The 72,089-nt window shown below is 44.2% G+C and overlaps 1 long non-coding RNA gene across 2 annotated transcripts; it reads right to left on the bottom strand.

Moving 5' to 3' along the window:
• Positions 1–6,973: 6,973 nt before the first annotated feature.
• On the bottom strand, positions 6,974–49,216 carry LOC306655863. Of its 2 annotated transcripts, XR_013762329.1 has the most exons (7): positions 49,139–49,216; positions 43,763–43,810; positions 18,341–18,478; positions 17,501–17,712; positions 12,524–12,669; positions 9,137–9,196; positions 6,974–7,123 (listed from the first exon to the last, which is right to left on the bottom strand). It is a non-coding gene; the product is annotated as an uncharacterized lncRNA (long non-coding RNA). The 2 variants fall into 2 exon arrangements; XR_013762328.1 differs by lacking the exon at positions 12,524–12,669.
• Between the last annotated feature and the right edge of the window lie 22,873 nt (positions 49,217–72,089).

Raw genomic sequence — 72,089 nt, forward strand, 5'->3', positions numbered from 1 at the left:
CTCCATCCTCCCCAACCTCACCCAGAGACCTATGCCCTCACGGAGCGCTGACTCCATCCCATGCTCAGGGCTTGGACCTGGACAGTTATGAGGAGGTGAAGGCAGACTCCTATGCATCCTGACCCTTGGCCTCCATCAGGAACTGTCTTAGTTGAAGATGAAATGGCTTCAACAATAGATATTTATTTCTTGTAGTTCCAGAGGCCAGAAGTTCAAGATCATGGTGTCAGCATGGCCATGTTCTAGGGAGGGCTGGCTCTCTTCTTGACTTGCAGATAGTCAACTTCTTGCTGAGTCCTCACGTAGCATAAAGAGAAGGAGTAAGCAAGTACTTTGGGGTCTCTTTTTATGAGGACACCAATGCCATCGTGGTGGCTCCCCTGCATGACCTTATCTAACCATAACCACCTCCCGAAATTCCTACCTCCTAATGCCTTCACTGGGAGCTAGGACTGCAAATATGAATGGGAGCGGGTAACATAATTCAGTCCCCAGTAGGAATCCTGGTAACGGTCTCTGAGGTGGGTTATCCTCTGGTCATCTCCCTGCCAGCTCAGGATGAGCAGGGCAGTGCCCTCTACCTGCAGCCATGGCCACCAAGAGCAGTTCCTTCTATAGCCAGAGTCTCAGCAGGTTCAGGTTCAACTCCTGTCTTGCCTCTCAGGCCTCAGGTGGTGACAGCTGTACTCTCATCACACCCACATTCCCTTCTCCAGCCCCACAGTCCTCATCAGTCCCTTTATCAAGCCCCGTTTGGCCGCCCAGGAGGGGCGTACCCTGCTGGACCCTTTCCAGCACATCCTTTCCAGGCTAGGCTGCATCAGTCAGGCTCTTTTATTTGCAAGGGAGAAAAATATGCCTAAGCCACTGTGTCTGTCAGGTCCCTAGAGCAACCTCAGGCTTGATGATTTGCTAGAAGAACTCATAGGACTGAGAAAACACTGCTATGCTCACAGTTGTGGTTTATCACAGTGAAATGATAGAGACCACACTCAGCAGAAGTAAAGAATGTGTGGGTGACATTCAGGGGAGCAGGCACAAGCTTTCAGGTGACCCTTCCCCATGAAATGACACAGAGACATGCTTCATTTTCCCTGCAGTGATGTGTGGTACCCATGTGATGTGCCCCCAACAGGGATGCTTACCTGAGCCTTGGTGTCTGGGCGTTTTATTGGAAGCCAGTTATAAGCATACAGCTCCTGTGTGATTGGCCTCAGATTTCAGCCCTCCAAAGCAAAACCAGGCATTCCACATAAATCACATACTTATCTGGCCAAACTGATATGGCCCCCGTCCTCAAGCATACAAAAACACTGCTGTCGGGGAGAATATTCTCAGTTCTCAGAGGTGATCTCCCAGAGTCTGGCCAAGGACCAGTTCTGATGGCAGACATCCCTGGAAAGTACAGGGTTTGAGCAACCCAGGCCTGCTTAGTTAACCCTTCCTCGCCCAGTTGCACAGAAATAACTTTATTAGAATAAGGTACTTCCGAGGGCTCATGTAGGGTTTAAAGTTGAGCCTCCAGGGAAGAACGGGGTCAGGGAACTTCCTCACTCTCTCAAGGAGCCGCCCTCTCAGCATCTCCATGTCTGACAGGAGCTCTTCAAACCCCGTATTTAGGGATTTTGTGGAGACTCCATTGCATAAGAACGAAGACTGAACCAATGGCCACTGGTGATTAACTCAGTCACCAGCCGCCTGTCCTCATACCAGCACCAAGGCTAAAAGTTCTGACCCTCTAGTCACACAGTTAGTCCCTCTGGCAGCCTGCCTTCATTCTCCAAAAGTGATCTCATTAACATAAGTTCAGATATGGTTGGAAGGAAAACTGAGGCAGAGATTGAACTGGGCCAAGGATCCAGAGGGAGGGCTGACTGGCCGAGAGGGGGCAGACCTGGAAACAGGGACGGTTCCTTTGGGCTCTGTTCAGATGGAAGGGAAGCTGTTCTTTGTGGAGTGAGAAGAGAAAGCGCAGCTGAAATGTAGAGCAGCTATGCCAGGACCAACCACTAAGCAGGAATGAGAAGAGGCAATAGCCAGAGCACAGACTGGCCAGCAGCCACCCAGCTGCACAGGGCCAGGGTTCCACAGAGGGCAGGGCCAGGCACTTGGAAATGCCTGGGTTTCCTTGAGTTAGGACCCATGACAGCCAAGAAGAGGGGAGACCTCACCCAGAGGAAGTGGGACTGGAAATCCTCCTAATAAGGTGAAGGAGATTTAAGCTCTTGTTTGGTAAAGTAAAGTGATAGCCTATTTGCACAGAGTGGAGAAGCAGACCTGGAGCTCACTCCCCCAGGCCTGTCACAGAAGTCACCTGCTCCCTTGTCATCCTCTCTCCTCCACTTTCAGAACCCAGTCTCAAGACACCCTGGTAACTTGCACAGCGAGTTGCCAAGATTGGACTTGGGTTGAAGGTTGTCAAACATGCAAAAAAAACCAAAGGACAGAATCTCTTGTAGTAAACTTTCCAGGTTTAGAAAGCAGGAGAGACATGTTGAAGCCAGAGTTGCCTTCCACCTATTGGAAGAATGACTGGCTCTGACCCAGTCACAGAGTCACAGATAGTATACGCAGAGTCCTTTCCAATGTCACAGGCCCCCAAAAGGCTTCTCTGGCACCTTTCCCAACCTCTCCAACAGGGACACAAAAGCCAACACACATGTCCACATTGCCATCTTTTTTACCCTTCCCCCAAGTTGGGCATTTAACCCCCCTGGGTTGCTGTTTATCTATCAGTAAAATGGATAGAATAATATCAGTCTCACCAGGGTGTTATTTAGACTTATTTATTAATGCTGGCAATATACTCAGAGCTCTCAAGATTACAGCAATAGATCACCAGGAAATATTATAGCATCCTGTTGCCATAGAGATGGCTCCATTCTCTCAGCTCCTCCTTGGAGCCTGGCTACACCATCAGGCTCTTAGGGTTGGGGGAACCAAGCTACACCAATCGGGGCATTAACACTAACAACAGTGATAATTAAATTACACAGAGAGGAAGCACATGAAATATGTATGGGAGAGAAATGGATTTGATTCATTTAGGCAAATGGGCATGTTTTCCCATTAGAAATGGCTCCCCAGAGCCTATGGCTGGCTGACTGTGGCACTAATTTCTTTAGACAAGGCAGGGGGTGGAGGGTTCTGGTAGGAGCCTAAGTCAGGGGCAAGCACAGGCAGAGATCCAAATATCATCTCCCTGCAAACATAAGCATCACCCCAGACACCTCCCTATAGGATGACCCCACATCTGGCTTTTGTCTACACTGACAGGCAGTTTCCTAACTTTTAGATGTGACACTGAGGGTGACCCAAGGTTGTCATCTGATTCTAAGAGGCAGGAATGAAGCAGTTTCCCCCAGCAGTGACCCTGGAGGAAATAGGGTCACCCACTTGGCTGAAGGAATGCAAGTTTTAGAACTGAGTCAGATCAGTTCCCTGTGCATCTTTGTCCACCCAATTCTACATCCTGTGGGGACAAGACATGACCATGGGAACTGGCCCATGACACAGAAGCAACAAAGTTAGTTTCATCTCCCAACTCTGCCTCATCAACTTCATCCTCTTCACCTCCAGGCCAGTCCAGGCCAGGCCATTCTCCAGGCAGCTGTGTCCATCCTGAGTGACCCTGCCTCCCCACGGTCCTGGGGAGAGGGACAAATTTCCCCTCCTACTTTGTGCTCCCTTCCTGCCCAGGAGGGGGATGAACCTCAACCACAACTTTCTGATCCCAGAAACTACCTGTTTAGAGCAGTTGGCCTCCCCAGCCAGGGAGCGTTTGACCCAGAAGTCTGTGTCCCAAGAGAAGGGGCTGGGATCCCCAGTTTTGAGACAGGCACCCAACAGGGACTTAGGAAGTGCAGAATTCCCTGACAACCCTAACGAGGCAACCCCCATAGCTGCACTTCTAAACCTGTACTCTGTAGATGGCTTTCCCCAAGATGACTCAGTTCAGGACCTGAAGGTCAGGTGCAGAGGACAGGTGCCCAGGCAAGTCCCAAAGTGTCCTTTCCCCAACAATGGCAATGCTGGCTATGGGCACCTGCTGCTTCTCAACTGGCTCACCTGGAGAGGAGCTGAATTCGCCCCAGGCTGCAGCCGTCCTTTCTTGATTGTGGTCTCAGAGTCTCCACTGTGGATCTCTGGAAAGACTCCTCCAGGACCTGTTGTTATTCCATGGTGTGAAAGTAAATCCCCACAGTCAGAACAAGAACAGGTAGCATTTAGTGAGATGTGAGAGGAGTGTACTCTCATTTACCCCACAGGAACCCCTTGAGGAGGTGTTGTTACTCTGCCCATTTTACAGCTGAAGAAACCGAGGCTCACAGCTGAGTCCCTCACCATAGTAACAGGGAGAGGGATTCATGCCCAAAGCAGTTCCCTCTCCCAGGAAGATTGGTGTTCTCAGCCATGGTGATTATCATAGAGAGACACACATTGCCTGATTCTCTGGGATCTTGAATGTCCCCCAAAGGCCCATGGTTCAAAGGCTTGGTCCCCATCCCATGGCACTCTTACAAAGAAGTAGAACATTTGGGAGGAAGGGCCTAGGGGGAGAAAGTTAGATCATTGGGATCATGCCCCTGCAAGAAGATATTGGGACTCCAGTCACTCCTCTTCCTCTCTCTACTTGCTGGCCACCATGATAAGAGCAGTTTACTCCTCTGTAAGCTACCTGCTGTGATGTTCTGCCTTGACACAGATCAAAACCACAGGGTCAGTCAACTAGGGACTGGAACTGTGAGATAAAATAAACCTTTTCTTCTTTCAAGTAGATTATCTCAGGTATTTTGTTATAGTAATGGAAATTGACTAATAACAGTGCCCTTAGGTGAATTTCAAGTATGTGCCTATGTATGCAGGGGGAGGGTATGGAGCAAGGCTGCTCCACCCAGGCAACACACGCACACACACACCTACCTCTTCTAGTCAAAAATTGTGTATCTCCTTTCTCAGGGGCCAGTTATGTCCACCTAAAAGACTTGGGAGCAGCATCAGGCTAACACAACCCTCAGTGAAATCAGGCCAAATCATATCAGCCTGAGTTCATCTTAGGTTGCTTCAAGTCTTTCTGAAAAAGATGGAAAGAGCCATTTCTACCTGTGTATGCCTGTAATGACCAGGGAAAATAGCTCCTGGGGTCCTGGAGGGTGATGTGCCCAAATCTCAAAGCTGGGAAGGATTCCAGGTCTCGCTGATGTGCACAGCACTGGGCCTATGAATATCTACCCACATGATCAGAGAAGGCTCAGGGAGGAGCCACCTGGCTACCAGCAGGCCCCCATCAGGAGTCCCCAGGGGGCATCCCCTGCATGAGAAGTTGCTGTCTGGGCCTGGCTCTGGAGTCATCCTGGATGGCTCTAAACTTCTCATAGTAAGGGCTGTGTTCCCTCCAGAACAGAAGCTCCTTGAAGGCAGGACAGAGCCTTCCACCCACTGCCTACAGAGGTTCAGAACAACTCTATCTCATTCCTCAGCCCAGCCTCTCCCTTCCTACTCCCTTGGGGCTCAGAAGGGCTCACAGACACATCCACTAAGAGTCTTACCATCCTTTCTATGGCTATGGGGGTAACAAGCAGGACAGCCGCAAAGTTCAACTGTTAATCCAGCCACTCAGCAACATCCCTCTACCTCCTGCCGCACTCTGGCACCATTCTAGACAGGGAGAAGACTCAGGAACAAAGCCAATCAAAGCCCCAGCCCTCCCAAAGTTCTCCTCTAGAAAAGGAAAGAAAATAAAGAAATCTCCATCACATGTCAGTGTGTGCCTTGGTGAGGCAAGGCTGGAGAAACCAGGAAGGCCATTCCTAGGAGGTGACAGCAGGGGCCAAGGCTCTGAGGCACAACCTGCCCGGTGGGTCCAGGTCAACGGGGGACACCTTGGTTGAGTTCCCAGTGTCCTGGTGGGAGTCAAGAACTTCCAGGTTCTTTTTAGTGGTCCCGTCCCTGGAGCCCCACAACAAGCTGACAAGAGTTAGCCCCATTTTGCTATTGAGAAAATAGAGAATCAGAAATCTTAGATGGTTTTCTAAAAGTCACACACTAGAGTGTGTAATTCCAGGTCTGCCTGGTTTCAAAGCTGTGTCCGTCCACATGAACTCCACCTTAGTGTTGTGAGACCACATGCTAGAGTTAGGATATGAAATGTTCCCCAAAGGCCAACGTGTTGAAGACTTGGATACCAGCCCAGGGCACTACTGGCAGGTGGTTGAAACTTTAGGAGGTGGGGCCTCCTGAAGGGAAGTTAGGCAAGTGGAAGTGTGCCTTTGAAGGGGATATTGGGACCCTAGCCTCCACCCCTCTTGCTCTCTTTGCTTCCTGGCCACCATGGGGTGAACAGTCTTCATTCACCACATGCCCCTGCCATGATGCACTGTGCCACCACAGGCCCAAAGTGATAGGGCCAAGCAACCAAGGACTGAAATTTCTGAAACCATGAGCCAAAATAAACCCTTCATCCTTATAAGTTGTTTATCTCCAGGATTTGTCACAGTGACAGAAGGCTGACATCTCCTCACCATGGATTCTCCCAACAAGGCTTAGTATCAATGTTCCTCCAGAGGGATGAAGGAATGAGTGACACCAAGATGCATGCTTAGGACAACAGCTTCCTGACACCTGTTGGCACAAGAAGCAGTCTTGTTGGGTAGGAAATTGATCCCAGGGCTTTAGAGTTGGCAGGACTGTTCACAGGAGCCATAGCATCCTTGGAACAAGCCTAAGGGAAGTACAAAGGGAATCCCAGCTGGGTGTGATGGCACATGCCTGTAATTCCAGCAACTCAGGAGGCTGAGACAGGAGGATCAACAAGTTCGAAGACAGCCTCAGCAATTAGCAATTTAGAAAGGCCCTAAGCAACTTAGAGACTCTGTCTCAAAATTAAACAATAAAAAGGGTTAAGGATGTGGCTCAGTGGTAAAGCACCTCTGGGTTCAATGCCAGGTACCAAAAAGAAAAGAAAAACAAAGGGGAAAAAAAAAAAAAAAAACCAGGTGATCCCAATCAGTGTCCCTTTGTCCAGCTCCAGGCCAGTGTTGGCATCTTGATTGTCCAGCAGTGGCTACACCAATCCCCATCTTGTCTCCAGAGGTGCTCTGGTCCATACCAGGCTTGGCCTCCCCTGCAGGGTGGCAGCAGGAAAGACATTGGTACTCTCAGGTCTGCCCCAATCCATCTCTCCAGCCTCCTCACACCCTGCCCTCACGCTGTGGGTGCAGGCACACCAGGCTCCCACTAGGTGCCTACAAGGAGCTACTTGCCCAGGTGCTGGGTACGATGTTCATGGGCCTAGAAGGTTCTTCATGGCCACTCTCTGGTCCTGAGAGCTCAAATGCTGCCTCCCTAGGCCTCCCTCATTCCAGGCTTTGACAGTTCCCTTAGAGTAACCCCTTCAACGTCCTGCCCACTATGGGGTGGCATTTGTTATAGCCACAATGTTCCATGCAAACCTTGTTCCAGAAACAACCCCCAGCTGGTTCATCCTACCACCCTCTGTCTCCAGAAAGCCACCAGCAAGCCCTCCAGGGACAGAACCAAGTCCTGTTTGCACATCTCCAACAAAGTGTTTGCTTTTTCCGAGAGTGCTGCAAATCCATTTCCCTGACAGTGATGGGAATGGGTATTGTCAGTGGTGGGGAGAGCACATTATGAATGATTCCACTTGAGTCCATTTTTAAAAGGAGGAAATCAATATGCTCTTTCCCGGCATCGTCTGCTCCCCTCACCTGACCTCTCAGCTCAGGCCCCAGCTGCTTCAGCAGCCACCCTCTCTCCTCTCTACTCCTTCCTTCCCAGAAGGGGCCAGCCCTTTCTCGGAACCACTGCCAAAGCCTCAGGGAAATGGGGCTTCTCTTCCGGGGAAAGCGCTGGCTGCAGACTTAGGCACGCATGTTGGTCTTGAGGTAGAAGAATTGAATCCCCTTCAAGGACTCTGTAAACATACACAGTGCCTGCTGAGTGCTGGGCGCTGGCCTACATTCACACATGTTGTTTGCAAACCTCAAATGGCCTCCAGGACATCACTCCCAGGATCTGCCCTAGATCTTCACCTGACAGGTGAGGAAACTGAGCATCAGAAGCAAAGTAACACTCAGGGACACTCAGCTCACATGTGGCAAAATCTGGATGATCAGTGGGGCTGTCTGTTGCAGTTCTCTGGGCCAGTGTGGGTGCCAGAGCTACACCCTATGTGTTTAAAGCCTAACTCTGTCATCACTACCTATGTGACTCTAGACAAGTGACTTAACATTTGCAAACCTCTGTGCCTTCTACCTCCCCCGCCCTTCCACCCATACTATAAAGATTGAATCCAGGGGTGCTCTACCACTGAGCTACATCCCCAGCCCTTTTAAAGTTCTATTTTAAAATTTTGAGATAGGGTCTTAGTTGTCCAGGCTGTCCTCAAACTTTAGATCCTCCTACTCCTGCCTCCCAAACAGTTGGGATTACATCTGTACACTGCCACACCCAACACATGCCTTCACCTTTAAAACACAAATGGCACAACTTCCTGGGTACAACCTTCCAGGAAGGACCTTGCTAGCACCCCACCATAAATGAGGCAGCTCCTCACAGCTCTTGTCTCTTGTTCACTTGGTCTCCACCAACCTCAGGCCTGTTCATGTCCTCAGAGAGGGCCACACCATTATCCAAAGGTGTCGTTGGCCTCGCCACACCCTTACAGAGATGCCCATGTCTTCAATGACAGCAGCAGGATAAGTCCTGTTGGCCTCAGGCTTATGTTAAAAATAAGTGTTCAGCCAATGTGGTGGCACACCTATAATTCCAGCCCCTGGGGAAGCCGAGGCAGGAGGATTTCAAGTTCAAGGCTAGCCTCAGCAACTCAGTGAGATCCTGTCTCAAAATAAGACATTTTAAAAGTGCTGGTGTGGGCTGGGGATATAGCTCAGTTGGTAGAGTGCTTGCTTTGCAAGCACAAGGCTAGGTTCAATCCCCAGCACCACAAAAATAAATAAATAAATAAAATAAAAGGGCTGGTATGTAATTCAGTGGTAGAGTACCCCTGCATTAAATCCCCAGTACCACACAAACACACATACACACACACACACACACACACACACACACACAAAGTGTTCAGTTAGAATTCTCTTTACTTGATTAACCTCCTCACCCTAAATTCAGGCCATTCATTTTTCTCTTCTGCTTTGGAAGCATCTGCGTCAATATGATTCTGCAAAAAGAAGGCAACACCACATGCAGAGATGTGACTCTCAAATGTTTGTGTGACCTGAGACTGTGACCTTTCCCCTTTGGGTCTCAGACTGCCCTTCTGTAAAATGTAAGGATTGAACTCTGTGAACCTCCAGAACCCCTTCTGTTGAGATCAGTTCTCCTTTCTGGGCAAGCTATAGTTTCTGCAGAACCTCTATTCATCAGGGTCTGCGTGCCTGCCCTGCACCAGCTGATAACGCACAGCATTGCAACTCATAGACCAGAGATGCACAAAGCTCACACTGTCAATTACAGAGAAAGTACTGCGCTCCACTCACTCCGAGGCCCAGGCTGGAGTTTGGGAATCATCCCCTGTAATTGTGCTGATCACTAGGAGAGGAAGAAAGAACTCTGCAGGGCCTCATTATATGCTTAGCCTGGAAGTCACCCTCAGCTCATCACTTCCCCTAACAATTAAGCCCAGCCAGGTGTGTGCCTGTAGTACCAGTGACTCAGGAGTTCCAGGCAAGAGGATCACAAGTTTGAAGCCAGCCTCAGCAACTTAGCTAAAACCTACCTCAAAATGAAAAATGAAAAAGACTGGGGATGTTTCTCAGTGGTTAGAACACCCCTGGGTTCAATCTCCAGTACCACACACACACACACAATTAATTAAGCCAAAACTAATTTCCAGATTTTCCACTCAACCACAAAGAAACCAGGACATTCCACCTTCCACATACCCATAAAATGGAAAACTAGCAACAACAGCACACAGTCCACTGAACGCCGCTCACCTCCACCCAAATCAGTCCCACAGCGGGAGCTACCTGGTGATAATAATGAAGGAAGCAGACAGATGCTGCAGGGCCCTTGCACTGGCTCTCAGCCATCACAGAGAGGAAGAAGAAACCCAGACAAACCCATCAGATCTCTGTGGGCTGGAGGGCCCAGGGGAAGGGGCTGCACAGACAGAGTGCCATCTGGGGACTGGCAGCCTGGACACATGGTGATTCCCATGAATGCCCTGCATCGGAGCCTCCTCACAAGGGCACTGTGCACAGGGCAGCTTCATGGAGAGACCATGTTGGCCAGCACTTGGGAGGCCCAGGATTCCCAGAAATGCAGTAGTGCGACAGGTGGAGGGACAGAGGGATGGAACTGGTATGTGGAGCAAGAGGGAATTAAAACTTGTGTCACTACTGTTCCTGTGACTCCATTCTCATATGCTAGGACCTAAGGCACCCATGCTCCTGGGGGCAGCCCAAGGGTGTCCTTCCCAGGTAAGCCTGGGAAATGACAGGTGCAGGGGGAGAAGTCTCTGCATAGTTTCAATGACTACCTCTGCATCATTCAACAATGCCAGCTTCACTCGTAAACAAATGTCTGCCCAGGGCTGTCAGATACCATCTGCTCAGTCACTCTTATCTCATTTAATGAACTAGGGTTGGGCATGGACAACATCAGTCCCTGGACAAGGAGTTGGGACCCAACCCTGCAGTTCTGGCCCTCCACCACCTGTGTTTCCATGGACTCTCCAGCACCAGGCCTTGAGCACAGATGTGAATGGAACCCACACCAAGAGCTGCATCATCAGGTGGACAGGACATGGCATCACCAGGCGGTATCTGCAGGAGGATGTCAGGTGGGGGTCTTTGGCATCCATGCTTACTACTCCAATTATTATGGTCCATTAAGTCTTGACTTGCCCCTTGCTGGCTCAGGAGAGAAGTGAGAGCCTAGGGACCTGCAGCTCCTGCACACACTTCCTCAGGAGCCAGGCAGGCTGTTCAGGAAGGCAAGTGCCTCCACTTACCTCCCAGCAGTCACATAAAATGTCCCTCCCCACTTCAGGTCTTGGGTGCGCCTCCATATCTAAGTCCTTCTGAGCTTCCTCCTCTACACCCCAGGGCCCACTCCCTGCCCCCACCCCCGCTTAGGCAAAACTCCTGCCTTTCACAGAGCAAAATTGCAAGAATGAGCTGTGCTTTCGTAGGCTACCTTCTGAACAGTCCTCCCTTGGTGTCCACAGGGGAGGACTGTACAAAAAGGAGGCTGCAAATACCAAATCCTCGATGCACAAGTCCCTTCTATAAAATGATGCCTTGTTTGCATATAACAAAAGTATATCCTCCTATATGATTTAAATCATCTTTAGATTAAGTAAAACACCTGATACTATGAAGATACTATGTAGATACTACGTACATAGTTGTACTGTGATATTTAGTGTCTAATGGGGGCAGAATTCTGTACGAGTTCAGCAGAGACTTGTTTTTTTCCTAAATGTTTTCTATCTGAAGTAGGTTGATCCAGGGATGTGGAACCCACAAATGTGAAGGGCCAACTAGCCTTAAGGTTATGTTGAAAGGATTTTATCCTGTTAATTAATGTGTTTGGTAAACCTTTTAGGGCTCCATCATATCCCCAGGGCAAGGACTGATGTCTCCCCTTTTGACCTGTGGGTCCAGCACAGGCTGAGCCTGGGCATGCTCTGGGAGGTTTGTGGAATGAGATGAATGAATTTGTTGACACCCACCTCATACCAATACAATAATAGCATTCCATTTTCTCTACTTTTTAACTAACTTGTCTGTAATAGGGAATTTATAAAAATACAAAAAGAATGTAAGAAAAGAAGAAAAATAAAATCACTGTTCTCATATCAATATACTTCCTTCCAGCCTTTTCTTCTAGGCCCAACTTGTTTGTTTACAAAGTAAAATTGCAAGGATATGATATGATATATGATATGATATGATTTCTTAGGCTACTTTTTGTATTTGAGGTTCCCTGGTAAGTATTTTCTCATGTTAATTCATATGTTCATCAAAAATAAAGTTTTAAAGAAGAAAGAAAAAAAAAACCTTAATGTCTGCCACAGTTCCAATAGCCACTCCCCTTATGTGAACATTAAGTAATTTCCAGTTTGAGGATCACATAATTGAAGTCAAGACCTCTCTGGACAGGAATATCCAAGTATTCTGGGGGCAGATTGGCATACCTGGCCTCCCTGCATAAGGTCCCTACTCACCCTAGCCTCTAGAGGAGACCCAGGGATTGCCTCCTTCAGGCTCTTCCTTGCTTCCTGGCTCTGCTCTCATGCCCCTTGGGCCCCCTCACACCTGCTGTGTGAGACCTGTCCAGGCAGTTCTCAAATGCCCCCAAGCAGGGTCCACCTGAAGTGCCAAGTTATAGGGAAGACCCCTCCAGACTATGCAAACAAGAGGAGCAAAGAAAGTCCAGGATAATGAGGTCAAGGAAAGCACAGGGAGGGGAATGAGGAAGACCAGACCCCTAGTTGGTGGGGCCCCTCCATGCCCACCCCTGTGATAGCTGACCTGACCTCTTCACAGGACTTGGAACACTCTCCAAGGCAGCAAAGACATCCCCAGGATGGCTCCCTAGGACCTTCCAGGCCTCTGACCAGGATGGACCAACCACTGCCCTTTGGTCCTAGAGCAATCTTCTCTGCTCTGGGGGCAGTCCTTCCTGGATGCAGAGCAAGAGCAGCTGCTTCAAGTGACATCAGCATATGGCCAAGGGCAAGGTTGTTCTCTAGGCCCCAGGAGTTAGGGTTCCCTTGTCCGGTCAGTTCCCACCTCTGCCACCTCTGCTCCTCTCTGATAGCTCCCTGCAGGCATATAGTGGCCCCCTGGCCATTTCTCCCAGCAGCACGTGGGGTGGCCTCCCAGTTCCCTATCTCCACTTCTGGAACCGAATTGGCCCAGCCTGGAGAAGCCCTGACCAGAGCAACACAGAGCAGTGAGTACTTCAAGAAGGACATATGTGAGCATCGTAATCATAACATGAGTACCAGGCAGAAGCCATAGGGCTCAAGGGTCAGCACCAAGGGCTGGGTGTACACATAACTGCCCATCAAGGTAGTGCCCAGCTTGAAAGGCTGTGCCTAAGGGGGACAGGGCAGGGGTAGACAAGATGCAGGACCCAGAAGCCAATCTCAGAGGACTTGGCCACCCAGGGCATCTTTAGAGAGGGTCTGAACCCAAAGGGAGAAAGAAAAACAAAAGGAGCAGATGCCCAACAAGAACTGGTGGGGCCCACGTGCCAGCAACTGACAGATGTCCCCTCGGATCCCTGAGTGCTGAGGATGGAAGGCTGGAGCACAGTGGGGAGGAGGCTGCAAGAGCAGGAGAGCAAAGCAGGAAAGCCTAGTGGTCGTCAGGCTGCTGGGAAGGCTGCCAGCCCCCCAGGACCTGTCTCAATTATGAAGACCCACCAGATGAAGACCACCCCTTTCTCATGCAGCCCACACCCATGGACTGCTTGAGGAGGAAGTATAAAGCCAGGCCATCTTGGCTTGCCAGGGGCCGCCCCACAGTCCGTTCTAGCCCAGCCCTGCCCGGAGATGAGCTGAGGCTGTCCTTAGCCTTCCTCCAACTTCCCATCACCCTGCCTGGTCCGGCTCAGTGCCAAGGTCATTCCCTAGAACTCATTCCGCTGCCCAGTAAACTCTCAGGGACTGTTTCCTAGAAGCCTGTGGGTGGCAATCATGGACAAATACCAGGGCTGAGGCAGAGTGGCAGCCTGAGGCAGCCCGGCCACTCCCTCCTTTGTCCTCAGCCGCCCTCTTCCCCACCCCTAGGATTTCATCATCCTCAGTGGGCACTCCCTTCTGCACATTCTTACTTTCCCACAGCCTTTGTTTGTCCTCTATTCACTGCTACTAGTCTCTGAAGGTCTACTAGAAGCCGGCTCCATGAGTTTACTCCACTGGGGCCCTCAGCCCTGCCTTCATCTTGGCTTATGGCTCCCCAGAATAGGGCAGCTATAACCCAGGAGTCCAAACGACATGATGAGGAATAGGTCCAAATGTACGTGGTCAGGTGAGCTGCCACAGTAGCTGATGGATCTTTGATTTAGAACATGAGGAGCTGTCCCTCCTGGGGAATTTCTCCTCCATGACAGAGAATTGGGGGTACCAAAGAGCTGGTCCCCCACTTCATTGTGGGACCTCCTCCTCACATTAATGAGACCACAAAGAGCAGAAATACCACAAGGGAGAAAAGAGTCATTGGATGGAGTGAAATGTGGCCATTGTTGGGAAGGAGTGGGTTCTAACGGTCATGGTGTTAGTATCCTGCCTTATAAGACCATAGTGCCAACTGAGTTAGTTCCATCTGAGGGCTGTGAGGGAAGGATCTGTCCCCGGTTATAGAGGGCCTAGCTTATAGCTCTCTTTGGCTTACAGATGGCCATCTTCTCCCTGTCTTCATGTCGTCTTCCCTGTGCCTGTGTCCTAATTACCTCTTCTTAGAGATTCCAGTCATACAGGGTAGGGTCCTCCACCAATGACCTCATTTTAACTTGATTACTTCTGCAAGGACTCAATGTCTAAATAAAGTCCCATTCCGAGATCGTGGGGCTTAGGACTTCGGAACATGAGTATGGGTGGAACACAGCCCAGCCCACGGCACCACGTGTGGCTGGAACTTGTGTCACCTCACTCCATTCAGGCAGAGCTCAGCCCGGGTTGGCAGAAAACATGCTGGAGGCTTTTGTGCATCCACATGGGCTACTGGCCACCAGGGTAGTCGCCGGCTGCTCCTTGCAGCCACCCAGGAGCCAACAACAGGGAGAAGGAGGCTCTGCGCCCAGCCAGAGCTCCACAGAGCTGTCGTCAATCACCCCACAGTTCACTCACTGCCTGCTTTGGGTTCTAAAATAACACATTGATTTTTGAGCCAAGGCTAACTTTAGTTACCAGTGATGCTGCTAACAGAGGAAGAATAAGTCATCATCATTAGAATTGGATCCAAATGAATGAGCTAGCCCTGCGTCTCTCTGGGATTCGGGCTGCTTTTTTTTTTTTTGTCACAGTTTGCTGACATAGTTCTTTCTAATTTGAAGCAGCCTGAGAGAAACCTTTTACCAAATATGACACATTATCATTTGGGAAATATTAAAGGAATTTACTGTTCTGCTTATCTATGTCTGTTTTACAAACCATCCCAAGATCTAGTGGCTTAAAACACCACCATTTGACTCTATCTCACTGTCTGGGGGTCAAAATTGGGGCAGGACTCAGCTGGTGATTCTGCTCCCTGTGAGGTTGACTGGGGACACTCCCTGGCGCTCAGCTGGAGACACAGCTGCCTGGGCGGGGGGGGGGGGGGGGGGGGGGGTCCATAAAGTCCCCACTGTCATGCCTGGCACATTGTGGGAATGATGGGGTCCCTTCCCCACTCGCAGTAGCCTCTTTATGGCTGTTCCAGCTGGGCAGTCAGACAACAGACAAGGCAGCTCAGGGCCCCAGGGTCAAGGAGTCCAGAGATGCTGAGGCCCCAGCCCCTGCCTGTCTCCAGAGATGGGGAGAGGTCTCAGTCCCCTTCATTACAGGAAACATTTTTAGAGAGGAGTGAAGGTAGTCACCACCCTGCAATGGTGGTTTTGTCCTGTCCTGCCCTTTGCAGCAAAGAGGCTTGGCTTGCAGAGCAACTCCAGGCTCTGACAGGAGGTTGGGAGTGACACCGACAGGGCTGCACATGCACACGTGCTGTCCCTCACACACACACTCATGCTCACAGTTCCTCCTATACACATGCTCTCGCACACACACACACCCCTACACCATCTCACTCCTACACACACGGAATCCCTCTCACAAACTCATACCAATCACTCACTCACACATACATGCATTCACGCACTCACACACATACACACAATATGAGAGTGCAAAAAAAGACTCCAACACCCGCTGGACAGCCATGGAGGATGTACAAAGAGGAATCACCTCTTACAAACGGTTAAGTGAAAACCTACTATGGGCCAGACCTGTGCTGGATGCTGTGAAGAACAAAGCAGGAAGGAGACAGAGCCCATGGGAGGCAGGCGGGGCTACTAGGGAGTTAGTGCATAATCCACACACTGAAAGAAGCCTCCGTATTAGAGGCGGAAACTGATACCACAGGACATCAGGCTAGTAGAGGGGTCTTGTTTAGCCATATGGTGGGATGTGTTTACTTGTTAATTAGTTATCAACATTTAAACTCAGGAAAACCCACATAAAATGTAAGTTTCTGACTTCTCTTGAGAAACTGAAAGGCTCAGGAATTTATATGAGGCTAATTTCAGCACTGGGCTGCCCTCAGGCCGCCCCCTCAGGTGCTCCCTCAGGCAGCCCCAGCCCACAAATTTCCTAGAGCTGGCGAGTTCCACATCATAAAATAGCAGCTCTCAGGATCCTCCACCGATGCAGCAGGAGAATATTCTGCTAGGGTCAGAGGTTCAGGAGAGGAGTCTGTCCCAGCACACATGCTGGGCAGCCCAGGCCACTTGGCTCAGACCTCCTCAGACAGGAGATACCCAAATGACTCCCCGTCCTTCACCTCTCCTCCTCAGAGGCTCCTAGGGATGTTCCAATGAGTTCCAGGGATTGACCAAAGGGGCTCACAACACAGACTCATTCCAAGAACTAAATAGCCTGAGTAGAGGTTCTGTCTCCAGTACCCAACAAGGCCCCAGAGTGTCAGTCTGCTGGGAGGACCAAGCTGCTGCTCACATCTCCTTTGTGTCCCAAGGACTCCAACTTGCCCCACCTGCTAATGTTCCAGTCCCTAGGGCCTCCCATCCTGGCCTCTCCACAGCCTCTCATACAGGACCCACCTGTTTACGCAGCCTTGCCTATAGCAGGAGTTCAGTCCAGCCAAGAAAACCCATCTCCACCTCCTACTCAAATGAAGAAATTCCCAAACCACCATCCAGAACCAGTGGCATCAGGCAATGACGCCTACCCTTGGCGTCATCGTGAGATTGGGATGAGATAGCACAGGCCACGATCTGACACCTAGTAGGTGCTTAGGAGATGACAGCTGCTGGCATTATTGTCATCAAAGAAAATTTCACATCCTCTCTACTAAATTTGGCTGACAATGTATGGTAGAAGGGATTCGTTAGTTCTGCCATATGTCCTAATTGGAAACATTGCCTGAATCACTGCCACTTGCCAGAAGAAAAAAGAAAGAAAGCAAAAGCAAAAAGAAAAAAAGAAGAAAGAAAGAAAAGAAAGGTTTTTCTTGACTTGCTACAGATTGGAACTGTTACCAAGGCAAATGTCTTCCCTCTGACTCTGGGATTGCTCTCAGAAGACTGCTTCGGCTGTTCTTCATCTCAGCAATCATCTCACAATGAGGGACTAAAGGGGATTGCAAAAAGGATGCACTAGCAGCAATATTTCAGACACTGAAATATTGTATGTATATACCATAATACACAGGTAATTCATTAAGCAAGCTGTTGGGAAGCACTACCATGACTGTAGAGGTGACAGGCAAGAGCTAAGGCAGACAGGGATCATGACCTGGGAAGTTCCAAGTGGAGGCGAGAAGCTGACGGACACCAGGATCACCTGGCAGCTACCAGGATGCTCCAGAGATAGAGTCTTCAGCCAGAAATGCATGGGAGACACTGCTGCCTCTTGTGTTGCAGAGGATAGGATGCTCTGCCTTCTTCCATCTGAGCTGGCAGCCAATTGCTCCATGAATCACATAGAAACAAAACGGTCATGTATGCCTGAATGTAGATGAAGCAGACCAATAAAAATGGAGTCATTTTTAAGTGGCATGATGGTTTTCAATGGTCAACTGAGCAGATAAAGAGAGAAATCCTCTCCACTGGGGGAAAAGAGAGACAGCTAAAGGTACTTTTTCAACCTCGCCCTTCTCCCTCATTTCTGCTCTACTTGTGTGCCCTTGACCAATGTTGCTAGATGGAAATGAGCACCTGACTGCTTGCTGCTGCCTCCCCCTGCCATCTGAGCTGCTCTGTTGACATCCCTGGGAAGCCCCAAAGTATCTAGACATATGTTTACAATTATGAAAAGTAGAGGGCTAATACCTCACAAGACAAAATTTTACCCAATGGCACAAAGGAACAAGTGGGCAAAAGTTCCATTCTTCTCCATGAAGGACAACCCGGATGCCCAGGGTACAGATTCTCAGGGGCTCAAAACTCAATCAAGGAAGCAGTCACATGTAGGAGTTACAGCTCATGAGACCCTCATGAGGTCTTCCTCCCTGCTCTGCTTCATGCCCTGCCCCTCACTCCTACTCCCTGACCTGCACACCTAAAGAGAGCATCCTTCGACAGAGACACAGCCCACCATCATCCACTAGAGAAGCACACAGGAGGTGTGATTTACAGAACATCTTCAGTGGGACATCTTCAAGGTCACCTTGTTCAACCTCAAACCTCTTTCCACTTTACAGATGAAGAAATGAGGCTAAAGGGAGGGGGAACCATCTTTTCCTAACCCATTGTAGGTTCATGGTTGAGGAACCTATAACAAAATACACTAACAAGAGAAACATATGCAAGTTTTACATTCACAGAAGCCTTCATAGGGAATTGAAGACTCAAAGAAACAGGGAAGCCTGTGAACTTTTATGCTAGTTTTGATGAAGTGAAGTCATGGAAAAGTATGATTGAACTAGGCAAAGGAACTGAACAGACACTTCACAGAAGAAGTATGAATAGTCAGCAAATATATTAAAAAATGTTCAACATCTCTAGCAATTAAACATATATAAATTAAAACTACCCCGAGATTTCATCTCATTAGTCAGAATGGCAATTATCAAGAATGCAAGCAACAATAAATGTTGGTAAGGATGTAGGGCAAAAAGCACATTCATACATTCAATGCAGTGGGACTGCAAATTGGTGCAACCTCTATGGAAAGCAGTATGGAGATTCCTCAGAAAATTTGGAATGGAACCACCATTTGTCCCAGCTATCCCACTCCTCCATTTATACCCAAAAGACTTAAAATCAGCATACTACAGTGATGCAATCACATCAATGTTTATAGCAGCTCAATTCACAATAGCTGTAGAACCAACCTAGGTGCCCTTCAACAGAAAAATGGATAAAGAAAATGTGGCACATATACCCAATAGAATATTAGCCATAAAGAAGAATGAAATTATGGCATTTGCCAGTAAATGGATGGTTATCATGCTAAGTGAAATGAGCCAATCCCAAAAAAACAAAAGTTGAATGTTCTCTCTAATGTGTGGATGCTGACTCACAAAAGGCAGGGAGTGGGGGAGGGAGGAATGGAGGTTCATTGGATTGAAGTGGTGGGGTGGGGGAGTGGGGGGAGCAGGGGGGAATGGGAAAGACTGTAGAAAGAATCAAACATAACTTTCCTATGCTCATACATGAATACAGACCAGTGGAACTCCACATCATGTGCAACCACAAGAATGGGAAGTTATAATCCATCTATATATGATATGTCCAAATACATTCTACTGTCATATATAACTAAAAAGAACAAATTTAAAAATCAAAATAAAAGAAAAGCCTGATTGGACTAAGGGAACAAAATGTATGGTAATAAATGGGTATGATTTCATCTCACCCCAACTAGAATGGCGATTATCAAGAACACAAGCAACAATAGGTGGGGAAAAAGTACACTCATACATTGCTGGTGGGGTTGCAAATTAGTGCAGCCACTCTGGAAAGCAGTATGGAGATTCCTCAGAAAGCTTGGAATGGAACCACCATTTGACCCAGCTATACCACTCCTTGGCCTATACCCAAAGGACTTAAAATCAGCATACTACAGAGATACAGCCACATCAATGTTCATAGCTGCTCAATTCACAATATCCAGACTGTGGAACCAACCTAGATGCCCTTCAGTTGATGAATGGATAAAGAAACTGTGGCATATATATACAATGGAATATTACTCTGCCATGAAGAATGATAAAATTATGGCATTTGCAGGCAAATGGATGAAATTGGAGAATATCATGCTAAGTGAGATAAGCCAATCTCAAAAAGCCAAAGGATGAATGATATCGCTAATAAGTGGAGGATGACACATAATGGGGGGGAGGGAAGGGTTAGTGATAGGGTTAGAGTTAGGGTTAGGGAGGGGGGCAAGTATGGAGGAAGGAAGTACTGTATAGAGGGTAAAGAGGGGTGGGAGGGGTGGGGGAAGGGAAAAAATAACAGAATGAATCAAACAACATTACTCTATGTAAATTTATGATTACGCAAATGGTATGCCTTTACGCCATGTACAAACAGAGAAACAACATGTATCCCATTTGTTTACAATAAAAAAAAAAAACTAAAGGACAAATGATCTTGCTGATAAGCGGATGAGGACATATAATGGGGGGTAGGAGGGGTTAGCGTTAGGGTTAGGGTTAGGTTTAGGGTTAGGGATAAGGAGGGTGGTAAGAATGGAGGAAGGAAGGACTGTATAGAGGGAAAAGAGGGGTGGGAGGGGTGGGGGGAAGGGAAAAAATAACAGAATGAATCAAACAACATTGCCCTATGTAAATTTATGATTACACAAATGGTATGCCTTGACTCCATGTACAAATAGAGAAACAACATGTATCCCATTTGTTTAAATAATAAAAAATAAATAAATAAATAAAAAATAAATGGGTATGAACTGACTTTATTCAGATTTCTTTTCTGTGTCCCCGTGTCTTCAGAAATAGGAATTTCCTTTTCTTTGTGTACAGGGAGGGTAACCCTTAAATGAGGGTCTTATCACCTTCTTCAGATATACCATGCAAACATTAAGTTTTAAAAAGAGGAGTGACTGTATTTGTAACAAATAAAGTAGACTTCAAAGAAAATCCCTAGAGACAAAGAGGAACATTATATAATGGCAAAAGCATCAATCCACCAGGAGGACATACTGACCTTAAATGAGTGTGCACCACACAACAGAGTCTCAAAGTACATGATGCAAACACTGATTGAGATAAAAGGAAAAGTAGAAAGAGCTACAATTACAGTTGGGGTTTCAATAATCCCCCTGCACCAAATGATATAAATGCTAGACAGAAAATCAAAAAGTATTTATAAGAACTGAGGACAACACAATCAACCAACAAGCTCTAACAGCTCTAACAGAGAATACTGTACCAAACAATAGCAGAATACATGTATTTTAAGCAGCCATGAACTATTTACCAAGACAGACAATATCCCAGTTCATAAAACAAATCTCAAGAAATTTAAAAGAATTGAAATCATATACTGTTCTTTGACTACAATGGAATCAAATTAGAAAAAATAATAAAGAAGTCTTCATACATGTGGAAATTATACAATCCATGGGTAAAAGAGGAAGTCAAAAAGGCAATTTAAAAATACTAGAGCAAAATGAAAATTAAAATACATTTGTTTGATACAGCTAAAGCAGTGCCATAAGGGAGATTTATAGCACAATTTATAACTGTATTTATTATTTATAACTTAAATTAGAAATAGATAAGCTAGTCAAAAACTCAAATAAACAACCTCAGTTCCTCCTTCAAGATCTAGAAAAATAAGAAACAAACTTAAATCAAATACAAGGAAGGAAATAAAAAACAGAAATCAATGAAATTGAAAATAAGAAAATCCTAAACAAAAACAAACAAAAAATTGACTCAAAAAAAATCAATGAAATTAATAAACTTCTAGCAAGACTAACAAAAGCAAAAAGAGAGAAAACACAAATCATCAATACCACTACAGATCCTACAACCATGCTAAAGATAATGAAAGAACACTATGACCTTTACACTCACAAATTTGACGTTAGAAGACAATGGATCAATTCACTGAAAACCATGAAGTATCAACAGTTTCCAAGAATAAATAGATGTAATTTTAAAATTCCCAAAGAAAAAATATCCAGGATCAGATGGTTTTACTGGAGAATACTATCAAACATTTAAAAAAGAATTAGCTTCAGTGCTATACAATCCCTCCTAGAAATTACTAGCAGAGGAGATGATACTTCCCAACTCATTTCATAAGGACAGTATTATCCTGATACCAAAGCCAATGAAAACTGAAGTTCAGGGTCCTCTATGGAATTAAATTTTTACTAAACAAGAAAACTGGAAAGAAATCCATCAATATCTGAAAAGTACTATATGCCGTGACCAAGTAAATTTTAGAAATTGGGAATAGAGGGGAATTACCTCAACTTGTTAAAGAATAGCTACTGAAAAACAATAGCTAACATTATGCTTGTGAAAACCAGAATGTTCTCTCCCTAAGATTAGGTACAATGCAAGGACATTCATTGTCATCACTCTTATTCATTGCAGTACTACAATTTTTAGTGACTACAATACGACAAGAAAAAAAATAACAAGTGTAGAGAAAGAGGAAGGAAGGAAGGAAGGAAGGAAGGAAGGAAGGAAGGAAGGAAGGAAGGAAGGAAGGAAGGAAGGAAGGAAGGAAGGAAAGTACATTTGCAGATAATGTACAGTGTTGGTGCACACCTGTAATCCCAGTGGCTTGGGAGACTGAGACAGAAGGATCTCAAATTCAAAGTCAGCCTCAGCAAAAGTGAGGTGCTGAGCAACTCAGTGAGACCCTGTCTCTAAATAAAATACAAAATAGGGCTGGAGATGTGGCTCAGTGGTCAAGTGCCCCTGAGTTCAATCCCTGGTACCAAAAAAAAAAAAAAAAAAAAAAAATCAACACACAAAAATCACATTTCTAAGTATTAACAATGAAGCGCAGAAACCAAAACTTAAAGCACAATTCCAGGTATAATCGCTCCAAAGAAAACATAATACTTAGATAACTACTTAACAAATCTGTATGCTGAAAATTACAAAGTGCTAATGAAAGAAATCAAAAAAGATTTAAATAAGCTGAGTAATATTCATCATATATATATGATATATATACATACCACATTTTCTTTATCTATTCATCTGTTGAAGGGCACCTAGGTTGGTTCCATAGTTTAGCTATTGTGAGTTGAGCTGCTCTAAACATTGATGTGGCTCTATCACTGTAGTATGCAGATTTTAAGAAGGGGTATGTGGGTATGAAGGATAGTAGAGTAAAACAAGACATTATTACCTTGTGCACATATATGACTGCATAACCATATTGTATGATCTTACAATATATACAATAGAAAAATGAGAAATTATACCCCATTTATGTATGATTTATCAAAATGCATAAATGCATTCTACTGTCATGTATAACCAATTAGAACAAATAAAACATTTTTTAAAAAAGAAATAAATAGACATTCCACTTTCATGGATTGGGATATATCAATTCTCACTCAAATTAATTAACTGATTTAAAGCAATTTCTATCAAAATCCCAAGAAGGTTTTATGTAGACATAGATGAACATTCCAAAAATCATACAGAAAGACAGAGTAACTACAATAGCAGACAATATCAAGATAAGAAAATAAACCAGGAGTAACTGATGTTAAGGCTACAGTAATAAAGACACTGTGGCTTAAGTAAAGGGATAAATAATATGAATCAATGGAACAGATTAGAGAACCCAGAAACAGACCCACACACATATGTCCAAATGGCTTCTGACAAAACGGCAAAACCAATTAATGGAAGGACAGTTTTTTCTTAAAAATAAAAACAAGAAAACTCAAAGAATGGATCATAGACTTTAGTGAAATCTTAACACAATACAACTTTCAGGAAAATAAAATATCCAGGACTAGGCAGTGAGTCCCTAGACCTGCCACCAAAAGCTTCATTCATTAAAAAGAAAATTGATACGTTAGACCTCATCTAACTCGAATGTTTCATTTTATGAAAGCACACATTTAAAAACGTGAAGACAGACTACAGGCTAAGAGAAATCTTTACAAATGATGTATTTGACAAAGGACGAGAATCTAGAGTATATAAGAGTGATTAAAACTTAGCATTTTAAAAGCTCCAGTCAGAAAATGAGCAAAAGATATAAAATATTTCACTCAACGGAATATACAGATGGCTAAAGACCTGAAAAGAGAGTCAAACCATCAGCCATTAAGGAAATGCAAATTGGAGTCACAATGCGATTATCATTATACACCTATCTGACTGACTAAAATAAAAGGATAGTAACAACACAAAAAACTTGTGAGGTTATGGAGAAATCAGAACACTCACACTCTTGGGAACACTATATGGTATAGCCACTTTGGGAAACAGTTTGGCAGTTTCTTTTTTAAAAGCTAAGCATGCCACTACCATACAACCATGGGAATTAATCCTAGAGAAATGAAAACTTGTGTTCACATAGAAAAACATATACACAAAATATTCATAGCAATCACAGTTATATAAATGCCCCAAAGATGGCCAGTGTGTATTGAACCCAATGTTGTTTACTTCACCGCAGGCAGAGACCCATTAGCTCCAAAGCCTGCTAGTGCCAAACTAAAATTTTACACATCCTTGTTATTTAAAAAATAGACCACACAAATGGCAAAATTTTAACCATTTAGAGACTTCCTGTTCTGCATACCCCCATGAAACCCACCCAACATCTGTTACCTACTGATAAGATAAAGCCCCAAGCTACTACCACTCTTCAGAGCTCTTGGATCAGAGACTCTTCCTCATGCCACTGAACATCACCTAGATATGTAAGCCCCCTCCAGCACAATGTCTCTCAGGAGGTCTTTGCCCTCTTCTGGGAATCCAGAATAGTGACCCCATCCTGTGCCTCTGGACAAACATCTTCCAAGAAAGTCTTCCTCTATAAACCACCCCATCATAGTACCTCCAAGTAAAGCTTGATCCACCCCAAATCTCTTGAACCCCTCAAGCACACACACACACACACACACACACACACACACACACACACAAATGCAGGGAAAACTGGGAAATCTGAACAAGATAAGTGGGTTATATCAATGTCAAGATGCAGTGTGTACATATGAGTGGTGGTGTACGTCTGTAATTCCAATGATTCAGAAAACTGAGGCAGGAGAATCACAAGTTCAAGTCCAGTCTTGAAAACTTAGTGAGACTCTGTCTAAAAATCAAAAATATAAAGGGCTGGGATATATAAAGGACTTCATAGTAGAGCACCCATGGGCTCAATCCCCAGTACTAAAAAAAAAAAAAAAGATGCAATTTGCAATATGATTATAGAGCTTTGCAAAATGTTACTGTGGTTGGGTCAGGGTGGAGACCAGGTAATGGCCATGAGGAGTTAGTATGCTTTCTTGCAACTTTATGTGAATATATAATTTTCCTAAGAGAAAAATCTAATTGAAAATATTTCTGGATATTTGGAATGTCTGACAACCTGAACTCCCACCATGACAAGTGACAGGATGAACAGGCTTTTCCTCTGCTGGTGCCTCACACCCTCCATAAAGCAGTTACAAGGGACTGCAGGGCAATGAACCACATATGTGCACACCACCCCATGGAGCATGCATGTTTATGTGCACATTGCATGCATACACACACATGCACACACACTCACACACATGGACAGGTCCTGCACAGAAGCCCTCTGCCCTCTCCTCCTGCTAAGAGAACTAGAATTTCAGAGTCCTGCAGATCTGTGTTTTGCTCCTGAATGGTCACTCAGTCCCAACAGCCTCTTCTGTAAAATGGAGAAATGGTTGTACCCTGCAGGCTTCCTCTTGTGAGGACCTGAAACTGTGTCTACAAAGTAGGCATCCCACATTTCAGGGATTAGCAATTTGGGACAAATTATTACTACTGTCATTACTAATAAAACATTACAGCACACTCATGAAAAAGATAAGCTCAAAAACACAGCCCATCAGGGACCAGGGTAGAAAGGTGGTCAGCGTCCCTGGCCCTGCAGTTCGGTTCTTTGAAGAGTGCTCCTCCCCTCCCATGTGTCTTAGAGAAACTAATAGGTGCCAAGCTGGTCCTTGATGACCTCCTCGTGCCCCTTCTGTGTATTAGGGCACACTCACACACGTGAGTGCACACACTCAATCTGGGTTTAGTTCAAACCTAGAATCCATTAAACAAATTCTGCTTTCATTTGCAAACCCCTTATCAGCTAGGCACAGTGGTGCACACCTATAGTCCCAGCTACTTGGGGGTCAAGGTGGGAGGATCATTTGAGCTCAGGAGTTCAAGACCAGCCTGGGCAACATAGCGAGACCTCCATCTCAAAAAAAATTATTCATCAAAACCACTGTCCTACCTTCTATAGTCAGTGGAATTCCCAGGGCTGTTAGTGGAAGAGGAGGGATGAGAACTGCAGAGGGTCTGGGCTAGAATGGGGGCAAGGTGGCTCACCAGATGGTCCCACTTCTGCCCTGTCTGGGGCAGGTCCCCCCAGACCAGCACACTATGGCACCATGGAACATTCTGCTGGGACCAAGGGGATCAATCACCAAAAGAATCAGGTGGGCTTTCCATGCCAAAGAACTAGTTGGTGGGTGGGAGTGGGAACAAAAGACACCATGAAGAAATTCTAAGAGGGAAGCTTCCGAGATTCCCCAAGCATTGAACACTTCAACAGAGGAATATCTGCAGAAAATCTACAGCAGAAAAAAATCACATTTGCACAGTTGCACCCATGAACTTCTAAAGGATCTCCCTCCTGAGTCATTGCCACAACCAGTCTCTGTGCTCAGAACAAGGAAGATGGGCAGGCAGAATCCCCAAGGCCTGGAGGAAATCCCACCTGGAAAAGTACTGAATATTAGAACCAGGGCAAAATACGCAGAAGCCCAAGCAGCCCCTGGCAATATTGCCCTCAAGCTCTGGCCTAGAGTTTGTGTCAAAATGCACAGGGCCCCTTTCCTGGGTAGGAAAGACTCCCACCCCCTCCACCACTCCAGAGCTCTGGCCTCCTTCAAGGCAAATTTTCTAAGAACTGGTACCAAGACAGAGGAGTCTCAGAAAAACAAATCCTGCTTGATCCCACTTAAATTAAGTATCTGATACTATAAAATCCAATTCAGAGAATCAAAGAGTAGAAAGGTGGTAGCCATGGGCCAGAAAGAGGAAGAGATGGGGAGTAACTAATCAATGAACATGGTTTTAGTCAAGTAAGTTGAATAAATTCTACCGATCTGCTGTACATCATTGCACCTAAAGTCAACAGGAATGTATTGTACACTTAAAAAGTCATTAACAGGGTAGGTCTCACGTTAAATGTTCTTACCACAATAAAATTTAGAAATAAGTAAATAAAAATAAAAATGAAAAAGAAATAAGAACCGAGGGGCTGGCCAAGGTTAGCTGCCACCCTAGAAGTACCCAGCTCACCTCACAAAGACTGGAGGCAGTGCCAGATCCAAGCTTGGAGAGCCACCCTCATCTATATGCTAATTAGCCCATGCAAGAATTACAGGGTTAATTAAGCATCACAGCCCTCCCTCCATTTTATCTGCCCTGGACACAGAGGCGAGAGACGGAAATCACAACCTCTGATCAAATTAGCTGTCCACAGGCCGCTCCGGGCCTCTCCTCTCCATGAGGCTTCATAAACTGGCTCCCAGAGTTAATCATGTTTATTTCACAAGGCACCAGGGATTTAGAAAGTGATTAGGAATCAAACCCAGGAGCAACCAGCCCCTGACCCTTCTGCTATCAACTTCCTTCATGCAAAGGGGGTGTTTTATCACTGATAGGCAGCAAATACACACCAGGCCTCATCTTCCTGCCTGAAATGGGATTATCAGTTAGTGGGTAAATGGCTGTCAAGTTGGGAGGTTGAGGCGGGGAGGGGGGTCTCTCTTGCTTTGCTGGGCATGCCCACAACCCATCACCCCAATGCTTAATATTCTTCAAGGAGCAATGCCCTCTTTTATGTTTCTCCCCAGCTATGTGGGCCCAGGTAAGTGAGTAAATCCTCTGAACCTCCTGTTTCTTATTTATTAAGTGAGGGTATGGCACCAGCCAGTAGCATTAAGACTGAGATATGCTGGGGTAGCATGAGTGGCCCTTGGTATCAGGCATCAATAATGTCTGTTTTCCCTTCCTCTTATCCCCACCTACCCCAGACTTGAGTCCTTATTACTCTGCCCCTCACAGTCATGCTCAAAACTACACCCCACCCCACCCCCAAAAGCCTTCTGACAACTCAGCATGTACATGCAACCTCCTGAAACTTCATGGAGAGCAAGGACAGGGATGCTGGGTCACATACCCCTGCTTCTGTAATGAATAACACCTGGCACACAGGAAGTGTGGCAGCCATAAATGTGTGTTGAACAAAAGAACTGCAAGGGCTTACCCAGTGATTCCAGGCTCAGTAAGTAGATGACAAGAGAAATACCAGCCTCCCATATGGTGTGTATAACAGACACAGCTAATCAATCTCCATGGTCTTCCCTGCCAGGGCAGGCTAACCTTACAGGCTTCAACAGAGCACCGCAAGCACACACTACCAAGGAATTGAAGTTGGCCAATTTGCCAACTCCAATTTAACCACTTACATACTGAGCCCCAGGGAGAAATATTCACTTGTTTAAGTTCTCCCAGCTAATTCGTAACAGTGCTGAGCACAGAGCAAAGTCTCTGACACTCTCTCCACATAGCAGACTGAGTTCATCCAAGTCAGCCTCATGCCCCTGGATAGCGTGCAATTGTGAAGGGCCTAGGCCCATACCTTTCTTCACAGGGACTTGGTTTGGACATTTGGTAGGCAGAATTCTCTCATAGACCCTGAGATTTCTACTGCTCAGGTATGAGTCCTGCATAATCCTAGGACTAGGAATATGGGGGACTTTATCTCCAGGATTCGATTATGTCATGCAACACAATTAACTTCAAGATTGGGAAATTATCGGGTGGGCTCAACCTAATCACGTGTACTCTTACCACATGAGTTTCCTCCATCTCAGCAGAAAAGCAGGTCAGAACTTCCAAGCCAGAGAAGAACTCACACGTCTGCCGGCTTAAAGACCAACGGGACCACACAGTCCAGAATTCAGGCAGCCTTTAGGAGCTGAGAGCAACCCCAGCATGAAAGTGGCAACTTAGTCCCGAAACCACAATGAACTGAGTTTTGCCAACAAAAATAATGAGTGTGAGCTGGGGTTGTGGCTCAGTGGTAGAGCGCTTGCCTAGCACGTGTAAAGCACCAGGTTCCATCCTTAGCACGACATGTAAATAAATTATGTCCATCTACAACTAAAAATATTCTTTAAAAAAGTAATGAGTGAGGAAGAGTGGTTTCCCCAGGCTTCCAAAAGATCCCACCCTTGTGATTCCCTGAGAGAAACCTCAGCCACATTGTGCTGGGCTTCTGATCTGTAGAACTAGAAACTGATCAATAGGTGTTGTTTCGTTAGATTTATGGTGATTTGTTACAAAGCACAGAAAATTAACACAGGTTGAAGATTCCTTGTTCGAAATGCTTGAGACCAGAAGTGTTTTGGTTTGGGGATTTTTTTCAGATTTTAGATATTTTTCAGGTTTTGAATTTTTTCATATTTTTCGGATTTTTTCAGATTTCAGAATATATGCATATATATAATGACCCAAGTGTAAACATAAAATTTATTTATATTTCTTACATAGCTTGAGGGTAATTTTACACAGTATTTCTAGTGTGCCTGCACTCTGTCACTTGAAGTAAGGTGTGGACTTTTCCACTTGGGGCATCATATCAGCACTCAAAGTTTCAGATTGTGGAGCATCTCAGATTTTGGATTTTTTAATCAGGAATGTTTAACAAACAGTTGAGGAGTTCATCTGAAGTGAATTCAGCTATATCAGATTTTCTCTGATGGGTCCAAAAAAGGATCTGCCTTAAAATGAATTCTTTTTTATTAGACTGGGGAGAGGTGCCAGCAGATGCACCAACATGTTCTTATCATAACTTAATGCAAATTTGGCTGAGTAGAAGATTATTCTCGCTATGCTCAAAGAGCATGTGAACTAGAATTGGCCCTTCCCAACTCATCAAATGCTGCCACAGATTTTCCTAAGAAGCTGGAGGGTCTCTGGAAAACTGGATGGCAGGAAGCTAGAGAAGGAAGGAAGCTTTGATGGAAATCAGACCCCTTTCTTTCTTTTTCGCAAAGTTCAAAAGTCCTGTTATTGCAGCCACCCCATTAAGCCTCATACCCTAATGGTGTCTGGCACCTGTGGCCAGAAGGTATCAGCAGGCTTATCTCAATCCAGTACATAACTGTCTTGGTAGCCACTACTTGATACCTGCTGTTCCCAACAGAACATAAGCTCCCCGTGCGTAAAAGCCTATCTTCTTGCTCAGCACCCCATCTTCCATCATCCACCCAATGTAGACAACCATAAGAATCCTGTGGACTGTAAATGCCTAGGGTTCCACCAAACCCCACATGACAGCACAGTCAAAACAAGTAAACAGTGAACCTCTGAGCTGCCACTGCTGGGGATGTGAGGTGCTCACCCAGGAAGTAGGGGCCCCCCATGTTTCTCTCTGATGATCACACATTTCCCTCCAGACTTGTAGATAGACAAGAAAGATGGGCCACTGCTATCATTAAGCCTCTTTCACAAAATACCACCAAAATGATATCAATGGGTTTTTAAGTGTGTGTGTATGTGTGTGTGTGTTTCAAGAGAATGGGAGCAGGGATGGCAGCAGATGCAAGATTGCAACCCATTATGGAATCTAGAAAAAGGAGGTGGGAGAGGAGCCAACTTAGAGAACCCAGGCTGCAACCCCTGGTGAGGAGCATGGGCAATGCCAAAGAAAGTGATTGCTGACTCCAAACCACCCCTAGGAGGAAGTTCAGCACACACATGAAGGACCGGAGGAAACATGGCGGATGGAGACACAAAATGTATTATCCCAGCTGGGACAAAGAGAGGGAAGCTATTGATTATACCAGGACAACAGATAGGCCAGGCTGGCCTGGGTGTGGGAATTACTAGAACTGACAAAAAGTAGTGATGGTGGCACTAGACACTCGGAGACCTTCACATCAGGGAGTAGGCAGGGAGGCCCAGCTTAGTGCAGAGTGAACATGAGGTACAAAAGAGAAACAGGGCATGAGGTGAAAGTCTGCATTCAAAACAGTGGAACCACAATTCTCCAGCACACTCTTGGCTCAATGCCCCTGCATTGCTCCCCCACCAGATGGAGACTGGCACTTCACCTGAAGTGGAGTCCCTTCGCTTCCTCCATTTCCACTCCGGCTATCCCCACTCCCTGAAAGTATTTATTTTCTTAATGAGTCACTTTCACACAAACTCTTGTTTCAGAATCTGTTTGGGAAGAATATTTACAGATGTGCAAGGATCCTAAAATTTTACTCCCCATGTAACTGTTCTTAGAAAGCTATTAGAGGATATGCTACAGCAGAATGATGGTATGAAGCAGGAAAAGGATATCAAGAGGCCAGAAGTCATCTCAAGCCTGCTGCAAAAGGACACAGGCCCAGGGGTGAGGGGTAGAGAGGGTAGAGAGCAGTCCAGAACCAGGAAGCCAATGTGGGAAGGTCCAGGAAGAGAGGCAATTGGTATAATGGCAATTTAACTGTTTGAAAAGTAATATTGATTCACATTTAACTGATCTAGTGAAGCATTTAGAAAAAAATAGAGATGGGCACATAGAAATCCAAATAAAGGAGAAATGTGCACATACAAAGTCCAGGAAACATCATCATCTTCTACTTCACTTAACAGTAAGCACAATTTACTGTCATAATAACATAAACACTGACTATTGATTTAACCAAAAGTTGTGATAAAAGTGTTCTGAAGATGAGGGAGGGACTAAGGCAGGGAGTCCATAGAGAGCTAAGTCAAAAGCTCCCATTGTGGTCAATAGACAATGTTTAAAATTGATTAATCGAGAAATAGCTGCATCAGCATAATATTTAGAAATAGGAAGTAAATACTAGCTATGAGCATTGCCAGTAGAAATCCATTTGACATAAATATGTTCTTCTAAACTTCATTATTTCCAAAGGGGTGAAGCATGGCTTTAATAGTACATACACACATACACACACACACACACACACACACACACACACACCCTTGACAAGACAAAATATAAGGGTAGAAATAAAAGAATGAAACCACAGAGGAAGCAGGCAGAGAGATGGATGGCAGGGGAGAAGTGTGTCCCAAACACATAGAGCAGTCTTTACCCCAGAGACCACAGGGTCATGTGGACCAATCCAACAACCAAAGAGAACTCAATAGTCACAAAAATGAACATTCACAATAGGAGGCAATTTAACATCTCTATCTCCAAACTCCCAATATCATCAGCCATTGCTGCCCCAAATTCCACATTATGGATTCTTCAGTCAGAGTTGAGCATTGCTTTTTCCACCCTATAAGTGGAGGCTCTCCTACTTGAATTTCATGCAACATAACGTATCTGGAAAGCACAGGCTGGCTTTCAAGTTCAATTGAGTGCCTTGGCAAGTGATGCAAGTCTCTTAGAATCTCATGTGCAGATGACAAAAGTGGTCATCGTCCTTTGCAACAACTCTGAATGTTCTAGGCTGACTTGTGATATTCTCTGTCAAAGTGTCATTGTTCCAGTATTGAGTCTAGACCTCAGAAAGACCTTCAGCTTCCATTTTTGCTTCTCTTAGAAGGGCTTCTAAGACGTGGGAACAAGCCTAGGCAATTCACTGGGGAGAGGGGAGCAGATGCACAGTCCAGACCCATCACCCCATCCAAAGCCAGCACACTTCCAGACTTGTGAATGAGGCCTATGGGGATACACACGCTCCCTGATGACCCTCCAACTGACCACAGACACATGAGCAGGTCCAGTTGAAATCAGTGAGCCACCCGACAGATGCTAAACAGATGATAGTTGTTTTTTCAGTCACCGTGCTTTGGAACATTTCTATGCAGCAAAAGAAAATTGATATGTCTTCTACAGGAAGTGGAAATATTAATACCTAGTTCACAGGGTTGTTAAGATGTAATAATATTATATGAATGAACCGATAATATTCAAAAATGTTCCTAACCTTCCTATGCCTGAACACAAGAATTTTCAGCAACTCTTTTTCTATTGAAGGATGTGGGGAGGTGGCCAGGAAGTGGTAGCAGGGCTCCCAAAGGACACAGAGGAAACCTCACACGTGGCCTTCATGACCCCCTAATGCAGCCCTGGAGTCCGAGTTGCACTGCCAGCTGGTGACTTGACAAGCACTCAGCTTTGCAAGCAGCTCCGAAAGGAGATTTAACCACTGTAACTGGCTTATTGATTTTGCAATCACATTTTAAGATGCATAATCTGCCACCATCTCCAGTGGCCATTACAGCAGCGTTCCAGGGAAGTTTTATCTCTACCACCTGTGCACAGGACCCTGAGTCAGAAGGGACAGAAGCCACTCCTCGTCATCACAATGGAACACTTGTAAGCACAGCTTAGGGTGTGCCCACCAGTGTTTCGACCCAGACAGCAGTGGTGAATTAAATGATGGAACAGAACCCTCGGGCTTTTCTCACTGACCCCACAAGGCACCCTTGGCAACACCATTTCACAAAGCTTATCTCCTTCACTCAGACTCCTAAAAGGCCTCAGGAAGGGCTGCCCTGGACCCTTGAGGACTGTCCATCTAAATCCTCTATCCACCTTGTAGTGATACTCATAACTTTTCTCAACTGCTCGGCCACATTTAGCTTTATTTTTTACCCCCAGAAGGTCATTTGTTGTTTTGGGTACAAGTCAGTAGACACCTCTTTGCAAGGGTCATGGAACTTTCCAGGAAATACTACCACAAGTAGCTACCATGTAAAACTGTCATGCCCTAGGTTGGGTAGACCACATAAAATCTGTGAGAACAAATACATTCCCTAAAATGAAGCAAACTTACTTTCCTGAACACAGCAGCAGTAGCCATGGAGGTGGGTGTCCATATGAGCAAACTGCCCAGAAGGCAGAATTCTGGATCTAGATAATTAGGAGATGAGAAGACAGGCAGCCCTCAGACGTGTCAGACACGTGGGTGTCCTATCTGTGGCAACTTGGGAAATATCCTTGTACACACCCCAGAGCACCCAATTTGGTCAGCTCCCTTGGAGAGGCCAGTCTGTGATGGCCACCTCCCATTAGTCCCCCTATACTCTATTCTACCCCTGCCCCCACTACCTCCAAGAGTGGTCTTTCTAAAATGCAAGCTTGATCCTCGCTTAAAACCCTATAGAACAAACCTGAGCCTGGCACTCAGCGCCAACCTTTTCTGACCCTAGTGAACACCCCAACCTCATTTTCCACCACTCCTCTCACCCCCGGGGACCCTTTGCTCTACATATGGCACCTCATTGGGGAGGATGTACTACCACATGGGTCCCTGTGCTGCGCCTTCATCCCATTCACTCTTTGTGGTTCACCCAGACAGCCCTCCACACACGGCAGCCTGCGAGGCCCTCAGCATTTCATCTCTCTTTCTTTCTAAAGCTCCCTTCCAGTGCCATCCCATTGTGTGCCACTTATCTGTCCCTGCTGGAGTTTAGATCTAAGTGTCCCCCAAAGGCCATTTGTTAAAGGCTTGGTCCCCAGACTGTGGTGCTACTGAAGGTGGCAGAGTCCTTAGAGGTGGGGCCTAGTGGGAGGTCTCAGGTCATTAGAGGCAGGCCCTTGACAGGGACTGTGGGGCCGGCTCGCTCCTTCCTCTCTTTCCAGCTGTGAGGTGAGTGGTCTTGCTCTGCCACAGGCTCCCCATCACCACCCACCCGGAACAACGGAGCCAACGGACCATGGACTGAAACCTCCAAGACTGGGAGACAAATTAACCTTTCTTCTTTATAAGTTGAATAGATTGGGTTTTCGTTATAATGATAAAAAGTTGAATAACAGACCCTCCTGAACTGGAAGGCCTGGGGGCGGGGACGGGGTCTTCTGGAACCCACTTCACACACTGCATCTGGCCCACAGCAAGCCCTTGGTGATGCCTGATAAGGGGATGGCTGAAGTAATGAACAAAGAGAGAATTACACCCACCTGCAAAAGAAGTTGGCTGAGAGTTTAAAAAAAAAAAATCCCAATTAACAACGTAAGTGGCGTTTTGTTGTCTGTTTCAGGACACATGAAATAATTAGTGTTTAGTATACAGAGAACTCTTGAGTGTGAAGCTGGATATAATCAAATGTCAAAACACAGACACCGAAGGAGGAAAAATAAATAGTGTGCCTGGTTAGAAAGGAGTAATAATTCTTGATGAATTTTCCCTGGAAGAGGGGCACCAATTCCAAGACTGTGTTGTAATGCTATGAAGATCATTACAAGTTAGCTGGAAACTGTGGTGAGCCTGGGTTCAGAGTGAAGCTGAGTAACTGGTGCTCCTTGGCCGGCCTGTGTTTGCTGAATCTCCACCATGTATCAGGCACGTTATATCACAAATCTCTCATGAGGCAAACACTCTAGTAATCCCCATTCCGTTGATGTGAAAAGTAAGCCCCAGCAGTTCCATAATTTGTCAAGGACTGAAGTTCATGTCTGCCTAATCTAAGCTATACTCTCTAGCCTGATGCTTACTCTCTAGCCGGGGAGAGCTTCTCTTCCTCAGTTCATCATACCAGGCAATGTAGACCCCAATGGGCATTTTCTCTGGCTCTCTTGGCCTTTGACCTCATGCTTCCTTGGTGTTTTGATTTGGATCTGGAATGTCCCCAAAAGCTTGTGTATTGAAAGCATGGCCCCCACAGCAACAGGGTTCAGAGTTTTTAGGAAACAATTAGATCATGAGGGCTATAACATCACGTGGATTACTATCCGATGAATTTATTTGAATGAACTACTGGGTGGTAACTGTAAGCAGGTGGGGCACAGTTGAGGAAGTATGTTACTAGGGGTGTGGCCCTAGGGACTATATCTGTCCCTGTCGCCCAACCCATTCCACACCCCCCACTCTGCTTGGTGCCTGCCATGAGCTGAGAAGCTTCTTTCCTCTGTCATGCCATGCCCTTCCTTCATGATGTTTCTGCCTTAGAGAAAACCATCCAGGGACCAAGACCTCTGAAACTGTGAGTCAAAATAAACCTTTCCTCCTCTAAATTGTTCTTGTCAGGTATTTTGGTTAGAGCAGCAAAAAGCTAACTAACACACTTGACCGTTGGCACACCCATGCACTGTGTGCAGTTATGCTGCTGGCTGGCAACCAGCCACACCCCCAGAGCATTTGGCTCCTCCTGCCACATCCAGACTCAGGATGATTCAGGCAGAAAGGCCAGAAAGACTCAGGCAAAGGATTCCCATCTGCCCAGTGGATGGCAAGATGACAGACAATCATGGAGAAAGCAAGTTGTCATGAAGCACCTAGCCCACCTTCTCCCTCCTCTCTTCTGCATGAGCCCACACCTGTTCTCAATGCACTCCATCATGTGATGCCTTTAACCATGTTATGACAGTGTGAGATCCTCGCCACATACAGCCACTCAATCTTGAACTCCCTTGTCTCCAGAACTGTAAAGTGAATAAAACTCTTTGAAATCATCCTCCTTCCCCAGCTTCTGTAACCCTGCAGACAGACAGGCTTTTCTCAACCTGAAGTATGTCCCTGTGATGTGAATTGGACATGGTACGGTAGAATGATTAGGAGACAGCATGCAGGTCACAAAAGGCTCCTGATTAAGCATGGTGTTGGGGGGCCACATCTCATGCATGGAGGGTGACACAGACAGCCCAAGCCAAGTCCTTCCTCCATGCATCCAAGAGCTTAGGCCACTTCCAGACCTTTGCTGTGGTAACTGTTGTAAACATGCTGCCATTCATTTTGGTTTTTAAAAACCCTGAAAATTTAACTTAACTTTCTTTATCAAAATGCACTTAAAGTTATTAAGATACTAGTTATAACTGGTACTAGTTATAATCATGCAAAAAAAAAAAAAGTAACTTGCAAATAAATTAAGCAACCCCAACCTCCTTTGTCCACAATGAAAAAACAAACCCCTTGATAGAATTCCAAGGGACTCAGCCACCAGAACAGACCCAAACATTCCCCATGTCCAGTTTATGTGATTGGAAAGGAAAATCAGTGCCCATCCTTTGCATGCATTCCTCTCCCCCACACAGCCCCTCCAGTCCACAAGAAAGCTCCCAGACAGGGTAAACTCACAGCTTCAGGAGAGGCCTTCCTAGAGCCCCGCAACCCAGCTGTGGAAAAACTCAGTCCTAATACACTGTCCACCCAGCCTCACTCAAAAACCTACTTCACGTTTGCATGCATGCACACACATATGCGTACATGCTCACACACTGCACACAATGAATGGTGAACAAACTGCCTAAGCCCAACCACAAAGGACATGCCCTCAGCCAAGGTCATTCCCTTTGAGTGTTGCCAGGCTCTGCATTCAGACTTCCCAGCCCCACTCAAGTCACAGATGCTGCTTCAAAGTCACCCTGTATGTGGGATGGTGAAAGGGCTGGGGGTCCTTGGGCTGGGAGCTTGGTCAGCTCTGTAAAGCCCTCTATTTCCCAGCGGCTCCTAAAAGGTGCTCCCCCCACTTCAGGACACAGCACAACAGTGAGAACAGGTGCCACCCCCACATGCCCCACAGCCCAGCATCTTCCTGGAGTTATCTGGATCCTTGCTGAGAATGTAAGGCACCTGCAACTCTCCCTGGACCTCAGCACAGAGCTAGGGATGGGGGAGGTGCAGGATTTGCACATGGACAGATCACACAATGGGGTGGAGTCAGTGAGCTCTGCTCTGTCTTGTCTCCAGCAGTCAACCTCCTGTGCACCTGGCCGGGTCCCAGAGGCTGGATCCAAGTTGCTCATCAGAAGAACCGGCTCTCTCCTCTGCTGCGTACCAGGGAGCAGGAGAAAGGCCTGGCCACTTCCTGATGCATTATTTATTAGGAGCCCATTAACTGTGGGTGACATCACAGGCATTCGAAGGTAATTTGTGGAAAGTATTGTTAAAGCAATTGATTTGCAAATTCCTTGACAGGGAAAACCAAGCACCAAAGCTGGCAGAGATGTGACATGGAGACTTTTTTTTAAATGTATTTGGGAATAATTGATTGAAAGCTAAGCTGTGTAGCCAGTGAGAAAATGAGATTATTCTGTCTGTTATGCAAAGAAATCATATATTGTACAAAACAGCAGGATGAAGAGCCGTCAAGGCAGCTGGGAGGAACTTATTCCTTCTGGGGTAGGCAGGGGGTGATGTCTTTCTTTCCAAATTCAAGTCAATTCCTTATCATTCCTTTCAACCCCAAAACTCCATTCCTCCTCCTCCCTGTGTCCCTGCACCCCTCCACCTGCCCCCCATGGACCCTGAGCCTCAGTCAGACCCCTTCTTCCCTTACACCCCCAATGGGGCTTTTGGTCCTGAAGATCCCCATCAATAGTAACCCCAAGGATGTTAAGGACCATGCTAGCCCAGACCTGATCCTCAGGGGTCCAGGGCCACCAGGGCAGCAGATGGAACAAGGGAAGGTGCAGGGCTGAGGAGCTTGCAGCAGTCAGTCTCCCTCGCCTGACTCGCTCAGACCCCCAATAATCTATGCTACACTTTCTTAGCCCACAAAGCTGGCTGCTACTTCCTCCTCTGAACTCCCCAGCCTTCCAGGATGGCCACAGCTCCTTTGCAAAGCCACAGCAGTGTCAAACTGCCCTGGACCTCCCACACATGCGTACATACATCTGCTCACACCTTTGTGCCAGACTAGCACACTGCCCCATGTCTTGCCTACCAAGCCAGCATATTCAGTCTTTCCAGGTGTAGTTCAAATGTCTCCTCCTCCGGAAAGCCTTCTCTGACTACCCCAGGCAGACAGTCTTGGGTGCACCCACTTCCCCAGCACCAGTGCATTCCCTGTAGGGCTTTCCCTTCCCTAGATTATGAACTCAGAGATTCCAAGATGGTAAATGCCGGCCTGCCATGAATCCAGGCACACAGGAATGAAGGAGTGAATGAATGAACCACTGCCTGTATTCCAGTCCTGGCTCCTTTGATTTCTCCCAAGTCTGAGGAAATCCTGGGCCATGTAGGCTGATCACGGGGGGTTTTAGGGAGGCGAGGTAGATGCAGGTTTTACTAGCAGTTCTCATTGCTCTGGGTTAAAGGATCAATCAAACTTTGAGCTCCCTGGTCAGAAGATAATACAATCACAGGGAAGCCTGGTTCAAAAGAAATCAGAGTCAACCGTCAGAACCCAAACCACATGCAGAAGCTGCATAACATGAATAGGCTCAGCCAGCACCCTGAGCCTATGGATTTACCCAGTTAGAAACACAAATGTGCCTCTGGGGGTCTGAACGACTAGTCCTGCCACCTATATAACTGTAATCCTGGGCAAATCTTCACTGAGCCTGTCTTTTGTCTGTTGAATGGGAGTCATATTTGCACCAACCTGAAGATGGCCGTAAGGGTTCCATGTGCAGGCTTTGGGATCCCTCCTGTTCTGCTCCTAGTGGATTACTGGGGGTCTGAACAGATCAGGTGAAGTCTGAATGCTTTACCCATTGTGCTCTCCCTAAGGATATGTCAAAGGACAAAATTCTAGCACATTGAAAGATCTCAATTAGCTTTATTCACAATTCTAGAATTGAGCAGCTCTTCATTCCATAAAATAGAAGGAGGTATCCAAAGATCTGAGCAGAGAAGTTTGGCTTTATAGACAGAAAAGGCAGAAGTCAGCAGAAACCAAGAGCAGCTGGTCATTCCAAAGCTGGTCATTCCAAACTGGTTACTTCCCTTGTAGTGCAGGGACAGGGAGACAGAATAACAGGAAAACAGCCAGTTGGTTAGCATCAGGTTATTTTTTTCTTTGTAAGAATTAAAACAGAGGGAACTTCATTTTGCTGATTTGAACTGGCTATTTGGGAAACAAAGGCCTGTTACTTTTCTGATTTCTCCTGAAGGTCAGATAACAACTTCATTTAGGTGTGGTGATGTAGAAATTTAGCAGGACCTACTCCGATTTGATTCTTAGTTTGGTCTGTTGGGGACTCATGCAGAAGCCTGGCCCAACAATGGTCTTCGCTCACGTTTATTTAACAAGTAGAAATTCTTGCTACGACTTCTTCATCCAATGGTTTTATTCATAGAATCACACTGAAAATATCTATCAACCTGATTTAGATTTTCATGTCTATTTTGTATATTAGGAATCTGAGACTCATGGAATAATTTAGTTGCCTAAGATTACTTGCTAAAAGTGGTGGGTTCTGGTCAGACTTGGCCATACCAGTACCCAGAAACATTGACCCCTAGAAGGCAGCTCCTGCCTCCTCCTAAGGGGAACTAGGGAAGAGCAAGTTTCGCTAGAATTCTCCCAGAGTCCCCAGTGCAACCACAGTGGGAACCACTGGCAAGTGGAAGGTTGGACTATGACACCGTCTCCTTCAAACACTCACATTTTCCAGCTCACCTTATGGCTTCACACAGTGAACTTGACTCTAGGGTAGGAGGAAGCAGGCTTCCCCAGGGAACTCATGCTGGAGGGCCACCAACTGTCAGGGTTTGCCTGGGGGTGAGGGGGACATAGGTCTTGCAGTGCACAAACCAGGAGAGCCCCAGGCAAGCCAAGACAAGTTGGTCATGCTAATTCTAACCACCTTTAAGAAGCTAGAAAATATAATAGTGCATTCAAATATTTTGGTAACAGAGAAACATATCATTAGGCCCATTCACTTTAAATAAGTCCACATTTCCTAAGACAACATCTGGAAAACAGAGTAAGAAAGTTTCCTTTTTTTTTAATTGACACATAATAATTATACATATTTATGACATACAAAAGGATATTTCAATACATGTATATAATATGTGATAATCAAATCAGCATAATTAGCACTTCCATCATCTCATTTATCATTCTTTGCTTTACATTCAAAATCTTTTAGCTATTTTGAAATTTACAGTTAGTTATTAACTATAGTCACCCTACTGTGCTATAGAACACTAGAACTTATTCCTCCTAAATGTAATTTTGTACCCATTGACCATCCTCTCCCTATCTCTGACCTCACACCCAAGCCCCCTGCCTCCCAGCCCAGCATTGTTTGGTGAAAGGAAGCATATCGCCCTCCCCTTCCTCCTCCTTTGCCAGCTCCTGCCCTGATTGATGAGCATAACTGTTTAGCAACACTCATCTTAAGGTCATAATAAATTTATATCATCTTCATTTCTTCCTCCTTATAATGCTTGCAATTCCACTGAGAAGGCTTACTATGCAAATCACCCATACTAGTTCAAACATGATAATCATTTATTTACTTTAATCCCAAATTTTGTCCTTTGTCATTGAGAGTCCCTTGGAATTTGAGATGGGTATGAGATAAGGTAGAAGTTTTAACTGCCTGGACCCCCAGGGAAAATCTATAGATCTTTATTATTTAAGAGTTTAGGAGATCCCACAGGCCAGGCTCAGGAAAGCTAATGATCTTGCATACACCTTTCCCAACCCCAAGCTTCCAAAGCTCAGTTCCCAGTAAAATGGCTCCCTTAACACCCAGCCAGAACCCCAGGGCCTTCTCAAACCAGGCCAATTCATGACTCCTGAGTAGTATCCCCTGGACTAACCTTGTTAAATAAAAATAAATAAAATGACAAGGACATCAAAGATCCTCCCCATGTAGTGGAAACACAGGTAGGTAAAGAGAAGGAAGACACAATAGCACAAGTACAGAGCAGACAGGATAAGAGAGACAGTGATTGTGCAGCCTTGGGTCATTGGAAAAAGAAAAACACCATAGGAGTTAAGAATGATAGACCAGGTGTGAAAGGTCTACAGCCCTCCTGGCAGAGAAGAGCCCCCTCCTCCCAATGAGGTCTTCAGTGTTCTGGGATGCTACACAAACAATTCCTGCCTCCAGGATACCCGCTGCCTGAGGATGAGAGGGGTTTGGATCAGAAGAGTAGCTTTTTGATTGAGTTCTCCCACCCACCCCAAAGGATAGTTGGAAATAACATGGAAGTTCCTCATGCAGTGGTTCAAAACCCATCTGCATTCCAGTTCTGGACAAGATGGAGTAAGTGCATTTGTCACCATTCCTTTCACAAAGCACAGCTAAAAACCCTGAGCATTGTATATAATCCAAACATATAAAAAGGCTGGAAAGTGGAGAGAAAAAGGGTGCCTCAAGAGACAAGAGCAGTCAGGTCCCAGAGGGTTTTTAATTTGGTTGTTTGGGGAGTTTTGCCATATACATTTCAGTTTGGATGCTGATAATCTGGAATAGTCAGCTGTCCAAAGGACCAAATAAGGCATCATAGCAAGACTGGAAACTTTCAGACAATAATTGCTTTACTCCAGCCAAGGAAGAAAATCTATGACCCTACTCCCACCAGTGAAGGCCAAAGACTCATCTCTACCAGAATTGAATATTCCCCACCCCTGCTCACAGCATCCCTGGAGTCCATGAAGGGATCCTGGATTTGTACCTCCAGTTGGTGTAATCAGACACCCTTCTCCATCCTTGCTGAAGTGGTGTCCCAGGAGACCACATGTGCTGGAGTGTCTTCCACCACCCAGCAGTGAGGAGGTTACTCCCCACTCTGTAGCATTACGGGAGAACAGATGGGAAGCAGTGAAGAGGCACCCAGGCCACACATTGCAGCAATGTCAAGGCATCCCTTCCTGACAGAGCTGTCCATGGAGGCCAAAGGGGGAACCAGAGTCCATACCCACCTCAGAGCAGAAATACCCTCCTTCTCTGCAGGAGCAGAGTCCAAGAAGGCCTGATAAAAGAGATTTAAATAATATCTGCAGTTTTATAATACCCAAAAGGCCGAGGAGTCAAATGAAAATCACTCATACCAGGAATCGAGAAAATCTGAACTTGAATGAGAAAGACAATTAACGAATGGTATTTTAGTCAGCTTTTTCACTAATGTGACTAAAGGACCCCACCAGAACAACCACAGAGGAGAAGTTTATTTTAGAGCTCACAGTTTCAGAGGTCTTAGTCCATAGAAGGCAGTCTCCATTCCTTGAGGCTCCAGGTGAAGCTTAACATCATGGCAGGAGAGCGTGACAAAGAGAAGCAGCTCACATCATGATCAGAAAGCAGAGAGAGAGAGGCTCCACTGGCCAGATACAAATATATACTCAAAGCCAAGCCCCAGTTCCCACCTCCTCCAGCCACACCCTACCACTTAAGTTACCACTCAGTTAATCCCTATCAGGGGATTAATTCACTGATTCGGTTAAGACTCCTACAACCCATTCATTTCTCCTCTGAACCTTTTCGCATTGTCTCACACATGAGCTTTTAAAGGACACCTCATATCCAAACCAAAACAACTGGCAACACTGATATGGCACAAATGTTGGAATTATCTAATAAGGATTTTAAAGCAGTCATGATAAAAATGCCACAATGATGCTACAATAATGCATTCATGATCACATTTCAAATGAGAAAACAGAGAATCTTACAAAGAAATAAAATACCTGAAAAAAAACCAAAAGGAAATTTTAGAGCTGAAAAATACGTTAACTGTCATAAAAATCTCAATGGATGGGGAAAAGTGGAATATAGAGGAGAGAAGACTCAGTGAACTTGAATATAGAGAGAAATTATCCAAAAAGCAGAAAGAACATAGACTGGAAAGGAGAAAAAGAGAACTCACAAATCTGTGGGACAATAACAAAATGGCTAAGATTATGTCATCTGAGTCCAAGAGGAAAAGGAGAAAGAATGGGACTGAAAATATATTCAAGAAGTAAAGACCAAAATATCCACAAGTTTGGCACAAGACATAAACCTCCACATTCAAGAAACTGAGCAAACAGCAAGCAGGATAAACACAAAGAAATTATGCTACGGATATCATAATCAGACTTCTGAATACTAAAGACAAATTTAAAAATCTTAAAAGCATCAAGAGAGAAAAGATAACTTACTTTAAAGAAGATATAACCTGAATGAAAGAAGATCTTACCTTAGAAACCATAGGAACCACAAGCAGTAACTCAGTATATTTCAAGTGCTGAAAGAAAAGAGCAAGAAACGTCTTGAAAAAGAAAAAAAAAATTATTAAAGAAGGCATCTTGAAAAACCAGAAAGAAAAAAACAACAGAAAAAGTAAAAATATAGGTAAACAGAGAAACTCCTCTTGAGTTTCCTAATGACTGAAGCAGAAATTATATCATTGTCTAACATGGTTCTCAAGGTAGGTAGAGAAAACCCTTAGGACAATTACATTCTAAATGGGGGACAGTAAAGGGAAATAGAGGGAAGAAAATTTGCTGTACTTCACTCAAACTAATAAAATGCCAACACCAGTAGACTTAGAAATTTAAAGCAATAAATGCTTACATCAGAAAAGAGGAAAAAATTATGTGTTAGTCATTTTCCATTATTGTAATCAAATACCTGAGATAATCAACTTATAAGAAGAAAAGCTTTCTTTTGGTTCACAGTTTGGGGAGGTTACAGTCCATGATCGATTGGCCCCATTGATGAGGCAGCACATTATGGCAGGAATGCAGGGGAGAGCCAAACCACAGACCTCTTCAGCAGGAAGCAAAAAGAAAGAATGAGGAAGGGGCCAGGGTTCCACAGTCCCCTTCCAAGACACCTCCCCAGTGACCTAGAGACCTCCCACTAGGGCCCACCTCCTGAGGTTCCACCTCCTCCCAACAGCACTCCAGGCAGGCGATAAGCCTTTAACACATGAGCCTTTGGGGGATACTCATTCAAACCATTGCAGATTTAAAATAATAAATTAAGATCCCTCCTTAAGAAACTAGGAAGAAAAAAAAAGAGCAGAATAAACCCCAAGCAAGCAGAAGGAAGAAACTACTGAAGGCAAGAGCAAAAATCAATGAAATGGAAAACAGAAAACAATAGAGAAAATCAATGAAATGAAAAATTGAGTTCCTTGAAAAAAATCAATAAAATTAACAAATGTCTGCCAAGACTGACAAAGAAAAAGGGAAAGATAGAAATTACCAATCAGGACTGTAACAGGGGCTGTCACTGCAGGGCCTAGAACCTGCAGGCATTGAAAGGACAGTAAAGGAACAGTAACATGAACAATTTTACATGCAAAAATACACAGATGAAACCAATCACTTCCTCAAAAAGTACAAACTACCACAATTCCCTCAGTACAAAATAAATAGCTTGAGTAACCCTATAATTCTTAAAGAAATTGAATTTGTAATTTAAAAGCTCCCAAAAAGGAAATCTATAGGGCCAGATGGTTGCACTGGATAATTCTACTGAATACTTAAAGAATTAATGCCTATTCTCACAATCTTTCCCAGGAAACAGAAAACTAGAGAATGTTTCTGAGCTCACTTTATAAAGCCAGATACCATAAGACAGAGAGAACAGTCAGTCCTGCATATCCACAGTTCCATGTCTGTGAGTTCACCCAAACCCAGATTTAAAATATTTGAAAAAAAATTGTGTCTGTACTGAGCATGTACAAACTTTTCTCATCATTATTCCCTAAACAATACAGTATAACAACTATTTCCATAGCATTTACATTGTTTCGGGTACTAAGAATAATCAAGAGATGACTTAAAGCATATGGAAAGACATGCATAGATTGTATGCAAATAAAATGTTTCTAATAAGAGACTTGAACATATGATGATTTGGGTATCTGAAAAGGGAACTGGAACCAATCTCCTTTGGATATCAAAGAATGACTACACAGAGAAAGAAAACTATAATCCAATATCCCTCACATACATAGATGTAAAAATCCTTAACATAACATTAGCTAATAGAATTCAGCAACAAATTTGAAAAGAATTACACATCATGATTAAAGGGGGTTAATTCCAGGTATGCCAGGCTGGTACAACATTCAAGAATCAATCAATGTAATCCACCGTATTAGCAAACTAAAGAAGAAAAAATCATATGATCATATATCAACCGATGCAGAAAAAGCTCTTGTCATAATACAATAACATGGAAGAATTCTTAAAAAATTACAGGGAACTCCCTCAACTTTATGAAGAACTTATACAAAAAAACCTGCAGTTAATATTACACTTAATGATGAAAGACAATGTTTTCCCCTTAAAATTGGAACATGGCAGGAAGGTCACTCGCCACTGCTATTCTATGTAACTCTAGCCAGTGCAACTAAGAGGAGAGGGGCAGGGAAGGGAGGCATGCAGATCAGAAAGGAAGAAACAAAGTTACTGACAGTTAACATATTAAGCTGTCAATTTAGAAAGGCTCATGGATTCTATAAAACAAATCCTAGAACTAATTTCAGCAACTAATTTGAGAATAAAAAATCAACATGTAAAAATCAACTCTATTTCTTTATACTAGCAATGAACCCATGGAAATTGAAACCAAAAACAAAACTATTTAGAGCTATGCATTTTTTTTCTGCAGTACTGGGAATTGAACCTAGAACCTTGCACATGCCAGGCAAGCACTCTAAAACTGAGTTATAGCACCACCCTAAAATATATATAAACCTAATACAACATATACTTAGCTGAAGATTACAGAACACGGATCAAAGTAATCAAAATCTAAATAAGTGGACAGCCATACAGTGTCCATGGATGGAAATGAGTCTTTACCAAACTGAATCATTTTTCAAAAATACCAATTTGATCCCCAAATGGTCTGCAATTTTAACCCAACTCCTATCAAAATCCCAACAAGAATTTTTGAAGATATAGACAAAAAAATCCCAAAATTTATGTGGCAGGTCAAGAGATCTGCAATAACAAAAATAATTTTGAAAAGAAGAATAAAGTGGGAAGAATCACTGTATGCAATTTTAAGTCTTAGCTACGGTAATCAAGACTTTGTTGTATAGGCAGAGGGACAGACATATAAATCAATGGAACAAAATAGAGAAACCAGAAATAGACCCACACAAGTATGATCAACTTATTTTTGGCAAAGATACAAATACAACAGAGAAAAGATAACCCATTCAAAACATGGTGCAACAAGCTGGGTGCCAAGGCGCATGCCTGTAATCCCAATGGCTCTGAAGGCTGTGGCAGGAGGATCGTGGGTTCGAAGCCAGCCTCAGAAAAAGCAAGGTCCTAAGCAACTCAGTGAGACCCTGTCTCTAAATAAAATACATAAAATAAGGCTAGGGATGTGGCTCAGTGTTTGAGTGTTCAAGTGTCCCTGAGTTCCATCCCCAGTATGGAAATGCAAAAAATGCTGCAGTGGCAATTATATATTCACAGGCAAAAAAAAAAAAAATAATCTTGACTTAAGTTTCATCCCTTATACAAAAATTAACTCAAAATGGATTTACCTACAAAACATGAAACTAAAAAACTTTTAGAAAAAAAAAAAACAGAAGAAAATTTTCAGGTATTCACACTTGGTGAACCCTTCCTAGACATGACACCAAAGATCCATAAAAGAGAAATATTGATAAGCTAGATGCTATGATTTGGATAAGTGTCCCCCAAAGGCTTGTTTCCCAGACTGTGGTCCTGTTGGGAAGGGGTAGAACCTTTAAGAGGAGAGGCCATGGGGGATGGGAGGGGTTAGCGTTAGGGTTAGGGTTAGGTTTAGGGTTAGGTTTAAGGAGGGTGGTAAGAATGGAGGAAGGAAGGACTGTATAGAGGGAAAAGAGGGGTGGGAGGGGTGGGGGGGAAGGGAAAAAAAATAACAGAATGAATCAAACAACATAACCCATGTAAATGTATGATTACACAAATGGTATGCCTTTTACGCCATGTACAAACAGAGAAACAACATGCATCCATTTGTTTACAATAAAAAAAAAAAAAAAAAAAGAGGCGAGGGCCTTCTGGGGGAACTTAGGTCACGGCAGGTCTGCCCTTGAAGGAGCTATCGGGACTCCCAGCCCCTTTCTTTCTCTTTTGCATCCCAAATGCCATGAGGTGAGCAGCCTCCTCCACCAGCTGCTCCCATCACGATGTTCTGCCTCACCATAGGCCCCAAAGCAACAGGCCAAACAGATTGTGGACCAAAGCTCCAAAACTGTTAGCCAGAATAAATTTTACCACCTTGCAAGTGGACATATCTCAGGTACATGTTATAGTAACAGAAAGCTAACACATTTGACTACATCAATATTTAATTTTTATCCGTGAGCAACCCTGCTCACAGGATAAAAAGAAAAAACTAGATGGGAGAAAATATGTTCAAACCCCATATCCATAAATGGCTTATTTCTAGGAATATATAAGGAACATTCTTTGTGTATAATCTATAAACATGAAAGTTTATAAAATTGTATATTTTATATAATTTATCAAATTTCATAAGTATATATATATCTATATCTAAAACTCAACAGTAAAAATAACAAATAATCCACTTAGAAAACAGGCAAAGAGCATGAAGAAGCATTTTCCAGAAGAGGATATCCAAGTGCCAAATAAGCCCCCAAAGATTCATGTGTTGAAGATCTGGTCCCCAAAGCAGCAATGTTTGGAGGTGGATTTTTAGGTAATAATTGGATCATGAGTGCTCTGACCTCATCCAGTGGATTAATCTATTGATAGTGGAATGAATTACTAGGAGGTGAGACTTAGAGGAAGTAGATCACTGAGACATAGCCTGGAAGGTCTTATCTTCTCTCTGGACCCCTCCTCCCTCCCTCTTTCTCTTTCTACCCTTCCTTCCTGGCTGCCATGAACTGAGTAGCTTTCCTCTGCCATGCCCTTCTGCCATAATGTTCTGTCTCTTCTCAGCCCCAGAGAAATGCAGCCAGCCAACCACAGACTGAAAACTCTGAAACTATGACACCACAATCTTTTTCCTCCTCTCAGTGTTGTTGCTCGATCTATTTTGGTCACAGCCACACAACAAGTTGACCAATACACACACAGATCCGTCTGAATCTACAGTGGCTCATCCCCTGAGGAGTTACAAACCAATCCACACTGAACTTCCTGTCCTGGGCACAAACAGAACACAAGGGGATAGTGTTCGTTCAAAGCCCTTGCTCAGGGTGTGTCCCAGCCTTCCAAACGCTTGTACTAGGGCAGTTGTGCTAGGAGTGTCTGCTTAGCCCTCCAGTCCTGGCTGGCTGACCAAGAGTGACTTCCACCAGCTGTCAGGCCTTTCCAAGCCTCCCTCTCTTTTGACTATTTGCTTCAGTGAAGGAATTAACCTGGCCCCAGCAAAAAACACCTGTGAGTATTCAAGTGGTTTCCAACATGCAATCCTAAGGACTGCTGCGTTTCCTACCCAAGAGGAAATAGGCCTAGAACTACCCCAGATGTTTAAGTCACTCAAAAGTAGCAGCCAGTCCCCACAGAAAATGGGCGGAGGTAGGATACGGGGTGCACAGAGTCCCAGAGTTGGCTCTTAGGAGCAATGTTCATCCTACCTGCTGGAGGGAGTGGTGGCACTTGCACAGGAGACAACTCAGTCCATCTCCTGGCCAGACCCCTGTGCTCTGTAACCTGGTGATTCTTCTTTTCTTCCTTCCTGTAAACTGGCTCATTGCTCACATCTTGAGCATCCAGCTGCACCTGGATAAAAGCTGGCGGCCAGTTTTTTGCAGGCCCTGTAATAACTTCCTGGAATCACAATTCCACCTTCTCCATTCAATAGCATTCATCAGGCACAAAGCACCCCACTCTGTCTGGTATTTTAATCCATGGTTTTTCAAAGGTCAGCATTCTGAGGCCAGGGAGCTACAGGCACTTGCCTAAGTCCCCAGACTGAAGAGAGGCAAAACTGGGAAATGGACCCTTGAGGAGACCCCAAGGCCTATCCAGTGGCTTTGACCCTGACAGAGACAAGCAGAGAAGGATGGATGAGTCCAGACCCACCTGCTCACAGGGTTCCTGCAAATGACCTGATCACCTTCCACTCAGCAGGACCTCTTAATTTGACAGTTCCAATGTGCAAAAGGACCCAATTTTAGAATATTCATAAGATGAACATATGCACTGTCCAATCAAAACCTGTAAGGAGGTAATGGTTAGCAGTATAAAAAAATTCTTTGCTTTGAAAACTCTTTATGAAAAAGTACTCTTCTAAGCATTTAAAGTATGATCCAATGTTCTGCATTTTTATTTACAAGCCACCTTCTCCAAAAGCCCAGGCAAACCAAGGATTAGACCTCAGAGCGGGCGACCCCCAGGCAGGGATCCCCCAGAGGCTGCCCAGGTGCTTGTTAACCATTGAGCTTCCATATTAGTGCCAATTGTGCCTGACTTCCAGAAAGGGGAGAAAATGAGTTTTTATTTGTTCGACTTAATTTAAACATATGCAATATGACTTAGGTCCATCTACAACTGAAATTAACCAGTTTAACATCTTCCCACAGGAGAGGGAAGAAACCCTTAAAAATCTGCAGAAAAGCCAGCCCTATAGCAAAGATATTTTCTTATCTCTTTGGTTGAAGGCATTATTATTCAAAAACTTCTCAAATCAGGTTACTGTTAGTCTTTAACATTGTTTAGTACTCTAAACTGGTCCTAAAATATTCATTTCTTGTGCTTGACCTTATGAGACTCTTGCAACAACCCTGAAGACATGAAGAAACATCTCTGATAGAGGAAAGCACCAAGTCTCAGAGAAGTTAATGAATATGTCCAAGATCACACAACTAAGTAGCACCCTTAGGATGGGATCTCCTGCCTCCACACCTGGTGCTGGTCCTTGGTGCCAAGGCCTACCTCCTCAGGCCTTGGTATCAGCTGATTTCTTTCTGTTCACCAGCTGATAGCTAGCCATCATTCCAGTTCTACCATCACAGGTAGAAGAACTCTGGCAGTCACAGGGAAAGTAAAAATCAAAACTCAACTACACTGAACTTTGCATTTTAGTCTCCCAAATTCTTCTGCATTGCCAAGGGCAAAGAAGAGAATAATTTACTTGGTCCAATCTTCCCTTCCAACTCATCTAATTAATATGTTGATGGCCTTCCCTTTTTATCAAGGGGATTTCTCATTAATTAGCACATCACTATGGCTCTGAGCTGTCCTTAAACCAACAATGGAATGGTACTCTGAAAGGTACAGTGGACTCACATCAGCAGAGCTGGAAAAAGGCTAAGCCAAATTTGTGAGGTCCCTTCCAAATCTAAGAACAAAAAAATACAACCAGAGGAAGTTGCATGGCTGAAGTAGGAGGAGATGCATAGTCTAGCCATAATCTTTTCTCTCACTGCACCTGTGTAGGTATGAAAAAAAAATGAACTCAGGGATTTCTTTGAAGGTAAATGGAAACAAAAGCTGGGTCCCTATGCTCCCAACACTCCCAATTACATGTTGGAAGGAGCCAGCAGGACAGATCTGTAACTTCAAGTTTCTGGACATAGTAGGTATTTAATACACAATTACAGGATTGATTGTGTTAAATTAGGAATGTGGAAATAAAGTTATCCCATGGGAAAACCTGGAAGAGAACACAGAGTGAACATGTAGGTGGGAACAGAAAGCCCACACCGAGAGGGAATGCGGTGTGTAGGTCAGTCCCATAAATGGCTACAGATCCAGAGAAAGGGAGCCTGGGGGAAAGTTCATTCACAGGCACTTGAAGCTTATCTCTTCCTCCTGGTATCTAGATACAGATTTAAAAAAAAAAAAAAAAAAAAATCCCTGGAGAATTAGCAACATGAACCTGAGACTCATTTCAGATTTGAAAAATCATATTCCCCTCCACAACCAGCCTAAAAATTAACATAAAAATTAAGTGACAAGCTAGTGATATCCCTGGGGCACCTGGCAAAAGCAAAAACTAAATCTGGAGAGACATGACCTCAGTTAAGTCCATAAGAGATTCTCAAAGCCACTGCAACGATAAATTCACAATGAAAAATTACAAAACACACAATTGGATCATCTAGCATGAGTGAAAGTCAGCAAATAGCAAACAGAAGTATTAACCCACACTGTAGGATAATTTGATTATAAGGTAAGTATATTTCAAATTATTAAAGACGAATTCAAAACAAAAAAATCTATTTTAAAATGAATGGATCAATTTGAAAGAATCCACAAACAGGATCTCACTAAATCAAAAGCAAAGGCACCAAAATTAAAAACTGAACCAGTGTGTGGCTTAAACAATAAATTAAAAACAGCTGGAGTTAGGTCTGAAGAAATTAAGCCAGGAAACGCAAAGAGAAACTAGGACTGCAAAAACAGAATTAAGAGGCATATGAATTGAGTGAGAAAAATCAACAAATTGCAGAAAGCAGAGAGAATGAGATAAAAAGTATTTGAAGAAATAATAGCTGAGAATATTCCAATATGATATTAGCCCACAACTTCATGAATCAGACTCCTGAAAAGGATAAATAGAAATAAACTCACTCCAGACACATAATACTATTATAGAATCAAAATATAAAGCTGTGATCTTAAAAGTAACCAGGAAGAAAAGGCAGATTACCTACAAAATAAGAATTGGAGGAAGAGCAATCTCCATAATAGAAAAATAGAGACAACTGAATAGCATTTTCAGAGTGCTGAGAGAAAATACCCATCAGTTTACAATGGACTGAAAGAGTCCACCACTTGTAGACCCTCACCAAAAGAGTACTAAAGAAAGAACTTGGGGAAAGAAAACTGAAGTCAGAGGATTTAATGGACACAAAGAAGCAATGGTAAACAAAGAGAATAGTAAAGAAGTTTGAAAATCTATTCAAGCATTGATTGTATAAATAATACATGGATTATGTAAATCGGTATAATACTGATTTGGGGATATAAAAAAGTGGAACTAAAATTCTAGTTGTCAATAATATGTAAGGGGCTGGAGGTGCAGCTCAGTGGTAGAGAACTTGCCTAAGCAGCTGTGAGGACCTGGGTTTAGTCCCCAGCACTGAAAAAAGAAGATAAATATTTTGAAAATAATATATATGGTGGGAGAGGTAATCATTTTTCTGTATTGGTCAGGGGATTTAGATGCGGGCCGCTAGCCCCAGATTCATACTCCTAGCTACAGTCCTACATTGCCTCCCAAATGCAGAACATGCACTTGCCTCATAAATTCCCTTCCATGCTATAAGCTCTAGTTTAAGGTTAAGGTATAGATTAAGTATCTCTTTCTTATCCAAAATGACTGGGAACAGACGTGTTTGAGATTTCAGATTTTTTCAGATTTTGGAATACTTTCATGTATGTAATGAGATATCTTAGGGATGGCACACATGTCTAAACACAAAATTCATTTATGTTTCATATATAATTCATACACATAGCTGAAAGGCAATTTTATACAATATTTTTAATAATAATAACCAAAGTTCCATGGTGTGGAATTTTCTGTTTGTGGTGTCATTGTTGACTCTGAAAAATTTTTGGATTTTGGAGCATTTTGAATTCTAGATTTTCTGGGTTAGTGATGCTCAGTTTGCACTAAAAGGTAATTTATTCATCTGGATGAACAGTTAGTTGCTCCAATCAAAAAGCCAGTGACAGTCTAGTCTAACCACATGCATCACTTCTCAGATAGTAATCATGGCGCAAACATACTTCAAGTCACTCCTTTAGTATGTCATTACACATTATCCCATTTATTTTTTCACTAAACCTGCAAGACAGATTGTATGATGACTCAAACAAGATAGATAACCCACCCAAGGTCACCAACCAGCAGTGATAGGTCACCTGTTGTTTCTAGGAGGCCAAACTGCCTCTGTCAGAATGTAAGTTCTCCAGAACCTGCAGATTTAACCTGGTAGAAGCCCAACACAAGTCAAAATGGACTCTTGAACAGATCCCTTTGCTAATTGCTGCTTGAGTCTGTGTGGGGAGGCTCTATAGTTCTCCTTTCCAAGGCAAACTTCATCCACTTCTATCAGGGAACTCAAGGGGTATTGGGTACAGGAAAGACCAGGTTAAATAGAGAGAGAGAATGCAACACATGGAGCTCCTGCAGGGAAAAGTCAGAGTTGGGAGTCCAAAAAAGGAGGAAGCAATCACAACAAGCTCCACCCTGAGGAAAGACAGGTGAACATCATGCATCACTAGACACAGAGGGAAAACAGCTCACAGGGAGAACGATGTTGTGGTTTGGACATGAGGTATTCCCTCAAATCTCCTGCTACTCCAGGAATATTCAGAGGTGAAATGAATAGATCGTGAGAGCTGTAACCTAACTAGTCTCTCCTAATTTGAAAGGACTGACTGGGTGGTGACTCTAGGCCGGTGGGGCGTGTCTAAAGGAGGCGTGTCACTGGGGGCATGCCTTGGAAGGATGCATCTTCCTTGTGATCCCTACACCCTCTTTCTCTGCTTCCTGACCCTACCATAAGCTGAGCAGCTTTCTTCTGCTGGACCCTTCCCCTATAATGTGCTGCCTCACCTTGGGCTCAGAGCAATGGAGTTGGTTATCTATAGACCTCTGAAACCATGAGCCCCCAATAAACTTTTCTTCCTCCAAATTGTTCTTGTCAGGCATTTTGATCACAGCAATGAAAAAGTTGACTACAACAGTCATTCTGCCTGAGAAGCAAGCACCCTGCCAGTCGCTGAAGTACAGTTTCCCAGCTTGGGGCCCCTTTAAAATAGCATATCTCCTTGGAAAGGGACTCCCTTGTGAGTTCCCTGAGGACACCAATGTGGCTGAACCATCTCCACGCCCACAGGGCCATATCTGACACTGCCTGCTTATAGGCAAACAGCAAATGATGGCGGAAGGCATGCGTGGCTAGGAAGAAGCCAGCCTCCTATTCAGCTGAAAGGCAGTTTAAACACTCACTCCTCAAGCATCTGTAAGAGGGCTGAGAACGGCGGAGGGGTCCACCCACGACCCAACAGGGTCCCATTCTGGATGGGCGGGACACCCTCAGGGCTTCTCAGCCACAACAGGTTCTTAGTAACACGCACATCTGATCTGGTCTCCATGGACCCATCTTGCTTTTTTATTATTTCTCTTTATTTTCATGGTCTAGGAAAGAAAATACTATGCATTTGTTTCTTATTAATTTACACTCAAATCATTAAAAGCATTTCCCCGGAATATTTAACATCCACAAAGCACTTTTTTTTTCAACCTCTTATAAGTCATTTTAGTACTCTTTTCTCAAGGAAGAGGAAAATAAATTTTTGCCAAGAATAAACTCTTTGCTATAATTTCAGTTCAGAGTTTTAGTCCCAGGCTCATTAACTCTCCAGCAGGACTTGGACCAACTGAGAAAGGAAATTCTCCCCCAGCCCCAAGTCTCCAAATAATAACTCAATATTGTAACCATCATGATTTTCCCACACATACAATGCCAAACAAAACTGGGAAGTAAAGATGGGATATACTTCCTCAAACTTGGCTTCTACCCCCATCCAATGGGGCTCAACAGAGCCACCCAAGAGATCCACAGAATTACTCTAGTCCTGGGTGGGAGGTTTTCAGCAGAGGTACCTCAGCACCATGAGTGACTGACTGAAAGCCCTCCACAGAGGAGGCCCAGGCTCCATCAATACTATGCTGCTCTGGAGGCTGTGAACAGACAGGCAATGCTGGTCACAGACTCACCTAGGCCCATTGCATACCATAAGCAGAATGATTCTAAGCCAGCACAAAGCAAAACTGTGCACATCTGAAACATTAGGGAATTCTGCTTTATGCATATAAAAGGGAGCATGGGCAGGGAAGTAAACCAGTCACCCAAGATAATACCAATGCAAAAGGCAACCAAAAGGTAATGGAAAAGTGTGAGTGATTTTGCAGATGCAATTGGCATCATACAATGTACCGAACACTGAACTGAAGTTCGCCCATGTTTGTGCATACATAGTGATATGGACTGAATGTTTATGCCTCCTCCCCAAATCCCTGTGTTGAAGTTCTAAGTCTCAACGTGATGGCATTTAGAAATGGAGCCTTGGGAGTAAGTTAGGGTTAGACAAGGTCATGCAGGTCCTTGTGATAGGATTAGTGCCCTTAGAAGAAGAGACACTGTGTGAGCACACAATGAGAAAGTAGTTGTCTGCAAGTCAAGAAGTGGATCCCTCTGAATCCCACCAACTGGCACCCTGATCTTGGACTTCCCAGCCTCCAGAGCTGTGAGAAAACAAATGCTTGTGGTTTAAGCCTCCCAGTCTATGGTATTTTGTGGGCTCCTCTGTTAATCAATTTTTCATTTTGACAAAAATACCTGACAAGGACATTAGAGGAGGAAAAGTTTATTTGGCTCATGGTTTCAGAGGCTCAGTTTATGGTGGACCAACTTCATTGCTCTGGGCCCAAGATGAGGCAGAACGAACGTCATGGTGGGAAGACATGGTAGAGGAGTGATTATCCCTTCATGGTGACCAGGAAGCAGAGAGAGAAAGAGGAAAGCACCACAGGGAAATGCACCCTTCCAGAGTGTTCCTCCTGTGATCCACTCCTCTAGCCATGCCCCTCCTGCCTACAGTTACCATCCAGTTAGTTCATTCAAACTAGAATAGACTCATTAGGTTGCATCTCTCATAATCTAATCATTTCACCTCTGAATACTCCTGCATTAGTACAGGAGCTTTTGAAGGACACCTCATATCCAAACCATAACACAGCCCAAGCAGACAGTCTAAGAGTGTTAATTCCTACAAGGATACCCCAAAGTCCTAAAGGTCGCAAGCAAGCAGTCAAGCTCTGATAATGACAACTGCTTCCTGGTCTGGCAGAACATGACAGTAGGAGTTGGTCTCTGTACACAGCAATTTTGCAACCTGTTCATCTTCCTGTCTTTGTTTTGGTCCACCCAGTGAGGATGGCTTTCCCCCCTCAACTGTCCTCCCCTTTCTCATGGTCTACCAGAATTTTGAAATCCCCTTCTCCTTCACAAAGCACCCAAATCATCTAGGTCTCTTTTCAGTCTGTTTCGGGGCTTCCCCCAGACTGTAGCTGAAAGGTTTCCTTACAACTTCTTTTGGAAACTTTTCAGTGCAGAGGCCTAGACTCTCCCTTTTAAGGGTAGATTCTGGGGCTCTGAGAATCTGTATTTTGGTCAAGGGCCACAGATATTTCTGGTAAGGGACTACCAATGAGGTGGAAGCTCTAAAGCCTTTAGAACCACACAGGCCTAACTTCAAGTCCCATCCCTGTCATTTATGAACCATATGAGCTTAGGCAGTTGTTCAACATTATTGAGCTTTGATTTCCTCACACCAACATTACATTGGAAAAAAGGGTTCCTGTATTCACTATGTTTATTGCTGAAATTAATACCCTATTTTTTCAGAAAGGTAGTATGCACAATAGATTTCCTGGGTCCTTCTGTGTTCAAAAGTGTCTTTATTCTGCTTTTGCACAAAATTGATTGCTATTTTGGTTGGGTATAAAACTCAAGATTCAGGATTATTGTTGTACTTTTAAGACTTTGCTCCATTTCTTCCTATATCAATTTTGTTCATGAGAAGAATGATGTTATCTGATTCTCATTCTTTTGTGGAAAAAGTTTTTTTCTTTACTTGGTTTAGTTTTTAGGAGCCCTTTACCAATGTGCTGAAATTTCAATATGTTTGACCAGATGTGAGAAATTTTTTGGCTGCCCATTTGTTTTTGTCTTGCCTGGTATTTGCTCCACTCTTTCAACCTGAGGTTCCAGGTTCTATTTTGCTATTCCATAGTATTCTCATGTATTGTTATTTAAATGTTGTTTTCCCTCCCCTGCTTGAATTTCAGAACATGTCTCCATGTCTCTCAACTTATCTTTTATTTCTATCTCATATTCCCTTGGATTGAAATCCAACTTACTGCAATATATACACAATCCCTGACTATCTTGTTTAATGCAGATCCTGAGAGTGTGTTTTTAACAAGCTTGCTGTTTATACTGATGGTACCAGTCTGTGGCCCATACTTTGAGCAGCATGGCCCTAGAACATTTTCTCAGTTTAATCTGACAACACCAAGGCACTCTTCAGCTGATCCTAGCCTATTTTATTCAACAATATGTTAAGTTTCTCTTTGCCAACATCTCTTAATTAATTCTTTTTTATAACTTACTGTTTTTGTTTGTGGATGTGATACTCTCTTCTCTCTCAGGGAATAATAATTACTCTTACATTTAAGGTTCTCATCTCCTTTCTTTATTAAATCATTTCTCTGGGAATGATTTTCTATTCATTTATTTATCTCCAATGCTGATGTTCTTCTGATATATCAGGATTCTTAACTGTGTGTTCTAACAATCTTATTATGAGATGCAATTACGCTATCTGCTTCATGGTGTAAGAAGTCTGCCTGGGAGTAGATGTGGGAGTTCTTCTATGAGGAGGGAGGATCAGGAAGTACCATCAGGAGAGGATACCTTACATCTCTTTTTCTAAATTTTGGTAACCCTGTTTGTTATGAGTTGAACAGTGTCCCTTCAAAATTCTTATGTTGAAGTACTAACCCCCAGTACTTCAAAATGTGACTTTTTTTAGAAATAAGGTTATTATAGATGCAATTAGTTAAAATGAGGTCATACTAGAGTAGGTTAGGTCCCTAATCCCTAATGATTAGCATTCTTATAAGAGGGGAAATTTGGACATAGATACATACACAGGGAAAACTCCATGTGAAGATTAAAGCATCAGGCTTATTCAAGCCAAGGGATACCAAAGATTGTCACAAACCATCAGAAGATAGGATCAAATGTTATGGTTTGGATATGAGGTGTCCTCCAAAAGCTCCTGATAATGCAGGAATATTTAGAGGAGAAATTATTGAATTTTGAGAGCTACAACCTAATCAGTCCATCCTAGATTGATCAAGAACTGCATGAAAACTGTAGGTAGATGGAGCATGACTGGAGGAGGTGGGTCACTGGGAGTGTGCCCTGAAAGGGTGCATCTTCCCTGTGGCCCCCTCCTCTTGCTCTCTCTGCTTCCCAGCCACCATGAGATGAGCAGCTTTCCTCCACCTTGCCCTTCTGTCATGATGGTCTGCCTTACCTCAGGCCCAGAGAAAAGGAATCAGCAGACCATGGGTTGAACCTCTGAAACTGTTAGCCCTAAATAAACTTTTCCTGCTCTAAGTTGTTCTTGTCAAGTATTTTGGTCACAACAATGAAAAACTAACACAGAGTAACATGGAACCAGATTCTTCATCACAACCCTCAGAGTAATGAACACTGCCCAAAACTTGATCTCAATCTTCCATCCCCCAGAACCATGAGACAATAATCTTCTATTGTTTAAGCCTTCCAACCTGTGGTACTTTTTAGGGCATCCCTGGACCATTACTAAATACACTGTTCTACCCAAGCACCTACCTACTCCTGGGGCACTGTTCTTGTCTCTAACGTAAGATCCTCTAAGCCCTATTTCTAGCTGTGGTCAGACACCCCATCACTATTGCATGCACCAAGAGGAGGCAGACAGTCCAGAGATCAGTCTCTGGATGTTGCCACTAGGATGTCCCAAAAGATCCCCTCAGGGCTGCACCTGTGCCCTGCCCTCTCCAGTTCTGCGCCCCTTCCTGCTTATCACCATCTCTAGCACTCTTCCCCAACCTACGTGATAGGAATTGGCCCCATGGCCATATTTCCCTCTTGAAATCCCTTCTGTCTAATTTCCTCTTCTCAAGGATTCCTGACAATTTCTGGTCCTCAACAGTTCTCATCTTTGTTTTTTATCACAGCTGTGTACTTATTTCATTCCCTTTAAAATAACCTTTATTTATAATTTCTCAGGGGAGGAAACTTATGCTTGGTCCACCATTTTGAAACAGATGTTGGAGATCATTTCCACAGGAAACACTTAGATTGAAAACTAATTAAGGGGTTTCAAGATGGCGGCCTAGAGGGTGGCTGCATTTCATGTTGCTCCAGGACTCAGGATTCAACAGAGGAGATATTGAGACACTTGGGACCAACTCAAAGCAGCCGGGTGACTCTCACCCGTTGGGAAGGCGTCCCGGATGGGACGGTGGTCCCGGAACGCAGGAAACTTTGTGAAGTAGAGCTGCCTGCGAGACACCTCTCCCCCCGCTGGAGCAGTGAACTCGGACAACTGAGAGCGCCGTAGAGGAGGCCGCTCGGCACAGCGCTGGAACTCGGAGCAACCACTGGGGCTCCGGCAGCTGCCCAGGGGAGGAGCAGCGAGGAGAGCTGTGTGGACTCAGAACACTGGGGCCTGCCCTGAGGAGGAGGAGGAGGAACGTGGCCGCTTGAATTCGGAGTGACTGCACCAGAGCTACAGGCGGTTGCCAGAGGAGAAGCTGCGCGGTGAGCTGTTTGGACTCAGAAGGACTGCTCCTGAACACCGGGGCCTGCCCTGAGGACGAGGAGGAGGAAGAGGAGCACGGCCGCTTGGATTCGGGGTGACTACACCAGAGCTACAGGCGGTTGCCAGAGGAGGGGCTGCGTGGCAAGCTGTTTGGACTCAGACCACTTCTGAACACCGGGGCCTGCCCGGAGGAGTAGGAGTAGGAGGAGGAGGAGTGCGGCGGGTCATTTGGACTCTCAGTGACTGCATTAGCGCTCCAGGTGGCTGCTCAGAGGAGAAGGCGAGTGGTGAGTTGTTTGGACTTAAAGTGACAGCTCCTGAACACAGGGGGCTACCTGGAGGGGAAGCGCGGTGGGTCGCTTGGTCTTGAGTGGCTGCACCAGAGCTCCGGGCGGTTGCCCAGAGGACCCATGCAGCGGGTCACGTGGATTCAGAGCCACTCAGAGCGACTGCTCCTGAACACCCGGGGGGTTATCTGGAGAAGGAGGAGGAACGGGGAGGGTCACTTGACTCGGAGTGATTGATTGCCCAGGGCTACGGGTGGTTGGTGGGAGGTGGAGGCACGCAGTGAGTTTCTTGGACTCCTAGTGACCGCACCAGAATACTGGGCGGCTGTCTGGAGGAAGAGGCGTGTGGCGGGTCTCTGGGACTCAGAGCAATTGTACGGGGCCCCAGGTGGCTGCTCAGAGGAGGGGCCGCACAGCCAGGCGATTAGGTGCAGAGCAGGGTCCCAGGATCTAGGAGGCTTCTTGGTGGAAGAGCCGCACAGAGACAGGCTTAGGGCGGAGCGAAAGTTCCAGGCCTGCGGGCAGATTCTCTGAGGAGGGGCAGCCTAAGGAGATTCATCTGCGAAGGGTGAGGCTCCCATGCCCAGGAGGTAGGGCCGGGCCCCTGAGAACTTTGCAGAGGAAGGCAGCACAGCCCAGGCGGTAGCTGTAAATTGAGGGGAACCTCTAGGAGGGAACTGACCAGTGAGAACTCCCCACCGGGTGAGTCTTCCCTGCTGGGTGAGGTTTCCCCACAAGGACGGTAAAACCAGAGACTCAGGCCCAAACAGGCCTTGCCTCAGCCCGCAGGCTAGGTCCCCTTTGGATGACCATTGGTCAACAAGTGGAGGCACCTCTGCCCACTAGCAGGATTATACCCCACCCTGAAGGGCCACCACTCCTAGAGAGGCAGCTTCCTTGTGGAGCACCGCATTATCAACTTCCTCCAAGACTTCAGCCTACTGAAGGCTAAGGGGGGATTATATATAGAAATCTTCAGGGACATTGTAAGTCAATAGAGGAAATCTGCAATATATCAGCGGTCCACTGATACCTGAACAATATGAGAAAACAAGGAAAGAAAATGCTGCAAACAAATCTAGATGTTACATCATAAAAACCCAATGACAGCATGGCAGAAGAAATGACAGAAAAGAAGTTCAGAATGTACATAATTAAAATGATCAGAGAAGCAAACAGATGAGATGAAAGAGCAAATGCATGCACTGAATGATGAATGAAAGAGCAAATGCAGCATTGATGATCGCCACCATCGACACTTAAAAGAGCAAATACAGGAAGCAAAGATCATTTCAATAAAGAGTTAGAGATATGAAAAAAAAACCAAACAGAAATCCTTAACATGAAGGAAACAATAAACCAAATTAAACTCCATAGAAAAGCATATCCAATAGGATAGAACACCTGGAGACAGAACCTCAGACATTGAAGAGCAAATATTTAACCCTTGAAAAACAAGTTGAACAAACAAGAAGATGGTAAGAAATCATGAACAGAATCTACAAGAACTATGGGATATCATGAAAAGGCCAAATTTAAGAATTATTGGGATTGAGGAAGGCCTAGAGAAACAAGCCAAAGGAATGAACATTTATTCAATGAAATAATATCAGAAAATTTCCCAAATCTGAAGAATGAAATGGAAAATCAAGTTCAAGAGGCTTATAGGACTCCACATACACAAAATTACAACAGACCCACCCCAAGCACATTATAATGAAAATACCGAACATACAAAATAAAGAGACAGAATTTTAAAGGCTGTGAGAGAAAAGAACCAAATTACATTCAGGGGGAAACCAATACGCATATCAGCAGATTTTTCAATCCAGACCCTAAAAGCTAGAAGGGCCTGGAACATTTTTCAAAGCCCTGAAAGAAAATGGATGCCAACCAAGAATCTTATACCCCAGCAAAAAACTTACCTTCAAATTTGACGATGAAATAAAATCCTTCCATGATAAACAAAAGCTAAAAGAAATTTACAAAGAGAAAGCCAGCATTACAGAACATTCTCAGCAAAATATTCCATGAGGAAGAGATGAAAAACAAAGAAGCAAATCAGCAAAGGGAGGAATTATCCTAAAGGGAATTGTCAAATAAAGGAGGAAACAAGTTGTGTCAAAAAAATAAATAAATAAAATTTAAAAATGAACCAAATGACCGGGAAACCAAATCATATCTCTATAATAACCGTGAATGTTAATGGCCTGAATTCATCAATCAAAAGACATAGACTGGCAGATTGGATTAAAAAGAAAGATCCAACAATATGTTGCCTGCAAGAGACTCACCTCATAGAAAAAGATAGCCATAGACTAAAGGTGAAAGGATGGGGGAAAAAACATACCAAGCACATGGACTCAGCAAAAAAGCTGGAGTATCCATCCTCATTTCCGATGAATGTAGACTTCAAGCCAAAGGTTAGTCAGAAGGGATAAAGAAGGTCATTTCATACTGCTTAAGGGAAGCATAAATCAGCAAGATATAACAATCATAAACATCTATGCCCCAAACAGTGGCTCATCCATGTATGTCAAACAAATACCTTCTCAATTTCAGAAACCAAATAGACCATAACACAATAATACTAGGTGATTTTAACACACCTCTCTCACCCACTGGACAGATCTTCCAGACAAAAATTGAACAAAGAAACCATCGATCTCAATAACACAATCAATAATTTAGACTTAAACGGGACCATTTATAGAATATACCATCCAACCAAGAGCGAATACAATTTCTTCTCAGCAGCACATGGATCCTTCTCTAAAATAGACCATATAGTATCCACAAAGCAATGTTAGCAAATACAGGAAGATAGAGACACTACCATGTATTCTATCAGATCATAATTGGATTGAAGTTAGAAATAAATGAAAGAGTAAACACAGAAACTATTCCAACATCTGGAGATTAAACAATATGCTATTATTGATGAATGGATAACAGAAGATATTAGGAAGGAAATTAAAAAAATTCTTAGAGGTAAATGAGAACAAGAAACATCATATCAAAATCTCTGGGACACTAATGAAGCGTTACTTAGAGGGAAATTTTAGTTTCATGGAGCGCATTTAATAAAAGAAGTAAAACTCAACAAATAAACGACCTAACACTACAGCTCAAACCCTAGAAAAAGAAGAACAGAACAGCACCAAAAGTAGTAGAAGACAGGAAAATAGTTTAAACTCAGAGCTGAAAATCAATGAAATTGAAACAAGAAGAAACAATACAAAAAATTGACAAAATAAATAGTTGGTTCTTCAAAAAAATAAACAAAAATTGATAAACCTTTAGCCACACTAACAAAGAGAAGACGAGAGAAAACCCAAATCACTAAAATTCGGAATGAACAAGGAAATATCACAACAGACAGGATTGAAATACAAAACATAATTAGAAGCTATTTTGAAAATCTATACTCCAATAAAATAGAAATTTCGAAGACATCAACAGGTTTCTAGAGACATATGAATTGCCTAAACTGAATAAGGAGGACATAAACAATTCAATAGACCAATTTCAAGTACTGAAATAGAAGAAGTCATCAAAAGCCTACCAACAAAGAAAAGTCCGGGACCAGATGGGTTCTCAGCCGAGTTCTACAAAACCTTTAAAGAAGAGCTCATTCCAATACTCCTCAAAGTATTCCATAAAATAGAAGAGGAGGGAAACCCTCCCAAACTCATTCTATGAAGCCAATATCACACTGATACCTAAACCAGACAGAGACTCATCAAGGAAAGAAAATTTCAGACCAATATCCTTAATGAACATCGACGCAAAAATTCTCAACAAAATTTGAGCAAATTGCATACAAAAACATATTAAAAAGATAGTGCACCATGATCAAGTGGGTTTCATCCCAGGGATGCAAGGTTGGTTTAACATCAGGAAATCAATAAACGTAATTCCCATATTAATAGACTTAAAGTCAAGAATCACATGATTATTTCAATAGATGCAGAAAAGCATTTGATTAAAATACAGCACCCCTTCATGCTCAAAACACTAGAAAAAATAGGGATAGTGGGAACATTCCTTAACATTGTAAAGGCCATTTATGCTTAGCCCATGGCTAATATCATTCTAAATGGTGAAAAAACTGAAACCATTCCCCCCAAAACTGGAACAAGGCAGGGATTCCCTCTTTTCACCACTTCTGTTCAACATCGTCTTGAGACTCTGGCCAGAGCAATTAGACAAACCAAGAAATTAAAGGGATACGAATTGGAAAAGAAGAACTCAAACTATCCCTGTTCGCTGATGACATGATTATATATTTAGAGGAACCTGGAAATTCACCAGAAAACTCTTAGAACTCATAAGTGAATTCAGTAAAGTAGCAGGTTACAAGATCAATGCCCATAAATCCAACGCATTTTTATACATAAGTGATGAATCTTCAGAAAGAGAAATTAGGAAAACTACCCCATTCATAATAGCCTCGAAAAAAATAAAATACTTGGGAATCAATCTCACAAAAGAGGTGAAAGACCTCTACAATGGGAACTATACAACACTAAAGAAAGAAATTAAAGAACACCTTAGAAGATGGAAAGATCTTCCATGTTCTTGGATAGGAAGAATTAATATTGTCAAAATGGCCATACTACCTAAAGTGCTATACAAATTCAATGCAATTCCAATTAAAATCCCAATGACATACCTTACAGAAATAGAGCAAGCAATTATGAAATTCATCTGGAAGAATAAGAAACCCAGAATAGCTAAAGCAATCCTTAGCAGGAAGAGTGAAACAGGGGGTATTGCAATACCAGATCTTCAACTCTACTACAAAGCAATAGTAACAAAAATGGCATGGTATTGGTACCAAAATAGAAAGGTAGATCAATGGTACAGAATAGAGGACACGGACACAAACCCAAATAAATACAATTTTCTCATACTAGACAAAGGGGCCAAAAATATGCAATGGAGAAAAGATAGCCTCTTCAACAAATGGTGCTGGGAGAATTGGAAATCCATATGCACAGAATGAAACTAAACCCATATCTCTCACCATGCACGAAACTAACTCAAAATGGATTAAGGACCTTGGAATCAGACCAGAGACCCTGCAGATTATAGAAGAAAAAGTAGGTCCAAATCTTCACCTTGTTGGTCTAGGATCAGACTTCCTTAACAGGACTCCCATAGCACAAGAAATAAAAGCTAGAATCAACCACTGGGATAGATTCAAACTAAAAAGCTTTCTCTCAGCAAAGGAAACTATCAGCAATGCGAAGAAAGAGCCTACAGAGTGGGAGAATATCCTTGCTAATCATACTTCAGATAGAGCACTAATCTCCAGAATCTATAAAGAACTCAAAAACTCTACTCCAAGAATTCAAATAATCCAGTCAACAAATGGGCTAAGGAAATGAATAGACACTTCACAGAAGAAGATCTACAAGCAATCAACAAACATATGGGAAAATGTTCAACATCTCTAGTAATAAGAGAAATGCAAATCAAAACCACCCTAAGATTCCATCTCACCCCAATTAGAATGGCGATTATCAAGAATACGAGCAACAACAGGTGTTGGCGAGGATGTGGGCAGAAAGGTACACTCATACACTGCTGGTGGGGCTGCAAATTAGTGCAGCCACTCTGGAAAGCAGTGTGGAGATTCCTTAGAAAACTTGGAATGGACCCTCCATTTGACCCAGCTATCCCACTCCTTGGCCTATATCCAAAGGACTTAAAATCTGCATACTGCAGAGATACAGCCACATCAATGTTCATAGCTGCTCAATTCACAATAGCCAGACTGTGAAACCAACCTAGATGCCCTTCAATTGATGAGTGGATAAAGAAACTGTGGTATATATATACAATGGAATATTACTCAGCCATAAAGAATGATAAAATTATGGCATTTGCAGGCAAATGGATGAAATTGGAGAATATCATGCTAAGTGAGATAACCCAATCTCAAAAAGCCAAAGGACGAATGATATCACTAATAAGTGGAGGATGACACATAATGGGGGGGAGGGAAGGGTTAGTGTTAGGGTTAGAGTTAGGGTTAGGGAGGGGGGGCAAGTATGGAGGAAGGAAGTACTGTATAGAGGGTAAAGAGGGGTGGGAGGGGTGGGGGAAGGGCAAAAATAACAGAATGAATCAAACAACATTACTCTGTAAATTTATGATTACACAAATGGTATGCCTTTACGCCATGTACAAACAGAGAAACAACATGTATCCCATTTGTTTACAATAAAAAAAGAAAAAGAAAACTAATTAAATGAGATAAGACATTGGCAGGCACTTTGGAAAATGCAAAGTTGTTATCCCTAACTGATCCAAGTTCTCTAATATAACTCAGTCTATGGTATGCAAAGCATAGACATCCTTTGGTAACCATGCGAGGTTGGTTCCAGGACCCCCACTCACCCTTTAAGGAAACCAAAATCCACAGATGCTCAAATTCTTTATATACAAAGTTTCAGTGTGTGTTTGCATATAGTCTTTACCCACACACCCATGCTTTAAGTCATTTCTAAATTATTCACAATACCTACTATGTAAATCATACATATAGCTGTTATACTACATTGTTTAGAGAATGATGACAAGTCTGTACATGTTCAATACAAATGCAACTTTTTCCTGAAACTTTTCTACCTGTGGTTTGTTAATCTATAGAGGCAGAACTTACGGGTTTAGAGGACCAATGGTATTTTTCTTGCCAGCAGCATGCAGGATGGAAGAATTGAGTCTGGAATAGAAGCTATGTTTGTTCTTGGGTAGTGAGTTAGGATAACCCAATCATCCTCATCCCCTGCTGTCTGTGTGTCTGAGGTGGAGTTGGGCATCACTAATGTCTTGGCCCCAGAAGGACAAACACTGCCTTGTGTCTGGGTCCCCTGTGACCTAGATTCTTAGACACTCAAATAAACTTCAGTAGAAACTACCATTCAATCTAAGGACAACTGGGGACAGAACATTGTCCCCTTTACCCTTTAACACCCCAGAGCACCCTCCTCCAACACATGCATGTGGACAGATAGACACACACATGCACACACACACACAGGGTGCCCATTTACAACTCATTTCCCAACAGGAAAAATTAACTTTGGAAATGTAGGCATATTGCAGATCAGAAATGGATCATGACACAAATGCACTTAGATTTGATCAGAGAAACAAAGAAGGATAGAATTGTGCTTGCCCATCTCACCTCAGTTTGAGGCCCACCTTGGTTTCCTGAATTGACACTAGGTTTCTTGGACCAAAGGAGGTCCATGTACCTAACTCTCTTCACCCTTCCCTCTGAATTGGAGGCAGAGGAACCTAAGCATGGGACCTTCCTCTATGTGGCCATCAGACCAGTGGCCTTGAAGCTGAGGTGGGACCAGCAAGTTCTGGTCATATGTGGGGTCTACATTGCTTCCCTCCCAGAATCTAGCATAAAGAATGCAGGTATACCAGCCAAGTCTACTGTGGTGGGGCTCTTGGTACAGCCTCAGTGTTTAAGTAAGGACAGAGCTTCACCACATGTGAAGTAGAAATGCTCCCCTCTTGCTCAGAGGCCTCAATATTGGAGCAAACAGTGGGAAAGATCCACAGGAGAGACATTTGCTATCTGAATTATTTGCTTTTTCTCTGGACACTCAGCCAGACTTGCCTCCCTGCAGACAGTGGGTGCTGAAATCCTGCATGCTGATCGATCCTCCCTGGACAACACAGAAGCTGCCAGATGGAAATGACTGCAGAACCAGGTGAAAGGCCAGGAGCCTCTGCTAATCCAAATAACACTGGAGAAGCAGAGTAGATGAGGGTTACCAAGAGCTGAGGAATGGGGAAAATGGGGAGATACTGGTCAAAGGATACAAGCTGTCAGTTATAGAATAAGTAAATTCTGGGGACCTCATGTACAACTTGGTGACTAGTGAATAATTCTGGTTTTGTTGTTGTAGTTTGCAGTACTGGGGTTTGAACCTAGGGGCTGAGCTATGTCCCCAGCCACTTTTTAAATTTTATTTTGAGACAGGTTCTCACTAAGTCGCTGAGACTGGCCTCAAACCTGTGATCTGCCTGCCTCAACTTCCCAAGTGGCTAGGATTACAGGATATACCACATGCCTGGTTAATAATACTGTTCTGTTGACTTGAAGTTCACTAAGAGAGTAGATCTTAAGCAACCTCACCACAAAGAAAAAGTTGACTATGTAAGGTGACAGATATGTTAGTGAAGTTGGTTGTGGTAATCCTGGCAGTCACTAAAATGAGGGTGCTACTTAGGTACCAATTGCATCAGTCCCCAAGACATACTAAGGGGTGAAAAAAGCAAGGTTCAGCCATTTGAGTGTAGAGAATAGGGACAAAAGGAATATATCAGCTTGTGTAGAACTGATACATTTGGAAGGATGCACAAGAAATCAATCAGTAACAGTGGTCTTGGGGAAGGGGTGTGAAATACTGGAAATTCAAGTAAGAAGGGGGCTTTCACAGACTTTCTGATTTTTCTGGAGTTGGTTTTACCATATATCTGGATGTTATCTATTCAAAATGAAATACATTCAAGTTTTAAATTTAAGCATGTAAAATATGTAAAAATATACCTGAAAATTTCAACAAGACAAATATGAAATAAATTTATCCTCTGAAGTATTTATTTTATAATACATAAAAATTCATAATTTAAACAAAATCTATTAAAATGCATTTTAAAACAACATTTTTTCAATGAGACAACTACCACTGGAAGGGATTCTATAATAAATTGTTCAGTAAAATGAGTAACACATTTTTAAGATAAAGGGCATACTCAAAGAAAACACTTCCTCCCTCCTGGCCTTTGTCTGGCAGCATCCTCACTACCACCCACACACTTTGTGAGCTGCCACTGCCAGGCCTGAGCTCAGCTCTGGGCTGAGCCCCCAGCCCCCCACCCCCGCATCCCCATCTCGGCCTCCTCCAGTCTCCTGAGCCCTGCACCCAAGCCATGCCCCCAAGCCCACCTATGTTGACACAGTTTTTCTCACCTGTTTGTTCAACTCAAACTGCTAGGGGCTCAGTTAGCACAGCCACTGGCCTTTTGTTTGTAGAAAAAAATACATGAGATTCTGGGTCCAAAGGGCAAACAAAGTTGGACTGACAATATTAACAATGGCTAATAAGTTAGGGGCTTTTCCATATCAGGTGCTGTTGTAAGCCATTCGTATGTATTAATTAACCCATGTAATTCCAATAATCCTAGGTCCCTGGTGAGAAAACTGAGACCCAGGAGAGTTAAGTAACATCCATGAGAGCACACCATTAGTGAGAAACAGAACCCAACCCAGTCCTGGGCCAGTGCTCTGAAGAGAGGTAGCCAGTCACTGGTCACCACTGTGAGCATGTGGTCAGCATCAAAGAACGTTTTTCAAATCTTAACCTGTAAAAAGCTGTGCAACCTCAAGCAAGTTTCCTATCCTCTCAGGACTTTGGTCCTCTCATTTAAGAGGTGGGAAATACAATAGGTATTTGGTCAGATTATTGTGGGAACTCTATCAAACAGACCATGTGTGGAAGGGGCTCTGTGTGGTGCTGACTGGCAGCAAGAATTTGGCCAATGCAGCAGTTGCTTAGTGTAGTGCTCAGAGCCTTTGGGGACCCTCAAGCATGGCATCATTCTCTCGTGGCCTGGAGACCAACAGCATGTGAGTAATAGGCCCAAGCAGAGGGAAGAGAAATGCAGAGGGGGCTGCCAAGGATGCCAAGAAGTCTCAGCAGAGAGGAAGGAGCTGAGTTGGCACCACCAGCTATGACCCTGTGAGTCTCATCCTCATTTTATGGATGAAGGACTAAACTGCCCAAAGTCACAAACCCAGGGTAAAAATCTCTGCTGTAGCAGGGGCTCCCAAGGCCACCATGTCTGGGACAGCAATCCCTCCCCTTTCCCTGATGCTCTCTTTCCCTGCCCCTGTGGGGTTGCGGTCCTGACCTGAATGCTGGCACCCCTTTTTAGGCCTGGTACCCAGCAGCTGAGAGGATAGATTGGTCATTTGGGCCCAGAAGAGAGACTCCCTGGACTCAGAGGCCCACACAGGCCTGCCCCCAAGCTCGGAAGTGGGAACTGTGTCCACCTGGGTGCTACCTGCCCCCAGTTCACTTCCTGGGACATGTCTAGGATTCCTTTGGAGTGAGCACCATTCTCATGAGCTCACCAGCTTGGCCTCAGCAGGGACAGCCCCCCAGGCTATTGTTGATGTCATGTGTAAAGGTCCAGGGGTTCATCATCCCCTTGGGGCCCTGGCCTGTCTCAACTGGTCCTGGGCCCACAGTTGGGTGCTTGGACCCTTATGTATATTTAGGACCCCCAAGGGATGATGTACCTATGAGTGGGAGGACGTGGAGGGGAATCAGAGCACACCGGTTTCCCACCTACAGTGCCCAGAGAGGAGTCTTATTGCAAGGTGGCCCTGGAGCAGGCAATATCTGATATGAGGTGGCGTGGCCACACTCACTCTTGGTTTGCATGTGGTTCATCCCCACCAAAACTCATGTTGAAATGTGGTTGCCCATATCACAGTACTAAGAGGTGGTGAGAATTTTAAGAACTAATTAGGTCAAGAGGGCACCACCTTCATGAAAGCATTTTGCTGTGCCCATGTGTCTTAAATGTACCACAGAGACGCATCTTGAAGGCTTGGTTCCCAGCTGATGGTACTCATGAGAGGTGGTGGAAACTTTAGGAGGAGGTGCTTAGTTGGAGGAAGTAGGTCATTGGGGTTATGCCTTCCACGGCAGTATGGGGACCCTGCCTACCCACTGTCCCAGCTGTCTTGAGGACCACCATGTGCTCCCTACCATGATGACCTGCCTCATCATATTCCCAAAAATAATGGAGCTAGCTGACCTCGGAAACCATGAGCCAAAAATGAAACGTTCCTCCTTTTACTTTGTCTATTTCAGGTATTTCATGTTAGGGATGAAAAGCTGACTACTCACCATGAAAGTAGGTTCATTCTTATAAGAGCAGGTTGCTATAAAGAGGGTCAGCTCCTCTTCCACACATACCTGCTTGCCCTTCTGCTTTCTTCCCCAACATTATGATGCAACATAAGAACATCACCAGATGTGGCCACCCAATCTTTAACTTCCAAACCCACAGAACTGTGAGCTAAAATAAACCTATTTTCTGGGACTAGTGATATGGCTCAGTGGTAGAGTATTTGCCTAGCATGCATGAGGCCCTGTGTTCAATACCCAGTACCAAAAAACAAACAACAACAAAAAACCACTTATTTTCTTTATAAATTACCCAGTCTCATGTAATCTTTTACAGCAACAGAAAATGGACTAAGATACACTTCAAAGAGGGCAATCCTTTTACACACTTGTCCTGATGTTTTAGCAGTTAGCTGGGATCCCTGACATCCTCCAGACATTCTATAGCTCTCAGAGGCCTATAAGAGCAGAAAGGTCCCCCCTTAACTGTTCCAGAGAGAAGCAGAAGCCCCCAACTGGGTTCCAGGAGCTCACAGTGGCCCACTGTGCTCTTTCTGCTCCAGTAGGCAAGAGCCCCCGGTGTCTTCATGATCACCCTACCATGTATGATATCACCATCCCCGCTGCTGATTCTCTGGGTATCACAAAACCTCTCCCCCAGGGACCCCCACATCAGAGACACAGCCAATCCCTCTACCATGCAGGCAGATGAAATTCGATGGGCAAGACTCCCCAGCAAAGAGGAGGGGACTCACAGATAGCCACCCTCACTAAGGGTGCATGACTTACAGCACAGCCAGCACAAAGAGCAAGTGTGGGAGAGGGTGAGAACAGAAACTGCCCCAGCCTAGGAGGTAAGAGAGGCTCCCACGGGGCAGGGGGCTCAGCCCCCAAATGAAGCATCAAGTGCAGAAGTGCTCAGTGGACAATCCTCGGGCTCGCCC

The sequence above is a fragment of the Sciurus vulgaris genome (genome assembly GCF_902686455.1).
Source record: "Sciurus vulgaris genome assembly, chromosome: 3".
Classification (NCBI taxonomy): Eukaryota; Metazoa; Chordata; class Mammalia; order Rodentia; family Sciuridae; genus Sciurus; species Sciurus vulgaris.